General features: G+C 57.2%; 5 protein-coding genes across 10 annotated transcripts in view; 2 read left to right on the top strand and 3 right to left on the bottom strand.

Annotated features, from left to right (window-relative positions):
• SLC4A5 (solute carrier family 4 member 5) overlaps positions 1 to 12,782 on the top strand; it is a 28,346-nt gene extending 15,564 nt beyond the window's left edge. For 4 of the 6 annotated variants that reach the window (XM_074928512.1, XM_074928513.1, XM_074928517.1 and 1 more), the window contains 14 exons: positions 1 to 87; positions 410 to 543; positions 659 to 930; positions 3,555 to 3,616; positions 4,111 to 4,311; positions 5,026 to 5,139; positions 5,457 to 5,618; positions 6,272 to 6,450; positions 6,556 to 6,628; positions 6,801 to 6,869; positions 7,127 to 7,300; positions 7,581 to 7,742; positions 9,093 to 9,160; positions 9,699 to 12,782. The exon at positions 1 to 87 is cut by the window's left edge and continues 88 nt beyond it. In XM_074928512.1, the coding sequence (XP_074784613.1) occupies positions 1 to 87; positions 410 to 543; positions 659 to 930; positions 3,555 to 3,616; positions 4,111 to 4,311; positions 5,026 to 5,139; positions 5,457 to 5,618; positions 6,272 to 6,450; positions 6,556 to 6,628; positions 6,801 to 6,869; positions 7,127 to 7,300; positions 7,581 to 7,742; positions 9,093 to 9,160; positions 9,699 to 9,864 (1,923 nt within the window). In that variant the 3' untranslated portion in view covers positions 9,865 to 12,782. The remainder of the gene's footprint in view (positions 88 to 409; positions 544 to 658; positions 931 to 3,554; positions 3,617 to 4,110; positions 4,312 to 5,025; positions 5,140 to 5,456; positions 5,619 to 6,271; positions 6,451 to 6,555; positions 6,629 to 6,800; positions 6,870 to 7,126; positions 7,301 to 7,580; positions 7,743 to 9,092; positions 9,161 to 9,698) is intronic. The other 2 variants (XM_074928514.1, XM_074928516.1) reach the window with 2 other exon arrangements.
• MTHFD2 (methylenetetrahydrofolate dehydrogenase (NADP+ dependent) 2, methenyltetrahydrofolate cyclohydrolase) lies at positions 12,599 to 21,452 on the bottom strand. Its single transcript, XM_074928518.1, has 8 exons — positions 21,330 to 21,452; positions 18,592 to 18,776; positions 17,604 to 17,726; positions 16,985 to 17,137; positions 16,786 to 16,893; positions 16,324 to 16,416; positions 14,144 to 14,269; positions 12,599 to 13,478 (listed from the first exon to the last, which is right to left on the bottom strand). Exons 1-8 carry the CDS (start codon positions 21,413 to 21,415, stop codon positions 13,339 to 13,341), a joined length of 1,014 nt encoding a protein of 337 aa, XP_074784619.1. The 5' UTR covers positions 21,416 to 21,452; the 3' UTR covers positions 12,599 to 13,338.
• Positions 21,453 to 23,752: 2,300 nt separating this feature from the next.
• MOB1A (MOB kinase activator 1A) lies at positions 23,753 to 31,116 on the top strand. The gene is made up of 6 exons (XM_074928519.1): positions 23,753 to 23,867; positions 26,208 to 26,374; positions 27,491 to 27,584; positions 29,280 to 29,413; positions 29,538 to 29,701; positions 30,384 to 31,116. Exons 1-6 carry the CDS (start codon positions 23,854 to 23,856, stop codon positions 30,459 to 30,461), a joined length of 651 nt encoding a protein of 216 aa, XP_074784620.1. The 5' UTR covers positions 23,753 to 23,853; the 3' UTR covers positions 30,462 to 31,116.
• Positions 31,117 to 31,232: 116 nt separating this feature from the next.
• Positions 31,233 to 32,731, bottom strand: BOLA3 (bolA family member 3). The gene is made up of 4 exons (XM_074928605.1): positions 32,657 to 32,731; positions 32,157 to 32,280; positions 31,866 to 31,954; positions 31,233 to 31,365 (listed from the first exon to the last, which is right to left on the bottom strand). Exons 1-4 carry the CDS (start codon positions 32,690 to 32,692, stop codon positions 31,300 to 31,302), a joined length of 315 nt encoding a protein of 104 aa, XP_074784706.1. The 5' UTR covers positions 32,693 to 32,731; the 3' UTR covers positions 31,233 to 31,299.
• Positions 32,732 to 38,364: 5,633 nt separating this feature from the next.
• Positions 38,365 to 51,504, bottom strand: TET3 (tet methylcytosine dioxygenase 3). The gene is made up of 9 exons (XM_074928467.1): positions 49,305 to 51,504; positions 46,948 to 47,038; positions 46,362 to 46,455; positions 45,726 to 45,934; positions 45,441 to 45,591; positions 44,621 to 44,710; positions 44,363 to 44,500; positions 43,055 to 43,391; positions 38,365 to 42,679 (listed from the first exon to the last, which is right to left on the bottom strand). The coding sequence occupies exons 1-9, from the start codon at positions 51,487 to 51,489 to the stop codon at positions 40,956 to 40,958; spliced, it is 5,019 nt and encodes a 1,672-aa protein (XP_074784568.1). The 5' UTR covers positions 51,490 to 51,504; the 3' UTR covers positions 38,365 to 40,955.
• Between the last annotated feature and the right edge of the window lie 15,564 nt (positions 51,505 to 67,068).

The raw sequence follows: 67,068 nt of genomic DNA, 5'->3' as shown, positions 1-67,068 counted from the left end.
TCTGCCATCTTGTTCATCTACCTGGGCTGCATCACCAACGCCATCACGTTCGGGGGCTTGCTTGGGGACGCTACAGACAACTACCAGGTCGAGTCCAAGGAGGCAGGGGTCACTTTGGCTTGGGAACAGCAAGCAGGGGTGGGATGGGGTGGGATGGGATGGGATGGGATGGGTTTTACCCACCTTGTACTGGGGTGGAAATTCATTGCCTAGCAGGACTGGCAGTCCTGAAGTACCTACAGGATGGGAAATCCCATCTCAATGGTGATGCCAGGAGCAAGGGCACATGGTCCCAACCATCCTATACGGGTCCAAGCAGAGGTCCTTAATTCCCATCTCCATCTGGGGTATCCGTGGGGATGTAATGTGGCATGACATCACCATAATGGTGGGTTTGATCCATCGCCAGGGTGTCATGGAGAGCTTCCTCGGCACGGCCATGGCAGGCTCCATGTTTTGCCTCTTTGCTGGGCAGCCGCTCATCATCCTCAGCAGCACCGGCCCCATCCTCATCTTTGAGAAGCTGCTCTTCGACTTCAGCAAGTAGGTGTTGGGCGATACCAGGGGGAGCCGGGACCCCTCCATACCAGGATGGGAGCTGCCCCCCAGCCCACGGCCTGCTCTCACAGGGCCGCTCTCACCTTGTCCCCGCTTTCAGAGGCAACGGCATCGACTACATGGAGTTTCGCCTCTGGATCGGCTTGCACTCTGCCCTACAGTGCCTTATCCTGGTGGCCACTGATGCCAGCTTCATTATAAAGTACATCACTCGCTTCACAGAGGAAGGCTTCTCCACCCTCATCAGCTTCATTTTCATCTACGATGCCATCAAGAAGATGATCGGAGCCTTTAAGTACTATCCCATCAATTCAGACTTCAAGCCAGACTACGTGACCATGTACAAGTGCGAGTGCGTTGCTCCCGACCCAGGTGAGTACACATCTTTTTCGGTGCCAGATGGGGAAGATGAAGAGGGTGGGGGGGGTCCCGCTGTGGATAAGTCCCACTGGATCATTGGCTAAGGACATGGAAGGAGGCAGCTACCTGGTCAGAGTGGAGTGGAGAGACCTCGTCCTCCTCTGAGGGTGATTTTGGGCAAGGGGAAAGTAGAGCCTTGTCCCCTGTGGATGAACACATCGGTGCTTGCCAGAACATGGTGATGGTGCTGGAGAGCCGGGGCCTCAGCCTGGAGCAGCCAGAACTGGATGGATAAAAAGGAAATATGAAAAAAAAAAAAAAAAAAGACATTTTAGATCATTAATTCCAGCCTACTGCCAATGGAACCTTGCTGTCCAGAAAATATACACCAGAGGGGTTTTGTCCTCTCCAGTATCTGGGACACTCTGGGATGTCCCAGTTGGGTGTGGAAACCTCCTTGGAACTGTTTTTCTCCTCTTCCTTACTCCTTTTCAAAAAGGAGAGGCCATCGGGCTCTGAGCAGACAGTCTTTTGATGACTTCCCTGGTTTTGCTCTTGGATAGACGTACCTGATGATCCCCGGTCTGAATTGTGCAGCTCGGATGTTCCCGTGGCCACATGGAAGGGAGCGGAGATCTTCACTTTGGGCTAATGGCAGTGACCACCTGCTCTCAGACAAGCTAAATTTACTGAAAAAGTCTAAATGCTAACAGTTTTGAGAATTATCAGCTGCAGACAGAGGAGGCAGAGGGGTGTGATGGTGAAGCTCTCCCCAGAAATGAAAGCATCCAAGACGTGCCACACCACGTGTTCCCAACACATCTGCCGTTGCAAGAAGAAATCTTACCTGCCGCCATGGAAATAGCACTTATTTGGTTTAATTCTGTATTTTGCCTCGATTTCTGTTTATCAGCTACCCGATCCCGTTGGGTTTTGAAAGCCCTGCGTGCAGTGGGGAGCAGCCGGAGACGACGTAATCCTTTCCAAACCAAAACCCTCCCAAATTTACCCTGCAGGAAGGCGAAGCCTGATGCCCGACGCAATCCAGGGGGGGCTGAAATATCCCGAACGGGACCGTGACCTCCATCCACCCGCGTGTGCCAGCACCTGCCCGGCAGCACCCGCCGCCGTGGCCTAACGCAGGAGGAAGGCGAAGCCTTTAGCCTCCAGGGAGGTGTCCCCCTTTTCCAAACCCCCCATCCCAAGCAAACCCCAGGCAGCCAAGAGGCTTTTGCACCCCAAAAACCTTAAACCACTTTGCAACCCATAAAATATTTTTAGTTCCTCTCCCTCGCTGCCCCGGGCACCCTTGGCAGCGGTGCCCACATTGGATTTTCCATTCCTCTAGATATTGAGAAATTATGTTTACTCCTCACTACATCCTTTTTTTAAAAAAAATCTTTTTTTTTTTTTTAGTTAGTGCTGATTTTTGATTATTATAACTGATTTGTACCATATTTGTCTCTGCTGCACACATCAATTTGGGCTGATTTCAATCTCAAGTGAGTATCACCTTCTAAATATTAAAACTATTTTAATATTGGATACTCTTCCCCCGTGGGGGTTTTGTTGTTCTTTTTTTTTTTCCATGTATTTTACTTTCCTTTCTGCTCTGATAAAAGTGTTTAGGTAGAGCCCTTAGGGGTCCTCTCTTAAAATACCACCAGTGGTATGCTACTTTTAAGTTGTAGAAATCACAAATAAGGCCGGTTTCTGGAAAAATAAAAAGTTATGGAGGGGGGAAAAAAGAAAAAAAATGGTTTTAGTGCTGGGTTTGCCAGTGTCATTTCCCAGAGCCCAGTTTTGGCAGCCCCTGGGTCTCTGCTTCTAACCCAGCAATTGCTTCTCCTTCATTAATCCTCGGCGCCGGGGATGGAGGCAGCAGGTTGGGGCAGCTGAAATTCCCGCTTGGCGCAGGAAGAGGATGGACCAGAGGGAAGAAGGGGGGGACAGAGCATTCCCAGACCCCACTTAGGGGCACCCATAAAAAACGTGGGTGCTCCTGAAGCCATGGAGCTGCGTCACCTGAAGAGCTGAGCGGAGCCGCTTTTTTGCACTGGAAGAGAAGGTGCCAGGGGCTAGAAAGGAAGGGGTTTTTGCAGTGAGACACCAAAACACTCCTAAAATATTTTTTACAAACCCTGAAAAAGCAAACTAAACAAGCAAATTGGGCATGACTGGGTGCCACCTGTCCGAAAGTAACGGGCTGCTTTTTCAGTCTTCTACCCCCGTGGTTTTAAAGCGCGGGTGTCGGGATGCTCGACCCTGCTGCTGGCAGCTTCCCCAGGATGATCCTAAAAATTTTAGGTGCTAGGAAGCTCCTAAAAATACTCCCCCTCAGCACTTGCCAGCCCCGGAGGGAGAAGCCGCCGAAGGAGAAGCCGTGTTCTCTGCCGGCACATGGGATTAATCAGGGAGAAGTCGCTGTGGGGTTAGAAATGGGGGTTTTCTCCCCAAATCCCGGTCCGCCCTTGGGATGTTGATCCCCACGCGGCTCTCAGAGGATGTGCTCAACCCTGCGTTTACTTTTATGCCGGCCGGGCTGAGCCGAGCCTCTCCAGGTGAAGCCTGGCTGCTTTTAATACCAAAACCTCAATATTAGCCAAAAACCTCAATAACCAACTCCTTTCCCGCAGCCAACGTGACCTTGTTCAATGCTTCAGCTCCAGTGGCACCAAACACCACTAACGTTTCTCTGGTAAGCAGGTTTGCTCATCCCAATGGGAAATTTGGGGAAAGGGAGGGCAAATCCAAGGGACTTCTCCATCCAGGGAGTGACACGCGCCGGCTCGGAGCGAGGGAAATGTTGGGTTCACAGTTGGGCTCGGCAGCACCAAATCCCCACTATTTTGCCCAAATTAATAGCAGCTCCAGGGTTTTTCTGTGGTTATGGGTATCCCAGTGGCAGCAGCCCTGGGAAATGCCCCTTTCCTTGCTCACTGCAATTACCTAAACTGCTAATTTTTATTTTTTTGATCAGGAAATACCGCTTTCCTTGTATACTACAGTTGCTAAAAATGCTGATTTTGCTTCATTTGGCTGGGAAATACCCCTTTTCTTGCATGCTGCATTTGCATAAAGTGCTGATTTTGGTTTTTTTGGATAGGAAATACCCTTCCCTTTGCACGCTGCAATTAATTAAAACACTAATTTTGTGCTTTTTTTGGGGGGGATGTGTGTGTTTCTCCCCAGTACAATGCTATTAACCTAACAGCTCTGGACTGGACTCAGCTGAGTAAGAAGGAATGTCTCAGATACGGCGGCAACTTAGTGGGGAAATCTTGTAAATTTGTGCCTGACCTGGCTCTTATGTCCTTCATCCTCTTCTTTGGGACCTACTCCACGACCTTGACCCTGAAAAAATTCAAATTCAGCCGCTATTTCCCCACCAAGGTAAGGAAAGCGACGGGGTTTACCCTCCTCTTTTCCAAAAGATAGGAAAAATGGGAGCAAAGAGCTGCAGGAAAATAAATCTATTTTTCTAGGAGACGTTGGTAGCACTTAGGGCGTTTTCCCCTGAGCTTTTGGCCGCTGATTTGGCTCTTGCACGCTGAATAACCCATCACCTTGTGATGCAAAGGGGAAAAAAAAACCCTGCATTTGGTGGGTTATACCCAGGTTATCCGTGGGTGAGCAGAGCTGGAACGCCCCAGGGAAGGATGCCAAAGCGGGAGCGAACCTCTCCATCCCATTAATCAACCTCTCCATCCCATTAATTACCCTTTCCACCCTCGTTTCCCCATCTTGCCTCCAGGTCAGGGCTTTCATTGCTGATTTTTCCAATGTCTTCTCCATCCTGCTCTTCTGTGGCGTGGACGCCTGTTTCGGACTGGACACCCCTAAGCTCCACATCCCCACTATCATCAAGGTTCGGCTGCACCGGGGGGGGGACCCCTCACCTCTCCACTCACGCTCTTTTTCTAGCTCCTCACTGTTTTCTGGGGAAAATCGTGGCTCCTGCAGTCTCCAGGCACCTTCTTAAAAGCTACTTTGTCTTTCTTGGGGGAATATTCTAATTCTGTTACTTTTATTTCCTTCCCTTTTTTGTTGTTTTTGTTGTTTTGGTTTTTTTTTTTCCCCTTTTTCTCTTTCTCTCACTCCCGGCAGCTGCGTAAACTTATTAGTGATTTCTCTATCTTTGTGTCCATACTAATGTTTGTGGGGCTGGATTTGTTTTTTGGACTCGACACCCCAAAACTCCAAGTGCCTACTGATTTTAAGGTAAAAAAACCCAAACAACCAAGCAATAAAATCCCTTTCTGGAAGCATAGCCAAAAATTTCTCTTCCCCCATCCAGGGTGTCAGTGTTGGGGATGTGGGGAGCCCCAGTGAGCATCTGGGGAAAGTTTGGGGTGCAGGCATATGGATGCTGGGAATGGCTTGGGTACCAATGCGTGGGGGTGGGATTCAGGGATGGATCTGGGATAGGTTGATGCTCGGAGGTGGTGGGGTTCAGGGGTAATGTGGGGCTTCCCAAAATGTTTTTTCCCCCATTTTGGCTCAGCCACTGTGTCCAAACCCCCTCTCTTCCCCCCCAGCCCACCCGTGTGGACCGAGGGTGGTTCGTGTTTCCCTTCGGGAAGAACCCGTGGTGGGTTTACCTGGCGAGCGCCCTGCCCGCCCTCCTCGTCACCATCCTCATCTTCATGGACCAGCAGATCACGGCTGTCATCGTCAACAGGAAGGAGCACAAGCTGCGGGTGAGCCGGGGCCTCAGGGTGCAGTATCGTGTTGGTACCGCCTGCATCCCTGTGAGCACCCGCTTTTGGGGTGCGGATCGGCTGCTGCTACAAGGCACGGCGGGGAGCTCACCCTGGCTCAGCACACGGTGCAAAGCAGGGGCTCACCTTTTCCTTTACAAGCTGTATTTTTGGGGTGACAAAGCCTGCGGGGTGTTAAATTCACCCAATGCTGTCGGTAGCGGGGTGCAGTGGGGTGATGCAGGGTGATGTGGGGTGATGTGGGGTGTTTCAGGGTGCAGTGTGGCAATGTGGGGTCCATCAGGGTGATGCAGGGTGCTTCAGGGCGATGTGGGGTGATGCAGGGTGCAGCATGGAGATGTGGGGTGCATCGGGGTGATGCAGGATGCTTCAGGGTAATTTGGGGTGATGCAGGGCGCACAGCAGTGATGTGGGGTGCATCAGGGCAAGGCAGGGTGCACCATGACAAAGTGGGGTGCATCAGGGTGATGCAGAGTGCACCACAGGGATGCAGGGTGCTTCAGAGGGTGCAGTTGGGGTGTTGCAGGGTGCATCCCAGGGGAAACCCCACTTTGCTGGGCTCTGGGGGGAAGGTGGGAAGAGCTTCACGAGCCGTGTGGCCCCCCCTGACCCTCCAGGGTGCTGTGTTGCAGAAAGCAGCAGGCTACCACCTGGACCTCTTCTGGGTGGGCATCCTCATGGCCATCTGCTCCTTCATGGGGTTGCCCTGGTACGTGGCGGCCACCGTCATCTCCATCGCCCACATTGACAGCTTGAAGATGGAGACGGAGACCAGCGCTCCGGGGGAGCAGCCCCAATTCTTGGGTGTCAGGTGAGGAAGGCTCAGCCGTGCTCTTCCTCAGGGTGCCAGAAGGAATCCAGAAACAGCAGCAGGTCCAGCCAGCGTGGCCTCATCCTGCTTCTCTCTCCATTCCAGGGAGCAGAGAGTGACGGGCATCATCGTCTTTGTGCTGACGGGGATTTCTGTCTTCCTGGCCCCCATCCTGAAGGTAAAACATCCCCGTTCCCCCATCCCCACTCCCTCCCTGCAGATATCTGGGGGCTTGGGAAGAAAAAACTGGATTTCTGCCCCCCACCATGGCCCCCAGCGTTGGTCCCTGTGCCCAGGAATGAGCTGCCACCTTCCTTGGGGTAAGCGCCGTGTTTTTTCCATGTCCCCAGTACATCCCCATGCCGGTGCTCTACGGCGTCTTTCTGTACATGGGCGTCGCGTCTCTGAACGGCATCCAGGTAAGCACTCCTCCTCCTCCTCCTCTTCCTCTGTAATGGCCATGAAGGGGTCCTACACCGGGACAAAAAGGGGGATTTTGACCCCAAAGTTTGCACACATCCAACATTTCCAGCTGCGTGGGACAGCAGATATCCAAAACCCTCTGAGAAACATCAAAAAGCCCCAAATTCCCCATGTTGGAGACTAAAAGAGGGTTTATCTGGGCAACATGGGAGCCTGGGGGGTGGAGCTGACACCAGCCTTTGTCCCACCGCAGTTTTGGGACCGCTGCAAGCTCTTCCTCATGCCGGCCAAGCACCAGCCCGACTACGTCTTCCTCCGGCACGTGCCATTGCGTCGCATCCACCTCTTCACGCTGGTGCAGATCATCTGCTTGGCCATCCTCTGGATCCTCAAATCCACTGTGGCCGCCATCATCTTCCCTGTCATGGTAAGGCCATCACCCCCCAGGCTGCTACTGCAGCCTCGTTTAGATGATTTTTTGAGATTTACGGAAAATTTGATTTGATCCCGTGGTGGTCCCCAGGCCTGAGGATGAGAGATTTAAGGGTTGTTTAAATGAGCTGTGGGGGGATGTGGGGTAGGGGAGAACTTTGTAGAGTCGGGCTGAGGGTTGGACTTGATGACCCCAAGGGGTTTTTCCAACCTGAATGATTCTGGGATTCTGAGATGCACATGCACATCCTGCTCTTGCATCTCTCCCCTCCCAGATTTTAGCCCTGATCCTAGTGAGGAGGCTGCTGGATTTTGTCTTCTCCCAACATGACCTGGCCTGGATTGACAACGTCATCCCTGAGAAGGAGAAGAAGAAGGAGGATGACAAGAAAAAGAAGAAAAAAGGCAACAAAGGAGACAGCAGCAGCGATGAGGAGGTGGGTGTGGGGTGGATGGGGGGTTCCTGTGGACACTGGGGGCATCTTGGACCGGCTGGGGAGGGAAAGGTCCCATCGAAACCTCCAGGTCGGTGGATTTGGGATGAAGATCTTTGATTCACAGAGGTGTTTCACTGCATGTATAGGACAGGCTGATTGAGGGGCTTTAAGTGATGCTTAGCAGCTGATCAGAGGCTCCAGGGGATGTTCAAAGTGTCCTGAAAGCTGGAAAATCTTGGCAAAAATTAAATCATTAAGGAAAACAGCCAAAATCCCATGGCTGAGGGTACGGCACCCATCCTACAGTGGCAAAACAACATTAACCCATGGAACCCGCTGGTGCAGATCCTTCCCCGGGCAGAAGGACTGAGAAGAGGAAGGCAAAGCCTCCTCTGCCTCGTGCACCCATCTCTGGAAGTTTTGGGTCCCTTTGGGTGCTCCGGGTGGTCTCGGAGCCCACCCAGGCGCTGCCTTCAACGCATTTCCCCACTTTCTTCCCCAGTTCCCACCTCCCTCAGTCATTACGATCCCCATGGATCCCCTGCCAGCGCAGCCCCGAAATGGGGGGGCCCATTGCCTCAGCCGTAAGTAAAGAGCTCAGGAGCCTCTCTCGCATTCCTACCGCTTCCTAACCCCCCCATCCCGCGATGGGGCCGCCGAGGGCACTAACCCCGCTAAGAGACGCAGCCTGGGTCCGTCTCGCCAAAGCAGGGAGGAGGATTTGCTGTATTTAAAGCAGATTGGAGAGGATGCAGCAGGCTTGGTGCTGCTAATTATTTTGTATTTCAGGTGGCTGGGAAGCCAGGACTCTCCTGGGTCTCCCCCCGCCTGGGTCTCCCCCCACCCCGAGCCAATGCTGACGGGGATTTTTTAAAATATATATATATTTGGGAAGGTTTTGAGGCCCCAAAAGCAGGGGCTGCAGAGCTTGTGGTGGCATTATCCAGCTGCAAAAGAGCAGATGTGTTCCATTTGGCTCAAACTTCTGCCTGAAGCATCACACATGAGCTGGTGCAAAGCCAGCCATGACCAAAAAAAAAAAAAAAAAAAAAAAGCAGACTAAATCTGGGTGAGTTTGTCCGAGTTCAGCATCAGGTTGTATCATGATGCCAGCAAATTTTAATGCGATAATTCACTGACTCTGTCCTCAAGCTGCTGCTAGCAGGGGCTGGTGGGGCCTTTCTATTTCTGTAATCACCCCAAAAATCAGCATTTCCCGGGAGCTTTCCTCCTCCCACCATCCGGAGGATGCTGGATCTGGCTGCAGTTTGGAGTTGGGGGGGGTGAGTGTTTCTTTACGGGGGGGCTTCTTCCTCACCTGGGAAGTGTTTCACCTCCGTGTCCCCCCAGGAAAGAGGTCCTCTACCTGGAGCTTTACGTTCTGATTCCTCCCCGAATGGTTCAGACCTGGATCGCAGGTAAATGGCACGGGACGGGCTCCCCCATCCCCAGGGGACCAGCACCCTCCACGGGAGACATTTTTGATATCACCAGCCGATGCTCCTGGCTGGGCATCGCTCGCTCGAGCTGGCTGCCATCATCCTCAGGTTTTTTCTGAAATATCTGAGTAGATTTTCACAGCATTCCTCTGTATTTTTGGGTGCTTTCGTTCGCTGGCCCCGGCTATCAGGTTGTTGGGAGCGGGGCCACATGAGACGGCGCATCCCGAGCCCAGCACAGGAGGGTTTAGAGCAATAAAAACGCTGCTGGGTAACAGCCGCAGGAATTTTTAGGTTTGGGAGGTACATCTGAATCCTGCAAACTTGGGGTTGTTCTCCACCGGCAGCTGCGAATGCTGCAGATTGTCCATATTAACCACAAAATTCCATGTTTTCATGAGCTGTAACTGGTGGTAGCATCATCCAGAGCCCTTTGCTGGGGGGGCTGGGATGGGTTTGGGATGCACGTACCCACGCCTGAACGCTCACTTCCCTCTCTCCTCCTCCTCTTCCTCAGTATTACGCTTCACCTGAAGATTTCTTGCCCATCATCTCCCGCGTTTAACTACTCCCGAAACCCCATCTGTGCCGTGCCCCAGGTGAAGATAGAGATGGAGTCAGACTACGAGGACACCGACACCGAAAAACCACCTCGGGACATGGGCAGTGAGACCACGCTATAGTCCCATGCAGCACTTCCTCTGCGATTTATATATATATATAGATATTTATATATTCATATATATATATAAGGCAAATTGGGCTTATTTTTCTATGTGAGATGGAGGAGATTGTGGCCCCAGGGGTCCGTTGCTCTGGTAATTTTTAGTGTCATGATTTAAACGCGTTGTTGAATTTTCTCCCTTTCTGCCAGGCGAAGGCATCGCCGCTGGTGGTGAAATGGGGCTGAAAAGGTGGAATTGGTGATTTTGATCTCTGCTAGCCCCAGAGCCGCTGCTGGGCTGGAGAAGTTGAAGGTGGTTGGGGCTGAGGGAGCAGCCGGGATGTGTGTGTGTGGGAAGGTGATGTTTTGGAGGGGATTTTTGGGGGTTGGAGGCGGTCTGCGTGGCTGAAAAGGAAGAGGGGGCACACGGCCCCGCTCCCCAATCCCTGACACCGCAACGCGCCTCTCGGGGAGTCTTGTTTTGTGAAGGGGATGGTGCATTGGGCTTTGTATTGGCAGGAGGACTCTGGTCCAAGCCCACAGCAAGGTCCCACGGCACGGCATCCCAGGCGTGGTGGTGGGGACACGGGAGGGACCCACTGGCCATGGAGGGACCCGGCTCTGCTCGCCCTGGGCTGGCTGCGTGCGAGGGGACGGGGAAAGAAGGAAAAGCAGCTCAGGTTTAAGGTTGTTGCAGCTTGAGGGCAACAGCAGCTGGGCTGCGGTGGAAGAGCAGAGGCAGGAATGGGGCCTTGGTTTCCAGAGGGAATTGGGAATGGTTTCCGCAGGCAGCGCCGCACGCTCTCGGCCAGGAAACAGGAATGGTTGCTGCAGCCAAGCCCTTTGGTTGCCCGTCCCTGTGCCCTCACCCGCTCTCCCAGGGCCACCCCTGGTCCTGGGGCTGGTAACAGCCTCTCCCTCCCTCCTCTCCCTCCCTCCGGACAGGAGCGAGATGTGCCTGCACCGTTATCTTGCTGGAGGAGCCTCCTCTGCCTGCCCAGCACCTCCGCAAGGGGCTTTGAACCCACTTTTTATAATAGCTCCTCAATCCTGAATATTCGTGGTTTATCAAGAAGCGGCTCATCGCAGGGAGGGGAGAGCGGGCGCATCCCTCGCCACGTCCCCACCCGTGCTCTCAGGCTCACATCCAGCAGCTCCCGCTTGGTCTCCATTGGCATTTCAGCTCCGCAAAAGGCTCTTCCCACCCGCCGCTGCCTTTGGGTCCTCGGGGAAGGGAAGGGAGCAGGTTGGGAGCCGGCGCCGCGCTGGCTTTGGCTCTGCCCAGCTCTCGCCACCTCTTTTTGCAGCAGTGCCAGGGCGCTGACAAGGCTTTTAAAGGGTTTTTTCCCTTCCATGGACTAAGCCCAGCTGCGGTTTAGAAACACCAGTGTGAAACAACCCTCTCAAATCCGTTTCTTTTACTAATTTTTGCTAGATGGAGTCTATTTTTTTCTCTGTTTCAAACCTCACAGAGCTCCAGCCCTTTCCCTGAGGAGAAACAGCCTACCTGATATTTATACAGGGGGTTCTGGAACAGTTAAATATTGCAGCTGATCTGAACCAGTGTGTGGGACAGATCCCAGTTCTCTGTAAATAGCCAAGTCCAACAAAGACTTGAAGGCAATTTCCTATTTATAGCATTTTTTTTCTGGTTCAGGTACACCCCCTGGGGAAACACAGGGAGATAAACACACAGTATTGCTCCTGTCACTACTTAAGCAAGAGCCATGTAGCTTGACCTTAACATTAAGAACTATTTCAACTTGAACACATTGTTATCTATTTTATAGCATTTTGTACCAATCTCCTCTGTGGTAGCTGAAGCGTGGTACAGGTAGGCTTATGATTTTAATCAAACAAGTTAATTTGCTTTATCCAGTACATCAACTGTGCTACACCACATCCTGGAAAGGCTTTGCAGACTCTGGTAGATGTTTCATAGAGCGGAGCTGAAGCCACTCCACCACCCAGCTTGTTTTGACTAAATTTGTCCATTTTGCAAGGTTCACATGTGGTTTATACTTTTTGTATATGAAAACAGTGGAGCATCTCAGATTCGCCACCTCCATTACAGTACCACTTCAGCCATTTTGTATTTATCAGTGACACAACCCAATAAACCTCATTTCAATGAGTCTCAGCTCTTAGTGTGTTTCTGGTGCAGAGGCCTTGAACTTCAGCTTCCCTTCCCCTGCATTTAGTGGTTTTAGGTGGCTCTCCTGGAGGGGAGAGTGCTTCTATGTGGGGTTAGTACCAACTCACAGCCCTTCAGCATCCCAACAAACCTTCCCTGCTCCCAGAAAGGTGGGACCAGTCTTTCCTTTTGCTTTTCTTTTTTTTTTTTTTTTTTTTTTTTTTTACACAAAGAGGAAGGAGGCCAAGACTCACCTCCCTGCCCTCAAACAACACTGGGTTTTATGTTTCTCCATCCTGCCCAAGGCATCACAACCTCAGGTAAGGTTAATGTTCAGCAGATAATTAGACCTTGCAAACAAACTCGTTAAGAGGACTGGGTTTATCCTGTAGTTACAAAACAGTCAGGAAGCTGAACAGGTTTTGTTCAGGCATGAAAGTAAATGACCTGCTTCTAAGCCAAGTTGCCAATGGGTGGAGCAGTTGTGTCTTAGCTAAAGCCAGCTCTGCAGGGAATAAGGGGAGTTCACATCACAAACTATCATAAACTATCATAACTATTGCTCCTTTTCTCAGAAAAGTGAAAAACTTGCTCAGTGATAATTCTAGGACACAAGGAGGGTTGTTTTCTTTTTTCTTCTCATACTTTATTTAGAGTTAGCCTGCATTATTCACTAAGTACTTGCACGCTTTACAATACAGTCCAGTAAACCTCCTGTGTGCCCAATGTAGATAACAACAGCCCCCACCCCATTTGTTCTTTGGTTAGAAAAAAAAAGAAAGACTTTTAAAAAAACAACTCACCACACAAATAGCAAAAACACAGCTTAGCTGCACACTAAAACATGTTACAACAGATCTGCCACTGCCCAGGGCCCCACACAGGCTGAGAACAGGCATATGGCTTTTTTTTTTCTTCAAGTAATTTCTTCTACAGAAGAGCTTAACTCAAACTAAACATCCAGCATTGAGTAGACAACTTCAGCGCGAGTCGAACGCAGGCAGCCTGGGCAGACTGAGCATTCGTGAGAACGGAACCATGAAGGCCACTGCTTGTGCACCGGGGAGCAGCTCTACCTGCCACGGGACTGCCAACGCCACCCCCCGGGCCCCGGCTCTGGCAGGGCCAGCTTCCTAGAAGAGCTAGCTTAAACCAAGCAGCTTCGCTAGCACAACTAGGCCAGGAGTAGATCTCACACCTTAGCACCACTAATGTGCATACGCTTCAGCTTCCAATAAATATCTGTGACCTCAGAATAGGAAATTCCACTTCCCACACAATAAATAAAAATATTGCATTTTCTATCGGCCTGTTTGGGAGTCAGTTTGGAATGTTGGTTTCAGTGCTCAGAGTCCCACGTTAAGCACTCAACGCTTCCCGCTCTTTGGGTTTCAAGAGCTTCTTGGCAGCGATGATGGTGTTCTTCATCAGCATGGCCACTGTCATGGGCCCAACTCCCCCCGGCACCGGGGTGATGTAGCTGGCTTTCTTCTTCACCCCTGTGGGAAGGAAAGGCAGAGCTTAGCAAGGCAAGAGCACCCATGCTTACCAGGCTGGCCAGCAGGAAGCTGTAGCCAGTCTAACACTGCTCAGATTCCGTCAAGATTAAGTGAAGGAAGAGTAACTTTTTCCCCGTTTGCAAGGGCAGAACAGAGGACATTGTGGACTGTCCATCCTTGATGCTGACTTTAAGCACAAAGCTGGGAGAACAGCAAAAATCAAGGTCTAATAGCTGGATTTTTAGCAGAGAAATGTCAAGTCCAAGCCTAGGTGTGGGCTTCACACATACCCTTGAGGGGACGTTCTAACACTGACCATTCCCCCTCTTTCTCCTGGGAGGTTCCAGTGTCTGTCACCGGGGGTCCTGGGCTTGTCACCACAGCAAAGCAGTGAGCAAGGCTGGTGAATCCTGAGCCAGAGGTAGAGTTCTGCACGTTTTTATTTAAAAGCAAAGCAACTAAACTGCTTCAGCTCAGGGTGAGGTGCTGCCTTGCAGCACAGTGTTCCCACGGCAGGTTCCAGGCGGGCTGCAGCTGGTACAACACTGGATGCTCCAAGGAGCAGAACAGAAGTGTTGCTCTGCGGGAACAAGGACTTTTTCCTGCCCTTCTCAGCATCTTAAATGTTTAATGCTCAAGGAAGCAGATGCAGAGCCTTTCCCTACCTTCAAAATCCACATCCCCAACCAGCCTTGACTTGGCGGTGACGGGATCCTGCACCCGTGTTATCCCCACGTCGATAACCACGGCTCCTTCCTTGATCATATCGGCTGTGATCAGGTTGGGGATGCCTGCAAGAGAACGGAACCCCACGCTCGTGGTGGTGCTCAGCAGCCCCCCTGCTCCCCTCACCCCATCGTCCCACCATGTTTTGATGCACCTGGGCCTTCCTGCTCCATAAAACAGTTGGACTCAATGATCTTAAGGGTGTTTTTCACAGAATCATCAGGGTTGGAAAAGCCCTTGCAGCTCCTCCAGCCCATGACCCTCACCCTGACCGTTCCCAACTCCCCCAGATCCCTCAGCGCTGGCTCAGCCCGACTCTTCAACCCCCCCAGGGATCCCGGGGACTCCCCCCTGCCCTGGGCAGCCCATTCCAACGCCCAACAGCCCCTTCTGCACAGAAATCCTTCCTCAGAGCCAGCCTGACCCTGCCCTGGGCAGCCTGAGGCCATTCCCTCGGGGCCTGGCGCTGGGGCCTTGGCTCCAGAGACTCATCCCCCCTCTCTGCCCCCTCCTGGCAGGGAGTTGCAGAGGGCCAGGAGGTCTCCCCTCAGCCTCCTCTTCTCCAGACTGAACCCCCCCAGTTCCCCCAGCCGCTCCCCAGCAGACCTGTGCTCCAGACCCTGCCCCAGCTCCGTTGCCCTTCTCTGGCCACGCTCGAGTCATTCAATGGCCTTTTCGGGTGAGGGGCCCAGAACTGAAACCACTCACCAGTGCCAAGCACAGGGGTGAGATCCCTGTCCCTGCTGGCCATGCTATTGCTGACACAAGCCAGGATGCCGTTGGCCTTCTTGGCCACCTGGGCACACTGCTGGCTCATTATCAATCAACCCCCCAGGTGCCTCTCTGGCTGGCAGCTTTCCAGATTCTATCGTTCTACAAAACACAAATCTACCCACAGTTACACAATCCAGCCCTATTCCTCATGTTCAGCTACATCAGGAATTTGAGTGTACTGGTAACCTCAGAGTGTAAGGAGCTGGAATCCACCCCCAGAAAGGGGTCTGGTAAAGCAGCTGGGACCAAAGCATCCTCTCCAAGTTGAGACCTCAAAGCTCACATCTGAAATCTGCAGCTGTGTTTGTTCATGCAGCTCCAGCAACATTTTTGCACCTGCACTAAGTCAGAAAGCTGGAGCAGTGTCCAAAACCACAACCCAGCTTGGCAGAGGCACTGGCTTCACCCAGGGGCTGTAAAAGCCCAGTGTGGAAGGGGTGGGGAGCAGCAGCTTGGGGCAAAGCCACCCTTTCAGGGTGGGGTGTGTTTGTCTGGTTCTGCCAGATACTGTCAGCTGAGCAGAGGAACTCCTTCCACCCTCCCCTTCTTTAACTCTTTCATGCAAGCCTTCCTCTGGTCTGCTGGCCATGTTGGTGATTCACAAGTCTTATCTGCCAGCAGCACTTCTTGCACCAACACCATCACCACTTCTAATCCTTCTACCACCTTGTCTCTTCATACCCCATTCCAACCCACATTTTCTCTCCTCCCTCCCCACAGGCTCACACCCAGACACCCCAAATCAGCTCAACTCCTCTGTTGATGAGCTCCATGCCAAGGGTACAGCCAGGAGAAGAGCACATCAGGTGGTGGGACTAGATGATCTTCAAGGTCTTTTCCAACCTAGATGATTCTGTGAGTGATTCCTTGGGCTCTGAAGGTGACACTGCAGCTGTCCCTCAGCATTCTGACTGTCTCTAGGTAGCAGATGCCATCTTGGTATTTTTCTCTCCTGCCCACACAGATGCAGAACTGTCTGCATGGATACAGAGCCTGTCTGTAGCTGTTCTCTTGCTCTGAGCAGGTGCTCTCTGGCATACCAAAGCCCTCCTGCCAGATGTTATTTTACATTTCAAAGGCAGAACTACAAACAGCTCTGCCAGTAAGATCCAAGTATGTGGCTCCTAAACTTAATCACAGGATAAACTGCCTGGCTCAAACAGCCCCTCGCCCACAGACAGCCCTGAGAGCACCAGACTCCCCCACACTGCCAGGCAGGGAGGCCCCAGGACATTCCACACTGACAGGATTGTCTCCTGCAAGGATTCCCACCAGAAACCCCCAGAGAGCCATGGTGCAGCACCCTCCACATGCCTTGTCCGTGCTATTAAGAGTCACAGCTTACCTGCTGCTGCTACCACAATATCAGCACGGATTGTGTGTTGCTTCAGCTGCTCCTTGGGAGTGTAGCGGTGGGATATTGTGACTGTGGCATCACCTGCAAGTGTAGTTACATGGAGCTTTTTAATTCACATACTACCAAAACCCAGCCACTTCTCTAAACCTTCCCCTTCAAGACCACCCATGTATTTACTGGGAACATCAGAGCCTGATGACAAACCCCAGGGAACAGGCTACAGAGCCAGAGAGAGGGAGCTGCTATGGGGGAGGACAAGGACATGCTGAACACAGCTCCAAAAGTGTTACAAGACTGACGATGTGCAGAGTTAATTCCTCAGCCTGGCTCACAGAGTCCCTGCAGCGCTCCCAGGACGGGTTTAGGAGCTGAAAGAAGCCAGTGTGACAGGCAGAGGGTTTCCTCCCACAGCTGCCTGGCACCCAGGCTCCAAGGCCAGGGAGCTCCTACCTCCTGGGCGCTCGTGCCTGCCGTCCGTGTGCAGCAGCATGGCTATGGGCATGCCCACGTTCTTCGACCTGCCAGCCACCACCACGTTCTTCCCCAGTGTTGGGATGCCTGCAGAGCACAAGGTGGAGTCTTAAAACACATACACACCAGCTGGAGTTATGCCAGACAGAAGCAAAATACTCCAGCAGCATCAGCTTACCAGTTCTCTTAATGATCTCCCACACCCCCCAGGGGGTAGCTGGCAGCATGGAGTACTGGTCAAGGCACATGCGCCCCACATTTATCACATGAAAGCCGTCCACATCTTTGTCTGGAGTCACAGCGTTGCAAATCTTGCGCTCATCAATATGTTCTAGAAGAGAACAAAAAGCTTTAACCTCAGCGATCAGCCTAAAAAAACCCTACTTCTCTGCAGTCAAAGCCCTGACCTGCTGCACCAGCCCCTTCAAGAGTTTGGAAGCTTGAAGTGACAAGCCTTCCAGCAAGCTCAAGGCTAAGAGCTCCCAGCAGGAGGGGACTGAAACCACTTTGGGACTGCAGTGTCACTAATGCAGAGAGGGTATTTTTAGGCAGCCTCAGTGTCACAACCATGTTCAAGCTTCTGGCCCTGGAAGTTGATACTCCCTACACAAGAATAGATTCTGAGACACCCCCCCCGGCCACTTAACTCAGAGGCAGCTGCATGATGGAGTAGCTGCAACAACTTCAAGCTGCATCACCTCTCATGTCACAGGATAGCCCCTGCACTGCTCCTCCCGGCACATACAAGCCCTTAAAATATTTATGTAAAAGAAACAGATGGAAAACCAGGTACTCACCGGGTAAAGGAAGCTGTACCAACAGGCCATCCACATTGGCATCATTATTGAGTTTGCTGATCAAATCCAGCAGCTCCTCTTCTGTAATCGAAGCTGGCCTGAGGATGGTTTCACTGCTGATTCCTGCATGACCATCAAAAGCCCCACATTAGAGCCAGGTGTGCACAAGTGGGAGAGCAACTTTCTTCATCTGTGCAGATTTAAGCTGCCCTGTTCCATAGCTCTGCCAAATCTGATAGGCACCCAGTGTTTGTGTAACAGTGAGCACCTCCCAGGCTGAGACTCTCACAAGTTTTGCAAGTTAAGGACCATTAGTGTCAGTCTAATGACCTGGGAAAGACTAGTTGATATCTGAGACCCTCTGAGTGCAGGGAGGGCTTGGAGAAACCTCAGTGTGCTACAATGAAAGTGCACCTGCATGTCCCGTGGTCCCTCTTGACAAAGAGGGGGCCATCAGCCTAAAAATCTCAGCTCCAAAGTCTTTGGTAGCACAGAACCCAAGGGAAAACCAAATCATTTATTGCCCCAACCCCTTTCAGCACATTTTCTCCAGAAGCCTCCTTGGCTGAACACCAAGCAGGACCTCAGCTTGCAAGATTGGAAGGAGCCAGAGGGTGGCAAGGCTGGTGAACACAGCCTGCATCTCAGGCAGTTGAGGAAAGGTGGCAAATCAGAGCCCTGTCTGAGCTTCATATGGCCCTAGGAAGGCTGAAAATCCAAACCACAGAGCTTGATGCTGCTCCAGAGGATTCAAATGGCACAATACACACATGAACTGTTTATTAACTACATCCCAGGACAACAATGAAGGCAGCCAAAAGAGTCACAGCAAACCCTGAGGCAGATGTGGACCATGTGCCATGCAGCTGAGGGGAAAAGCTGCCAGGCAGACACACACCAGAAAGCTTCCCCCAGCCTCCTGCGTAGAGGACTCCACATAAAGTGAGATAAGTCACTTTATCAGCTTTTTTTTTTCCAGAAGACATACCGACATCAGCGGCCGCTTTGGTTTTGTTCAGTACGTAGGAGTGACTCGCTGGATTTTCACCGACAAGAACAACGCTGAGATGAGGTCTCTTGTTTCCAGCCGCTACCCACTGCTCAACCTCGTGACGGGCTTCCTGTCTGATCTGCCGGGCCAGCTTCCTTCCAGAAATCACAACTGCATCATTTCTGCAACAAAGAGTTACTGAAGCAGTCAGCATCGTTAGGACCATCAAATCCAAGCTCTGCGCGACACAGACTGGGAAAATCAGATGCCAACCTCAAGTCAGGGCAGAAAAGGCTTTTACTCGAGCTCTGTACAGGCCTATTGCACCTTTATGCCAAATCATGTGAAGCAGCGTATTTCAGTCTTAATTTAACAGCTTTGCTGCCCAAAGCTGGGATCGGCAAACAAGACTGCCAGAGGGACCAACTTATTTGTGCAGCCTGAGAAAACCAAGGCACCGTTCCCTGCAAGGCCGAGCGTCCACACGGGTCATTCACCTGGCGCACGTTTGAAGCCAAGATACTATTAGTTCTCTTTTTAGAAAGCCAGTGCCCCATTCCTCACGAAGGCACGACAGCTTCACTTACAAAGGACTTACACAAAGCAGAACTCCCTCCACTTAAGCAGAACTTCCACCACTAGAGGTCCATTGAGTAATTCTGGCTCGCTGGACATGGGAGGCAGTGTGCCGGGCTTCTGGATCGGGTGCTGCTCCCAGGGATCCTTGTCCCCCACAAATTCCTTGTTGAGACCATGAGCCCATCTAGCACAGCACACACCTTGCTCAAGACAACGTCATGCCCTGCTCAAGTAATTGCTGCCACCGCTCGGTCGTGTCTTCAGGCAGTTAATGGGGTGGGGGTAGGTGGTTTCACCCCCTGACAGACTCTGGCATCTAGCTGGAGTAGGAGGGACATTTGCCCATTTGAATCACTTAAGCAGCTCCTCACATGCATTTCTGGTCTAAATTGGTAACGGGAATATCCAGTCACTGCCAAATACATTCCAGGCAACTGGACACCCTGCAGTACACGGATGGCTCAACCTACAGCTGGCTGGGAGGCCACGGCTGCCAGCCCCCACTCAACAGCCTGCCCACAGTGCTCACACTTGGGTTTTTTCTTCAGGTTATCACTATAACGCCCATTTGAACATCATTCTCATTCACTAATCCCTTTGTGAGAGGATCCACTTTCACAGGCTTCACTTCTAGGCTTCACTACAGCCTTTAAGTCCTGCCTTGCTGCAAGGCCTCATGACAAGCACCTAGTAAGGTCCCAGTTGTTCCAACCTCTGAGCTGGAGCAAAGTCGCTCCCCACAGCATTACTGTCATTTCTGGTGCCTTCCCAAATTGCAAGGACCAGCCCATTTCTGAAGCGATCACCAAGCAATAATGTGTCACAACCCCACAAGCTACTCGACTTGCTACAGGACTCCAGGAGACAACTGACCCACAGGAAACACCAGGCACCATTCCCAACCCTTCCTGCACCACCCCATCCCAGAGCAACAAGCTGAATTGCTGCAGTTTCTCCTCAAAAAAATCCATCAGCTGCCTGGCATACAAACTTTCTCCTACCAGGATCCCACATTAAGTCCAACACCACTGTTTTCTGACCTTCTCTAGGTACAATCCTGATCCTGGAGCTCTGGGACAGCTGCCACTGGGGAAAACCACCACGAGAGCTGCTCCAGACCCACACCTGCACAGGACAGCCACGAGGTACCATCCCAGGTAAGCAATCCTTTTGTCTAAATACTTATTAGAGGTGCAGAGGATCCTTTGTGCTTTCTCAATCCCTGCCCTGCTCAAATATGTAGTTTTCCCCATTTACTAGGAATTAAATGTTACTTCATCCCTAACAGCAAGCATCCCAGTCAAACCTATTTAACAATAACAAGTAAAAACCCATCCCTGACCAGCTCATCCCACAGGCTCTCTAATTTTTGTTTTAGCTTCAGAGCTAAACCTGTACTAAACTACTGTACACCTAAATAGGAATTATTACAAGTACCTGGCAAGCTAAAGAATTCACTAAATGAGAGACACCTCATACCTACCCAGATCTTCTCCTTACATAAACCTGAGGCTGGGGTGCCCAGCCTGGGCTCCCAAAGGATGAGGACAGCCACAGGCAGCCCCACCGTGAGCTGCAGGGAAGACTAAGAGCTCAGAGCCCTGCTTAGAGCAGGGAACAGCAGTGAAACCAAAGCACCCGAGAAGCAGCAGCTCCCTCAAGGCTGTTTCGGTGCATCAGAGCAAAATCCACGGGGGGGGGGTGTAGAAATAGAAGGAGAAAGGCACTTGGTGCGCGACCTAAGCCGCAGGGGGGGATGCTCGGGGGTCTCTGGTCCCTCTCACACCGCTTAAACCCGGGGTCAGCCTAGGCCTGGTCCCAGAGAGGTGCCCCTGGGGGTGCGGAGAGAACCCGGTAGGCCCGGTGCCCCCCTGCTCGGGGAGCGGGGGGAGCCCAGCACTCACCATGCAAGGCGGGAGCGGGATTTCATCAGCCTGCACCGCCCGGGGCGGCCGCTGGGGGCCCGCCTCATTCATTCCGGTACCGGCAGCGGCGAGCCGGGCCTGCAGCCCGGCCCGGGGTGTGAGGGGGTGACCGGGCCTGACCCCCCCACCCGCCTCAGCCCACCCTGCGATGGGGCGGAGGAGGTGGGTGGGCCCCACTCCCCCCACACCTACACTACACAACCCCACCCCGCCGGCCGGGCCGGGCCGTACCTGGGCGCGCTGAGGTGGAGGCGGCGGCCGCGGGGCCGCAGCGCGGCGCGGCCGAGGGCGCGGAGCGGGCAGAGCGCGGTTGCCATGGCGGCGGGCGGCGGCGGCAGGACCCGGGCGGCGGGAGGTGACGGCGCGTGCCCTGCGCGCCGCCCGCCGCCTTATAGTGCGCGGAGGGTCCGGCCCCGTCCCGCCTCGCGGCCGGCGGCAGCCAATCGGCGCGGAGAGGAGTTTTGAATGGCGGCGAGCGGGAGGGGGCGGGATGGAGAGGGCGCTCCCCGGCTGCGATTGGAGGAGAGGGAGAAAGGCGCTGGGGAGGGGGTGGGCGGGGCGCTCGGAGAAAGGGGGTGTGATTGGTGGAGGTGGGCGGGGCTTCTCCACCCTAATTGGGCACGGCGGCGCTCATTGGCTGGGCCCGGGGGGGCGAGAGGGGCTGCAAGAGGGGCTGCGGGTTGCATAAGCCTCGGGGCGGGGCCGGGGGCGGGGCTCGGGCTGGGCCTAGGGCTGGGCTTGGGGTCGCGGTTAGGGCTGGGGTCAGGTTTAGGGCTGCGATTTGGGTTGGGGTTAGGGTGGGATTAAAGCTGAGAGGGAGAATAGGGCTCTGGTTGGGGTTAGAGCTGGGATTGGAGTTGGGACTAAATATGGGGCTGGGGTTAGGGCTGGGTTTGGGATCAGAGCTCGGTTTACATGTGGGAATGGGATGAGATGCATCTAGGCTTGCAGCTGGGTTTGGGTACATCTAAAACTGGGCTGAGATTGAGATTAGGATTCAGGTTAGGTCTGGTTTAGGGACTAAGCGTACGTGCACCGGGACAGGCAGTTTAGCTGCTAAAAAACCCAGAGAGATTTTCACTGGGGGGTGTTGCTGGTGTCATCCCTCCCCTCCTGGAGCATCACAAAACCTGAGGGCAAACCAGCTGCTCCCGGCTCCGGGTGCTCCCAGCTCCGGGCAGTCCCGGCTCAGCGGGCCAGGAAGGCGGATCCCGCACCCAGGCAGATGTGGGGTGACCATCCATCAGCACCCACCGACAGCGAGAGGGGGCCGTTATTCACCGTTTCTATTTCTCTACCGTTTCTGGCCACGCTTTCCGCAGGTGGAACAATTAAATCTTTTTGTGCAAAGCTCACTGTTGTTAATTTATTTTTTAACCCATCCAGCCTATGGCACCAGATTGGGTCAGGAAGGGGTGAATGATGCTCCCTGGTACCAGGGACACAGCAACAAGAAACCTGTGTGGAGAAGCGGTAGAAGGAGAGTCTGTAAATCCTCGTAAAGCAACAATGAGCAAGTTTAACCGTCTCCCATGTGTTTATTTTCCTTAGCTTTACCCCACGTACCCTTTGAGCTACGCAAGGTGGCTTTGGAGGTTTATCCCAAGGTCACTGCGGTGCTCGGTAAACTCTGGGGAGGTTTTTCTGCCTCCCTGAGCGTCAAATAAACACCGAGGCTGACCAGCCGCTGTCCCCGTGACGTGCCCCAGCAGAGCCAGCTCCACATGTGCCGCTTGTGAGAGCTGCAGGCGGTGGCCTGGCCACGAGCTAAAATAACCTCACGGTGTTTATTTTAGTTTTTAAGTTGCCTGGCGTGGCTACAGTCGCTCCCTTGTTTTTAAAAGTAATTTTTTAGGTTAATAACAGCAGCTCCTTGCTATGACAAGGGCTAGAGGGGTCACGTAGCTGCAAAAAAGGGTGAAAACCTGCAGAAATCAGCCCTGGGAAAAGGGTTCAACGAACTTGCAAATGTTTTGGGGGGAATTTTCAGCCTGTGAAGTTGGTCTGGGTGTGACGCAGAAAAGGAGGCGCTGGAATAAATTGGTTATGGGTAGGGAGGAGGTTTAGGGGGGAAGGAAGCACTTGTGAGCTGGGGGGCAACCAGGGGAAGGGAGATCCATGGTGGGGGGTGCCCAGGCCCATAAGAAGGGGGCTCTGGGGATGCTCAGACCCATGGGGAGAGTCTTTGGGGGCCCCCCAGGCCCATGGGGAGGAGGCTCTGGGGGTCCCCAGGCCCATAGGGAGTGTCCAGGCCCATGGAGGGGGGTTTTGGGGGTCCCCAGGCCCATGAGGAGGCGTTTCTGGGAGTCCCCAGGCTCATGGGGGTGCCCAGGCCCATGGAGAGGGGACTTTGAGGATCCCCAGGCCCACAAGAGCTTCCCGGTCCAACAAGGGCTCCCCAGGCCCACGGGGAGGGGGGGAAGTTCTGGGGTTCCCCAGGCCCAGAGGGCTCCCCGGGCCCATGAGGAGGGGGCTCTGGGGGTCCCCAAGTCCATGGGTGTCCCCAGGCCCACGGCGGGGCCGGGGCCGGCGCAGACGCACGTGAACAGGCCCCGGGACTGTTGCCATGGTGACGGCGCCGGGCGAGGCCCCGCCTCCCTCCGCACGAGGCCCCGCCCACTCGCTGAGCTCTCGCGAGAATTCGGGGCGGGGCGGGCGCTGCCCGCAGGAGCTGGGGCCGCGCGCGAGCACCCGCCGCCGGCGCCGCCGCTCTCGCCTCAGCCCGGCCCGGCGCCTCGGCCCGGCTCCGCTCGCCATGAGCTTCCTCTTGTGAGCGCCCGGGCCTCGGGGGGTGCCTTGGGGGAGGCCCCGAGGGAGCAGGGTGGCCGTGAGGGATTTTGAGGCGGGTGGGCGGAGAAGAGCCTCTGGAGAAGGGGGTCTGTGGGGGGCTTTGGTCTTCGGCAGGGTTGTGAGGGGATTTGGGGGCGCTTAGGCTTGGTCTGTGAGAGGTATTGGGGGGGGGAAGCGTTTGGGGAGGCCTGAGGGCTGGGGCTGGAGGGGGAGGAAGGCTTTTGGGGAGGGCCTGGGCTGGGGGATGCTGAGGGAGGCCTTGCGGGGGGGTGTTGTGGGTGTTTGGGAGCTTGAGGAAGGTGTCGTGGAGAGGGCTTGGGAGGGGGTGGGGTGGGTCCTGAGGGGAGTCCTGGGCCTCGAGGAAGGGTCTTGGGGGGTCGGAGGCCCCAGCGGTGCCCGGGAGCTGAGGGAGGGCTTTTGAGGGAAGTTTTAGGGGGAGGCCCTGGGTGGCTTGGGGCAGAGGCCCTGAGGGCTCATGAGAGGCTTGGGGAGAGGAGGGAGGATCTGGGTGTGTATGGAGGGGAGAAAGCTTTGAAAAGAGTCCCTGGGGATGTATGAGGAGAGATCGAGGAAGATTTTAGGAGGGGGCCCTGGAGAGACGTGGGGAGGAGCATAGGCCTGTGGAGGAAGCCCTGGGGCGGTAGTGGGGTTTTTGGGGAGGAAGCCTTGGAGGGAAACCTTGGTGGGGTGAGAGAGCGCCTTGCGGGGCTAGGGCCCCAGGCCGGGATGTGGAGGGGGGCTGGCAGCAGGACGGGGGTGACCCGCGGAGTGCCCATGTTGGGCGAGTGCTGTGGAGGGCTTTGGGGGGGGTGTATGGAGGGGATGTGAAGACTTTTGGGGGCCAGTCTTAGAGGGAAAGCTCTGGGGAGGTGTTGTCTTGTGAGGGTTAATCCCTCCCAAGTGGTGAGGGGGGTTGGTCTTCCAGGGGAACTGGGGGTGGGGGTGTCAGCAGGGGTGCTCTGCTTCAGTGGGAGGCCCTGGGAGTTGGGAGGGGGCTTTGGGGGTGTGGGGTGAGGCAGAGCAGTGGAGGCCCTTGTCACCTGCGTTGGCTTCGGATGGGCTTTACCCTACATCTGTGCAAAGTGTGTTGGACTCTTGGTGCTGGCTGGTGTTTGTGCAAGGGGCTGCCCTCCTATGAGGTGGGACAGGCCTGACTGCAGGCGGAATGCTGTTAATTTGGTAGACCTACAGGCATGTGGTGTAGAAAACGCATTTTTAACAAGCTGCAGGGGGTGGGATGTTGCATACCTGCGTTGTAGATATGAAAGCTTGTAAAGTGTGAGAGGGCTTCTGGCTCTTCAGGTCTGGTTGGTGCTGTGGGTGAGGACTGGAGGCATTTTGTGGCATACGAAGGGGCTGGGGAGCCTCTTCCTAGGGCTGGCGATGCACCGGGTCTGCCTTTTGAGACCCTCAAAAGTGACATGCTAAACCTGCATTTTGGCTGTAGCAGGAGGCGGTGGCTTGGTTTAAGAGCGAGCTGGATCTAAAAGTGTTTTATTTCTGCACTGAGCATTGCAGGTAGAGTGTGCAAAGCCGTAAGGTTGCACCAGGAAGCTGCTGTAAGGCCCGTGCCAGCCAAACCCATCCGGTTGTGAGCAACAGGGGCGGGATGCCGAGCGGCACGTGCCAGAGAAGCCTGTTTCCCCCAAGCCACGCTTTAGCCCTGGCCATCTGGTCATTCACATAGCCCTTGCTTGGAAGCAGACTGGCAGGATCTGAAAGTTAATGTTTTGTGGTTGAGAGGTATCAAAATTCATCCAGGTTTTGGCAGCATCAGCTGTTTAGGGAGAGGCTGTGGTTCTGCTGGCCCCGCTGGAGGGACGGGGGGTGTTTGGTGAGGAGCTGTGTGATGGCTCGGCTGCTGAGCACAGCTGTCTGTACGACACAGCAAGGGAAGATTATGATAATGATTTGCATCTCACGGCTGGAGTCTATTAAGTCACTATTTTTAGCAAGCTGTTTCCTCCGGTGCATCTGAACGTCTAATATTTGCCGCTGTCAAACTGACCTAGTGGCAGTCAGTGGGTTGTTCCGTGCAGAGTTCCGTGGGCTTTTCTTCCTGTGACTGAAAGCAACTGTTGCTTGATGAGTCTTTGGGCCTTTGCAGAGAATGCTTGTGACTTTTAAAACGGCAGGCAAAAGAGAGAAGTGTGTGGGTGGATTTTTTTTTTGTGACGTGGTCAGAAACATTTCAGCTTGCACCTAGTTCTGTTCACCTCAACGGTGGGAGAAACGGGGAAGGGCTGGTGTCACCCCGGGAAATGCTTCTGGGAAGGGAACGCTGTTAAAGGACTAATTGGAAATGTTTTCTCTCATCAGTGGGAGTCGATCTTCGAAAACATTCAAACCCAAGAAGAACATTCCCGAAGGCTCCCATCAGTATGAACTCTTGAAACATGCAGAAGCGACGCTGGGGAGCGGTAACCTCAGACAAGCAGTTATGCTGCCGGAGGGAGAGGACCTGAACGAGTGGATCGCAGTTAACAGTGAGTCCTATGGAAGAGGGATCTGCCTGAGCACGGAGGTTGAGTGGGCGAACCAAAAATCCCTGCTTTTTATCCTTAAAAGAACCTAGAAATTCCCCAAATGAAACAGTTATCCCGTGCTCTGTTGAGGTAACCAAGATAGGATTAAAGGAGAGTAAGACAGTGAGTCCTATGGAAGAGGGATCTGCCCGAGCACAGAGGTAGAGTGGGCAAACCCAAAATCCCTGCTTTTTATCCTTAAAATAACCTAGAAATTCCCCAAATGGAACCGTTATCCCATACTCTATTGAGGTAACCAAGCTCGGATTAAAGGAGAGTAAGTGGCATGAGGTGCTGACAGCAGCTGGGTCCTGTGTCGGAGGGATGTTGCGCTCGGGAAGTGTGCAAAAAGCGAGAAACAAACCCACGCTGTTGTGGTTTTGGGGTGGGTTTTTTTGAGTTCAGACTTGCAAAGGCGCGATTAGGTTTGTGAATGGTTATTTTTATACTGGGGAATAAGCCTTGAAGTCTTGACATCTGGAATTAGAAAGTTAGCACTGCGGGCTGCAAAAATGGTGACAGCGACTCGTCCAGGGACAAAGTGGAACCATATTCTCCACTGAACTCTAGGTTTGTGGAGTTTGTGTTTTCTACTTTCATATTATTGCTGTGTGCATAATTTAGAAGGCCAAATACTACAAATTTATTTTACATTTAGCAGTTGCTCTCCCTAGCCTTGAACTTTGCTTCTTTAAACGTTAGAGGAGGGAAAAAGTAGTTTTCAGCAATATAAAACAGTAAGTCAGGCTACAAGTCTTCCACCTAAGGAAGGTCTCTCCTGTTTTATCAAAATCCATGAGGTTTTTGGGGTACTGTCACTTTTTAAAGTTGCCTGGAACCCAAAGCAATCCTTTCCAAGGTATGGAAAGCTAAGTGGAGCTTCATGCTGTACAAATCAGTTAGGGGTGGTAGCCAGACAGTGAAAAATTGACAGATTTGGATTCCTAGATGGTCAAAATGTCTTGAAGTTGTCAGCCACATGATGTCGTATGGAAGGGGGATGTTTGTTTTTGCTGAGAGCTTTGTGGTCTGCTTCGTGTTTGCGCTTTGAGTAAACTTGCTGCGTTTCGTTTCCAGCGGTGGATTTCTTCAACCAAATCAACATGCTCTACGGGACCATTACAGAGTTCTGCACAGAGGCGAGCTGTCCAGTCATGTCTGCGGGGCCAAGGTAATAAGTTTACTGCTGTCCCTGGCTGCAATTTCAATGTGGAGAAGTAGGCAGGTGCGCAGGTTGCTCAAGCAGCTAAAAAGAGGACAGGACAGGTCCAGACTGGGTCGAGGCGCAGTGACGTGCTCCCTGGCGGTGTTTACCCATGTGTGAAGCCACGCTGTCTGTTAGGGGGGCTGCGTGGTGTTGGGAGCCATCGATTTGTCGACTATCCATCCAGGGGAAGTGTTGTTTGATCGGGTCCCTGTGTTTGGAAGCTGAAAAGAAACGGTTTAAGGAAAACGAGAGATTTGACTTGACAGGAAGCATCTGGTCTTGCTGTTAGGCTTACAGTAACCTCTCGACGTGCCGTCTCGCAGTGCTGCTGCTCGGAAGAGGCCATAGTGTAGTTTCTCAAAGCACAAGTGATTGTAAAGATGCTGCTGCCAGCACGAGGCAGGACACAAGCCAAGCGAATGCTCAGGTCATTTATTGTATGGCGTGTGTGGTGGCCGTGCAGGGAGGAGAGGGCAGCCCTGGTGTTGTTGCTGAGAGCTAAAGCTGGAGAGGGAACCTCGTGCTTATCCTGGCGCCGGCTGCAAAAGAGCATGAAGCGTGTGTTGTCCTGAGGGGATTTTAGGGGCTGTTGTCCCTCGATTCGCACGGGTGCTCATCCTGCGGGCAAGAAGCACAGGCGTGGTGTTCAGGAGGAACGTTTAGCTGGCTGAGGTAGGGCAGCTGCTTTGGAGGAGCTCAGGGCAGTGTGGAGGGTGGAAAGGAAATAGTGAAGGTGTATTTGGGGCGCCTTGTTGTTTTTAGGAGCTGTGAATACCTGTGGGGAGAGGACTGTTATGTGTTGGTTCTGTATTTTGCCAAAGTGGAGCTACAGCACATGTAAGGTTGCTCGAGGCTGTTTTTTGGGGCAGCAGCAGGGAGTCTGGCTAGTGGGCAGTTTGTAGGGTGCTGTGTAACATCCTGCCCCTCTTTTCTACCCAGAAGTATCTAGATTGCAAGTTCCTGTTTCTATATTTGGGGACATTTCCTGTAATGACTTCCTGTTTAAATGACACCATTTGTTTTCACTTGTCGTCAGTCAAGAGGTGACAATTAAACATGTTTTTTTTTCCCCCTCCTCCCAAATGATTTTGCAAAAGATCTCAGAGAAAGTGGGTTGTGTTGTCACGTGGCATTAGTCAATGTCTGCCCCAGTCTGGAGGAGCTGTGGGACATGTGTTGATTTGAGCCAGCAGCTTCCAAAAGTCTTTGGCTAATGGGTGGCCCCAGGGATGGTCTCCTGGAGAAGCTGGCCGTTGTGCGTGAGGGGAGAGGGAGTGCAGAATTTCCTGGGGGGGGTGTCTGAAAGCCACAGGTGAATTAATTCAGGTGGTGGATGATGGCCCTGACACGTCCTCTTCGGCCAGTTTTTGTCTTCTTTTAAGGAAATGTTGATGTTGGAGGAGGCTGCCACAAAATGAAAGCTCGCTTTTGAGGGTCAAACCCTGAGGGCGATCGCAGCAGCAGTCGGGATGCAGGTGTTAACGCTGAGGCTGTTGTGCTCAAGAAACACGGAAAGGCAAAGTGCTGCCCTCGTTGCTGCTGCGGAGTCCGAGTGTTGCAGCGTCACTCCTTACTGAGATAAGGAGGAAGCTGTGGGGCCTGAAAAGGCAATTTTGCCTCTGGGAGCAAATAATTTCTTTTCCTTCCCTCTCCTCGCAGGTACGAGTACCACTGGGCGGACGGCACTAACATAAAGAAGCCGATCAAGTGCTCGGCTCCGAAGTACATCGATTACTTGATGACGTGGGTGCAGGACCAGCTGGATGACGAGACGCTCTTCCCTTCCAAGATCGGTAAGTGCGGCTGCGCCACGCAACAGGCCTTGCAGACGGGAGCGAGCCGCTGCCGAACAACTTGTTTTGGTACTTCGGACCAAACTGCAGGACTTACTTCTCTCTGCACACTGCTGCGTTTCAGGCGTCCCTTTTCCCAAGAACTTCATGTCGGTGGCCAAGACGATCCTGAAGCGGCTGTTCCGGGTGTACGCCCACATCTACCACCAGCACTTCGATTCTGTCATGCGGCTGCAGGAGGAGGCCCACCTCAACACCTCCTTCAAGCACTTTATCTTCTTTGTGCAGGTGAGCTGTGAAACAGTGGCTGGTTGCCTGCCTCTGGGGTTTCTCATTCCCCATTTGCTCTTAAAGGGAGTTGGGTTTGAAGCACGTCCTTGCTCTTTTGAAGATTTCTGTGCTGTGGTGTGTGCTGGAAGATACACTCGGCTCCCATCCCCCTGTACCATGCAAACCGTGCAGCTGCAGCACTGTGGGTTTGTGGGGTTGGGTTGGTGTTTGGGTTTTTGGTTTTTTTTTCAGGAAGGATGGCCAAGTTGGCTGTAAATGGTTGCATTTCCCTCTCAGGTTTTAGCTGTCAGCCTGCAGTAAAAGAAACCAGGCTCAGAGGAGAACCTGGGGGGTTTTGTAGCTCAGGAATTGACTTGGAAGTAGCAGCAGCAGCGCCTTTTATAACTGCTGGTATTTTAACAGCCTGCTCTGACTGCGCATGCAACTTGCTGTTCAGCTTGGTACTTCTCAGCAACACAGCAGAAAGTTTTGTTGCCCTGAAACACTAGAATTTCTCTGCAGAGAAACGGGAGAGGCAGCTGCTGCAGTGCTGCCTGTTTGGGGTTTCTCTCGGGAGCTGGCACGTGTTGACATGCCGAGTTCCCAGCACGCCTACGGTGGCTGGACGTGTTTTCCAGCAGCTCTTTGAGAGGCACCTTTAGTTTTTGTGTTGTTTGTTTCTTTTTTTTTTGCCTGCCAGGAATTCAACTTGATTGACAGGCGGGAGTTGGCTCCTCTGCAGGAACTGATTGAGAAGCTGGGCTCCAAGGACAGATAAAACTTGCCCTGGGAGGACCCTTTGGGCTGCTCCTTTCCGCTTCGTACGCCAGCCACTTCTACGCTTCGCCTTCAGCGACGCCAAGCCCCGAGATGCCGGACGACGCTCTGAGCGGCACCGGGCTGGGAGGCCAAGCGTCACCCCTCCCGCACCGCTGCAGCCTGTGGTGTTTGAAAAGCCCGTGGCCACGCTGCGCTGACTCGCCCTGCATAGTCCGCCGGGTTTTCTAGGCTCTGTGCTCGAGTCTGAAGGCAGGACTCGGCCGCAGAGCGGGTTTTGTTCCCCGTGGGCATGGGGGTGAAGCTCAGCACGTTGCGTGGCTGTTTCCTACTCCCAGAGGCAACGTTTTCCTCTGGCCCCCACGGACACAGCCCAGTAGGGCCAAGCCCAGTGTCTGCTTCCCCTGGGCGAGAGCGGAGTGGCTCAGCTTATTTTTGGAAGTGCTTTTTTTTTTTTTTTTTGGATGAGAGGTGCACTTAGAGCCTTAAGCTCCCCTCAGCAGCAGCAACAGTGTTGTGAGGGGAGGAAAAGAAGTGCCTGGCCCGAGGGGATCCTGCCCTGGGCTGGAAGAGCAGCAGTGGGGGGCTGAGAGAGGGACCCTACTGTGTGGCAAGGCAATAATAATAAAATTTCTCCTTCCTGCTCTTCTTTCAGAGGATGAGGAGGTGTCTCAACTTCTTCCCCGCCCTCCCCCTGCCTCCCCCCAGCCCCACACGGGTGCCTTAAACGCAGCCTTCGGATGTTTTTAGGTAAGAAGGTAGTTTTTGCGTGTCACCACAGAGCCCTGCGGGCACCTCTCAGGGAGAGCATCTTTATTGTCAGGTCAGCGGCAGGAGCGTCAGGGTTTGGGGGTGGAGGTGAAGATGCGCAGCCCGTGCATGCTCTTGATCTCCTCGCTCAGCGCCTGCAACAGACCAAGCGCCAGCGCTCAGGGTCAAGTGCGGAACGGCGGCTGGGGGCTGCAGGGGGGTCACCGTGCGCCCCACGGGAGCGCGTGCGGCTACGCTGGATCAGAGCGTTGCCCACGCCAGGGCCGGTTTATTGACGGCACAGCCCGCCCTTGGTGCCGCGGGTGCCCCCAGCACCGTGCAGCGCTTTTGTGGGGGCTGTGCGCGTACCCCCCCGCCGCAGCTGAGCGCTGACAGGGGTTGGGTGTGCGCTGAGTAACCCCCGCGCCCAACTGTCAGTGCTGTGCCCAGGGTGGGTGCTGCACGCGGAGCTGCCGTAGCTCCTGGAAAACGAGGGCTGTATGGTTGACTGGTTGGTTAGGGGGCCGCGCGGTTGGTTGACTGGTTGGTTAGGGGGCCGCGCGGTTGGTTACGCACACAGGGAGGTCTCAGCTGCCAATGCTGTGTGCACTCACCTCCCCCCAATCCCCCGCCGAGGGCCGTGGCCCCCCCTCACCTGATTAACCATCTGGTGCTGCTGCACCGTTCGCTTCTCTCTGAAATCCTCCGACTCGATGTGAATCTCGTACATGGCGCCGCAGCCCCCTAAGAAGACAAAAGCGGCCGCAAACGCTTGAGCAAAGAGGCAATTTGTGCCCCTCTCGCATCCCTGATCCGTTTGAGGGGTCCCCACAGCATGGAAGGCCCGGGGGGGGGGGGGGGGGCGGGGACCCACTCGGCCCCTCACAAAGCGCATGGTTTGAGGGGGGCAGAAGAAAATAAAGAGCTGCCCCCCCCCGCCCCGTACCTGATATATCCACGACTTTAATGGCGGAAGCCCGGGGGAACTTCTCCCGCAGGACTCGGCTCACTCGGGCCTCCCCGTCCGTCTGCGAGGTGAAGCTTCGCCAGGGGCCGCGGCGCAGGAAGAGCTGAGGGGGGGGGCGGTAAAAACACCCCTGAGAACCGCTTCGGGGGGCGGGGACCCCCCCCCCACACACACACACACGGGCTGGGGGGAGCTGCCGGCACCGGGGGTAGGACACCGCGGGGGGGGGGGCTGTTAGGCCGCTCTTACCGGCACGGGGAAGGCTGCTGGCACCGGGGGGGGAGGGCACTTACCGTGAGGAGGCGCAGGCCGCGCTTACCGGTACCGTTACAGGGGAGGGACGCGGAGACGGACACCCCCCCCCCCACCCCCCCCAACCCGAACACCGGAGGGAGGGGGCGGGAAAGGGGCTGCTGGACACGGAGCGAGCGGCCCCGCCCCTAGCCCGGGGCTGCGGGGGGGACGCGGCGGCCACGCACCGGCCCGCGGCAGAGCAGCCCCGCGCAGGCGGCCATGCTGGGCGGCGCGCGCCCGATGACGCCATACGGCGTGGCGCGCCCCGCCCCGGGGAGGGGAGGGACTGTCACCCGCCGTCCAGCCAATCACCGCGCGCCCCGCAGGGCAGGGGGCGGGACCGGCGCTGCACAGCCGGCGCGACCCCTGGTGGCTCGGAGGCCCCTCGGGGGCGGGGGGGGGGGGGGGGGAACAACGATCCTGATAAACCCCCCCGGGGGGACCCGCGACCCAACCCCCCCTCCAGGCAGGGCACCAGAAGGGCCTCATCCTGCACCCCCCAACCACCCCAGCGTCCCCTCCTCCATCCCCTTGATTTCCATGAAAAAGGCCCCGTCTTAACACCCCCCCATCCCATAGACTGGGCCCAAACCTGCCCCCCCTCAATTAGGTCCCATCCTGCACCCTGCCCACCCCCCCGCTTCCCACACCCAGGGCTCCATCCTGCCCCCCCCCATCCTGCCCCCCCATCCCATAGACTGGGCCCCATCCTGCCCCCCCCCCCCCCAATCCCATAGACTGGGCCCCATCCTGCCCCCCCCCCCCCCCATCCCATAGACTGGGCCCCATCCTGCCCCCCACCCCCCCCCCATCCAGCCCCCCCCCCCCATCGCATAGACTGGGCCCCATCCTGCCCCCCCCCCATCCTGCCCCCCCATCCCATAGACTGGGCCCCATCCTGCCCCCCCCCATCCTGCCCCCCCCATCGCATAGACTGGGCCCCATCCTGCCCCCCCCATCCTGCCCCCCCATCCCATAGACTGGGCCCCATCCTGCCCCCCCCATCCTGCCCCTCCCATCCCATAGACTGGGGCTCATCCTGCCCCCCCCCCCCCCCAATTAGGCCCCATCCTGCCCCCACTCCATCCTGCCCCCCCATCCCAATGAAGCCCCATCCTGCACACACCACACCCCTCCATCATGGACCCATCCTGCTGCCCCCCCCCCCCCCTTCCCATTCCTATACCCAGGGCCCCATCCTGCACCCCCCCCAAAAGGACCCAATCCTGCACCCACCCCATTCCCACACACAGGGGCCCATCCTGACACCCCCCCCCTGCTCCAAGAGGGCCCCATTGTGTCCCCCCCAATCCACCACCCAGGGCCCCATCCTGTCCCCCCTCTCCCAGCAGGAAACAGAAAGCAGGGGCTGTGTGTTGAGTGCAAAAAATAAATATAAAATTTATTAAAACACCCACAATATTTTAAAGATATCAGGAATAATACATTTCGCAGCCCGGCCGGCCACGTGTAACTTAGAATAAAATACAAATTAAAAAAAAAAAAAAAAAACAAACAACAACAAAACAAAAACCAAAACCAAAACCGGGGAAGAAAGGGGGAGGATCCAAACTTGCAATTTTTAGGCATCCTAAAAAATAAATTTACCAAAAACATTGAGGGGGGGAAAGGGAAAAAGAAAAGGGTGTTAAGGGGGAAAAAAAAAACAACCCACAAAGAGGGGAAAAAAGAAAAAGGGAAAATTATACAAAATAAAATTATCAGCATAAATTTACTGTCCTAGAAGTATCTACAGTTTAATACACATTAATCCTATTGCCTTGAGACATGGGAAAAAATCTACCGGTCCTCGATCCGCCCCGGAAAAAAACTTCATTTCAAGTAACCACAGTCCCGAGCCGACCAAGAAATCTTCAAGTGTGAATTTTTCGGAGCCACCGGGACACCCCCGCGGTGTCCGCCCTCTCCGCCTGCCGCCGTCCCACCTCCCCTCCTCAATTATCCCAAAAAAAAAAACCCAACAAAATGCCAAAAATAAACCCCCCGCCTCTGACCGAATTCCCGAATCCGAGAAGAAACGGCGCTTTATTTTTTAATTTTGAATTATTACTTTTTTTTTTTTTTTTTTTTGGTGCCCTGGTGAAAAAACCCCACTGGCACCCAAAAAAAAAAAAAAAAAATGCTCCCGGAATAAAAATGAGGCTGAAATTACGGCGGTTTGTAGTCCCTGAAGGATGCGGAAAAATGAGGAAAAACCCAGGCGGAAAGGGATAAAGGAGGGGAAAAAAAAAAAAAAAAAAAAAAAAAAGAAAATTAAGGAAGAAACACCGCTGCGAAAGGATCCCTGATTTCGGAAAGATTCGCCCCGGTTTCGCTCGCCTTCGCTGCTGCGGCGCCATGGGGGACTGGGGGGGGGTTGAGGTATTTGCCTTGGTTTGGGGGGCGCGGGGGAGCTGCTACCCCGGCGCTGACAGGAAGCCGAAGGGGAAGAAAGTAGCACCAATAAAACCCAAAAAAAATGGAAAAAAAAAGGGGAAAAAAGGGGAAAAGAAAGAAGATGGGCAGAAGCGGGACGCCCGGCTGAGCCCTCGCCGCGGGGGAGACACCGGTGATTTGGGGAGGGGAATGAGCCCGGGGGAGCTGGGGGGGAGCGCGGTGCTGGGCAGGGTGCTGAGTGCTGCGGGCCACGGGGCGGGGAGCGGGGCCGGGAGGGCGGCCCTGCAGCGGGGGGCGTGGGGGGGCTCTTCAGGGGGGGCTGCATGCCGTGGGCTGCACCGTGCCTGAGCGCCGTGGCCACGCGTGGTGGGCGAGCACCGTGCCCAAGGGCCGTGGCCACATGCGGTGGGCGAGCGCCGCACCCAAGCACGGTGGCCGCAGATGGTGGGCGAGCACCGTGACTGGGTGCCATGGCCAAGCGCCGGGGGTGAGCACTGTGCCCGAGCACTGCGTCCAAGCGCCGTGGCCACGCGTGGTGGGCGAGCACTGTGCCCAAGGGCCGTGGCCAAGCGCCGTGGCCACATGCGGTGGGCGAGCGCTGCACCCAAGCGTGGTGGCCACACACTGTGTAGGCGTATGGTGGGCGAGCACCGTGCCCGAGCGCCGTGGCCATGCACGGTGGGCAAGCACCATGCCTGGGTGGCCATGCCCAAGCTCCGTGGGTGAGCACCGTGCCCGAGCATCATGGCCAAGCTCGTGGCCACACATGGTGGGCAAGCACCGTGCCTGAGCGCTGTGTCCACTCACGTGACCGTGCACCGCACCCAAGCACCGTGTCCGTGTATGGTGGGCGAGCACCATGCCCGTGCACCGTGGCCAAGCACTGTGGGGGTGCACGGTGGGTGAGCACCCTGCCCAAGCACCGCACCCAAACACCGTGTCTGTGCATGGTGGGCGAGCACCGTGCCCAAACGCTGTGGCCAAGCCCCGTGTCCACGCACGGTGAGCGAGTGCCGTGCCCTCGCCCCGTGTCTGTGGAGCACACCCAAGCACCGTGTCCAAGCACCACGTCCATGGACCGTGCCCTCGCACCCTCTCTGTGCCCGGGGACCCTGTTCAAGCACCGTGGCTGTGTGCCTGTCGGAGCACCATGGTCACGCACGGTGCTGGAGCACCGTGGCCACGCACAGCACCTGAGCACCGTATCCACACGCCGTGCCCTTGCACTGTGCCCGTGCACCATGTGTGCACAGCACCCCTGGGCGCCGGGCTGAGCACCCTGCCCCAGCACCGTGCCCATGAACCTCGTCCGAGCACCGTGTCCAAGCACCACGCTTGCACACCCTGGCTGAGCACCAAGTCCACACACCGTGTCCAAGCACCGTGGCCGAGCGCCATGTTCACGCATTGTGGCTGAGCACCGTGTCCACACACCATGTCCAAGCACCGCGGTTGAGCACCGTGCCCGAGCACCGTGTCCATGCACCATCTTCAAGCACCACAGCAGAGCACCGTGCCCGAGCACCACGTCCAAGCACCGCAACTGAGCACCGTGGCCAATCGCCATGTTCACAGACCACGTCTGAGCACCAGGTCCACAATGTGTGGCTGAGCACCATGCCCAAACACCATGTCCACGCACCATGTCCAAGCACCGTGGCCAATCACCATGTTCACACGCCACATCTGAGCACCACGTCCATGATGTGTGGCCAAGCACCATGTCCACGCCACCACGTCCAAGCACCACAGCAGAGCACTGGGCCTGAGCACCATGTTCACACACCCTGGTCGGGCACCGTGTCCACACACCACATCCAAGCACCATGTCCATGATGTGTGACCAAGCACCATGTCCATGCACCATGTCCAAGCACCGTGGTCAAGCACCATGTTCACACACCACACCCGAGCACCACGTCCACGATGTGTGGCCAAGCACCGTGCCCAAACACTATGGCCATGCACCATGTCCAAGCACGACAGCAGAGCACCATGCCCAAGCACCGTGTCCATGCACCATGTCCAAGCACCACGGTCAAGCACCATGTTCACACACCACATCCGAGCACCAAGTCCATGACGTGTGGCCGAGCACCGTGCACGACCACCGTGTCCACGCACCATGTCCAAGCATCACAGTCGAGCACCATGTTCACACACCACGTCCGAGCACCAAGTCCACGATGTATGGCTGAGCACCGTGCCCAAACACCACGGCCATGAACCACGTCCAAGCACCACAGCAGAGCTCCGTGCCCGAGCACCACGTCCACACACCCTGGCTGAGCACCGTGCCTGAGCACCATGTCCACACACCATGTCCAAGCACCGTGGTCGAGCACCGTGGCCAACCACCATGGCCATGATGCATGGCCAAGCACCGTGTCCACGCACCATGTCCACAATGTGTGGCCAAGCACCGTGCCCAAGCACCACATCCACACACCCTGGCCGAGCACCGTGCCCGAGCACCACGGCCATGACGCGTGGCCGAGCACCATGCCCGAGCACCATGGCCACGCACCATGTCCAAGCACCGCGGTCGAGCACTGTGGCCAGTCACCATGTTCACACATCACATCCAAGCACCACGTCCACGATGTGGGGCTGAGCACCGCGCCCGAGCACCATGGCCACGCGCTGCGGCTGAGCACCATGGCCAAGCACCATGTCCACACGCCCTGGGTGAGCACCGTGTCCACACACCACATCTGAGCACCATGTCCACGACATGTGGCCGAGCACCGTGCCCCAGCACCACAACTGAGCACCTCGTCCAAGCACCACACCCGCACACGACTCTCCTGCCGGCACTCCGGCCCCGCACCAGAGGGGAACGGCTCCACCGCGAGCCCGGTTGGCGGGACGCTGCCAACGCCGCACCCATTTCAGTTTGCATAAACCCAACCAGCTCCCGGCACGCTTCGAGCTGTCGCTCTGGAAAAGTAAACTTCCTTCTCAACGACATTGCTTTTTTTTTTTTTTTTTCTTGGTTCCCTAGTTTCGTATATACATTAGTAGCACCTCAGCGAGATGGAATCAGGCAGAAGCGTGATACAGTTTGTTAAAACACCATAGCACCGTTTTTATTAGAAGATTTCATTTAATAAAAATATGCCTTATAGAGCCCACTAAGCATACTCCAGTATTAAAAGGAAAAATCAGCAATTGAGGCACCTCAGGGATTCTGGTTTCCTTCTCCTTCCCGTGCCTCGTCCCGAGAGCATCGAGATGGGGTGGGGGGGAACCCCAAAATGTGTCCCCCGTTCCCCACCCGAGGCGAAGCATCGCGGCTGGAAAAGCCAAAGCGGGGTGGCAGGAGCCCGTCAGGGCTCCCTGCGCTAAGCTCTCCCCAGGGTTTCTACCGCGGGCGTTGTTCTAGCACCATTGTGGCCATGACCTGCTGCAAAATTAGTTCCCATCCCACCCCGAAGCAATTAAAAACATCCCCGTGCCCCAGCAAGTCCCCCTTTACGCCGCGACCCCCCTGGCTTCAGCACGGGCGGGATGAGCACGGCCGCCGGGACAGGTAAAGGAAAAGATTTTGCTTGAAAAACAGCCTCTCAGCAGCAAGGGGTAAAGAGCTGTGCATAGATTTCGAGTTTTCGTAGAAGAAGTCTGAAGCGTGCTAATTTTTAATGACTGAGATTTGAGGTAGGTTAGACGTTATGTAGTGTAAAAACGTGAGACTGCAGCAGTTCTCGCTCCCCGACCCGCAGCGCCGGCATCTCCCCGCTTACCCGGGTTGAACCCCCCGGAGCCAACGCCGCGCCGGACCGAACCCCCTCCCTGCACCAAAAAAAAAAAACCTCCGAGGAAGCAGGACTTAGACAGGTTACACGGACCCTCGCCCTCTCCGAACGCACCCTTTTTTCCTCCTGACTCTACACCCATCCAGACGAAGCTCGCAAGGCACCCCCGCCACGACAGTCAGACGAGACCCCGGGCGATGCAAACCGGGGCCGGCACCCGAATCCGGCCCCGCCGAGCGCCGCTGGCGGGGAGCAGCCGGGTCCCCTTTTCGCCCTCCGAACCACATCGACACGTCGGGTCCCCGCGCTGGAACCGGCATCGCCCGCAGGCATCGCGAAAATCTGACTTGCCATCGACTCTTACAATCCTGATATGCTATTGGGTATTTATAAGAAAAGCGGTAATAGCTCGTTGAGTTTCCTTGTCAAATATACGCGACTTTACAGATTACGGTTAAAAAAAAAAAAAAATTAATTATGAAGGACGGACAAAGCATGTTAAATATTCTGCCAGTATTTACAGTTCTCCCACAATAATCTTGTTTAAAACATACTGCTTTCAAGTTGTTGGGGGGGGTGGGGGAGGAAAGAAGGGATTTGTTTTTTAAGTTTCGCTTTTGTTTTTAAATCTAGGTGAAAGTGCTTTTAAAAAAATTCTTTCCCTATTTACAGCTTTAAAATCAGACCACGTAAATGTTCAGGCTGTTTTACCGAGATCCTGCTGATCTGTGCCAGTGCGCAAGGAAGGAGGGTGACAGTAAACACAAGGTGATTTCTGCACGGTGACGGCGTCGCCTCGGGCTCGCTGGCTCTCCAAAAGGCACCTGAAAGTGCAAAAGCAACGACCCCGGGGACGCCGGCACCCGGATTCGGCCACGCCGCCCTCCCGGGGAGCAGCGGGGGAGCTCGCTCGCCCGCCCGTCCATCCCGGCGCGGCTTCAGCATCGGCGACGGGCAGAAAGTCTCGACTGAGATTGTTCAAAAAGCACCACGCGGTTTTTGTCGTCGCTGGGGTTTTTTGTGTTTGTTTTTTTTTGTTTGTTTTTTGCGGGAAGAACGGCGATCCGTAGGAAGGAGGGATGGCACCCGGGGAGAGAAAAAGCACCGAGCCCCGGCAGCGCTTGCCGCCCCGGCGGGGAAGGCGGACCGGCGGGGGTTTTGGCCAGCCAAGTCTTGGGATTCGCTCTTCCCAGAGCCGATCGCACGGAGAAAGTCCCCCGGAGACGGAAAGCACCAGACTTTAGCAACAGTGATGTACAGAGAGCAACACTAGCTATTCACAGTTTGGGGTTGGTTTCTGGGGTTTTTTTTTTCCTGTTTTTTTGTTTTCTGTTTTTGTCCTGTCGGCTCCTTTAGAGATGCTGCCGCCGCCACCGCCGCCACTCTCCCTGGGGCCTTCGGCAAAGGAGCCCCCAAGTCCGAGCCCGAGCGCAGTGCCCCGGCAGCGGCAGCCCCCAGCCCGGACGTGTCCTGAGGTCTCCGGCGCCGGGAAAGACGCCGGCTCGCTCCGTCCCGGCAGAGCCGATCCCACCGGCGGCAAGAAGCCAGGCAAAGACGCGCCATCCCAGGATGTCCCGCTCACAAGCGGGTCTCCCGTTGCTGTAAGAAAGGACTCCGAGTTGCAAAATAGATATTATTTAGGTCCTTGGGAAAAAAAAATGATCGGATGTTCAGCATGTCCGGCTGACGGTAAAGCACACGATCCCGCCAGGCCCCACACCTTGGAGCTGGAGGGAGTCACCTCTTGCCTTTAAGCTGGTTTGGTGTTCAGGTTGGTTTTTTATCTGTGTTTAGGTTTTTTTTTTTTCGATGGTGGATTCTTATTTGAAGATCAGCTTCATCGTTGTCATCAGAGTAAAAAATAAAATAAAATAAAATCCAATAAATAGGTATTTTTAAGTGGAATTAAAAACCTCTCCTTTGCGAAAGGACGCTATAAACTTCTCCCTCCGTTCGTGTGGCGCACGAGGCTAGATTAAAAAAACGCGGAGATATAAATATGAGATTACCGAAAAGCGTCAAACAGCATCATCCCTCTTTTTTTTTTTTTTTTTTTAAAACGAGTTTTGCTTTGTTTGCCAACTCCTCGCCAAGCGCAGCTCTCCAACAGCGTGCGCCCGCACCGGCTCCGCTGTTTCCAAGCGTGCATGTTGGGTTCGCTTTCTGTGGTTGGGTTTGTTGTTGTTGTTGTTGTTGTGTTTTGCTTCGGTTTTGTCTATTTTATTTTTTTTTCTTCTCCCCCACGCCCGAGGAGAAAGCACCACGAAGCAACGCCGGGCTCCGGCGCTGCTGAGGGTTGAGGTAAGATGGGGCCGCGGCGGTTGCCTCCGTCTCAGATCCAGCGGCTGTAGGGGCCCGTCACCTTGGTGTAGGCGTAGGAGGACACAGTGATGGCGGAGTTGGTGGGGATGGCCACCGCCTGCCGCGTGGGGACCGAGTCCCTCCTCTCCTTGCTGGGCGCCTCGGTCGCCAACGCGCCGCCCCACTTGCGTTTCTTGGCGAAGGCTTTGGCGTCCGGCGGGAGACCCAGGCGTGCTGCCTCCTCTTGCCGGGCCCGAGCCCGCTCCGCCAACTGCTTCATCTTGGCCTCCCACAGCGCCAGGCCGTGGTTGGGCTGGTTCAAGTTCTTGTGTTGGTAGAAGACCAGGGAGATGCGGGTGGGGTGGCAGCGGTTGGGTTTCTTCAGCGGGGTGGTGGCGTGGAGCTCGCGGCGGGCGCACTCGATGAGGATGGAGCCGTGGGCAGGCGCCACAGCCACCCCGCCGATGTTCTCGTCCAGGAAGTTGTGCTCGCTGTCCGACCACTCCTCCTCCTCTTCCTCCTCCTCCTCCTCATCCTCCTCTTCCTCTTCCTTCACCGCCTTCTCCGGCAGATCCTCCTCCAAGCCAAAGGGGTCCCACGGCTTCTCCCTGCGGGGCCCTGCCGCCCCCTTTTCACCCACCGCCGCCTCCCACAGCTTCTCCGGCAGCCCCGGGCTGGGTGCCGGCATCCTCCGCTCCTCCGCCTTCACCGAGCCCCACGGCTCCTCAGGGAAGCTGGCCAGCCCCGGCAGGGCCGAGCTGAAACCCAGCGGCCCCAGCAGGCTCGGGGTGCCCGTGCCGGCCAGTGCCGCCTCCCCCAGCTTGCAGGGGCTCCACGGTTTCGGCAGCAAGCCCGAGCCACGCGCCGCCGCCTCTCCTGACAGCACGTTGGGCCACTGCTTCTCCGGTGGCGGCAAGCGTGCGGCGGCGTCGAAGGCACTGGGCTTCTCCCGCCCGCCCGAACCCAGTGCCAGGGCGCTCCATGAGCCCTCCGTCGTGCTAGTCCTCTCGGGGGAAGACATGCCCCGGGACGCTTTGAAAGGGCTCCACCGCTGCTCCGGCCCTCCGCCGCGTGCCGGGACGGCTGGCAGGGCTAAGCCAGTGCCGGGCATGGCCACCGTGCCGGGAAGGGGCTCGATGGCAGGAGGAGGGTCTGGAGGCTCCTGCTTGATGGGCCGGCTGCTGAAACAGTTCTGTGCAAACGACGGCGTCTCCTCCGAGCCCGAGCTAGTCCTGTGCGTCCCGGCCGCCGCCGCTTTCTGCTGGCTGGCGTAGCGGTTCGCCCGCTCGTAGGTGCGCTGGTGATGGTTTTTGCTCCGGACGCTGTGTGGGATGGGCTCGGGGAAATCGGAGTTCCCGTAGGTATGGTTGAGGCTCTCCTGCAACGCCGGGACGTCGGGCTTCTTCTCGTAGCCATTGCTCACCCAGCTGCTCCCGCTCCTCTCGGGCACCCCATAATTCAGAAACTGTGAGGGGAACACGTGGTTGCTGGAAAAGCCGTAATACCCGAAGGAGGGAAGCGCAAACTTGGAGTGAAACCCGTTCACGGAAGGCAGATTGGGCTGTGCATAGTAGGAATGGTAAGAGTAAACACTGTTCATGCTGTATGGGTCGGAGGGCCGGCAGCTGCCCAGCACCGAGTAGCTCTCCACCACTGCGTTGCCGTTGTACTTGAAGGCGTTGTAATGGCTCTGTGGCTCCACCTTGATGGAAGGTTTCAGCGGCTGCGGGGGCAGCCCGCTTTTCAACGCCATACCTGCGGGCACAGCACACACACACAGCCCCCGTGACCCACCGGCCAAGGAAGCCGCCGGTGGGGAGCAAGGACCCCAAAAACTCAGCCAGACTCATAAATCTCACAGTGATGGGGCTTAACACCGGTCGAGCACAGAGGTCAGCAGAGCCTGGCACGCTGGCACCAATCCACACCTGCGCTCCGGGCTGAGGCAAGAGCTCCCCACCGCACCACCGTCCAGGAAAACAACCCAGGCACCACACAAATGCCATCCTGCACCCCAAAACTCGGAGTGCTCAGCAGCACCACCCTGAGGAAGCCCCCAACCACATCCCTGTCCCCTCAACACCTTCCAGACAGCGTGGGATGGCAGGACCTCAGCTCTGCCCCCGTTACCTGCATTCTGCTGGAGCATGGGGAGCTCAAGTGCTTCCTGCTTGAACTTCTCTGGCGTCATCAGCTTCTCTTTCTGCAGCTTCTTCTTCTCCGCAGCGGCTTTCTTCGCTTCCAGCTGCCTCTGCCGGCAGGACTTGGCGGGCTCGGGCAGCTTGCGGACCTCGCGGGGGAAGGATGTGAGCACCTGGATGGCCCCGCTGCCCACCTTGGCGTTTTGGTTCTCCTCGCTGCCGAACTCATCCGTGCTGGACATCTTGTAGAGGGGGAGGACGTGCAGTTGCTCATCTTCGGGGATTTTCCCCACCACACGATTGTCTTCCTTCGTCAGCGTGCAGACCTGGGGGAGCGCAGGGTGCTGTCAGCGCGACGCTGATGAATGTGGCTCATGGGGGACAGGGGTGAAACCTCCTTATTCCCCGAAGGGGTGTGAAGCCACACTAGCCTGGGACCCCCCCACCCCACACCGGCCACCAGCCAGTGTTCAGAAACCTCCCGTGGGGTTTGGATTGGGCAAAAACAAACAGGGTCCACGTTAGCACCATGCTTTAGTCTAGCTGGGGTGGCTTCAGCACCCCAGACCTCAGCTGTTGGGTATGGATCAGAGGACCCAGAATACAGAATATCTAATTGCAGTAGAATTCAGGACATGTTGCCTCAGTGATACTTATGTACAGTAATTCTCAGATGGTGTAAAAATCTCAATTGTGGATTTCTCCTGGGAGATTAGAAATTATTTAAAATTTTAAAAATTTAAAAAAAAAAATGAGCGGCTGAGGGAACTGGGGGGGTTTAGTCTGGAGAAGAGGAGGCTGAGGGGAGACCTCCTGGCCCTCTGCAACTCCCTGCCAGGAGGGGGCAGAGAGGGGGGATGAGTCTCTGGAGCCAAGGCCCCAGCGCCAGGCCCCGAGGGAATGGCCTCAGGCTGCCCAGGGCAGGGTCAGGCTGGCTCTGAGGAAGGATTTCTGTGCAGAAGGGGCTGTTGGGCGTTGGAATGGGCTGCCCAGGGCAGGGGGGAGTCCCCGGGATCCCTGGGGGGGTTGAAGAGTCAGGCTGAGCCAGCACTGAGGGATCTGGGGGAGTTGGGAACGGTCAGGGGGAGGGTCGTGGTTGGGCTGGAGGAGCTTCAGGGGCTTTTCCAACCCCGAGGGTTCTGGGATTCTGTGATCCGAGGTGTGCAAACACTGAGGACCGGCCACCGGATTTGTGCAAGTACGACAACTGGGGACAGCAACAACCAAATGGCTCAAAAAGGAGCATCCTAAAACGGGGGGGGCACATCCCAAAAAGCCCCTCCAGCTGCCCGCTTACCACCGTGCAGCCGTTGTAGAGGTTATGCTGATCTTTGTGAGCGTGAGCACAGAAGTCCATGCACGCCGTCACTCCCGAGAACGGCCTCCCCTCCTTCAAGCCCAGCCGGCAGTCTATCGCTACGTCCTCGTTGGTAACCTTGTGGATGGAGGAGAGGGTTCCAGTTAGCCGAAATCTCCTGCGTGCCACCAACCCACACCCGTTTCTGCCGGCCGCCGGGCTGACGTGTTCCGAAGGGGATGAGTGGGGGGCCGGTACCTGGTTTTGGTAGGCTTGTGGTGCCAGCCTCTTGTAAAGCGGAGCAACCTCGGTGGCCAAGTCCTGAAAGCTTTTCCGGAGCAGCTCTTCCTGCGGTAGGGAAACGAGGAGGATGTCACCCAGGGGTTTCAGCAGCGGGGATGGAAGTGGGGGCAGAGCCCCCACACGCCACACCGCATCCGACCACCCTTCCTACCACGTCCGCCACCGCACAAACCACGTGGATTAAATTCCCGGTGATGTTTTGGCCGTTCAAGCTCCAGCCTCAGCATCTTTTCTGCTTTTACTTGCTCAACCCATGAGCCCTCTGGCATCTTCCCTGGGGTTTCTAGAGAGACCCCATTCATTTTAAAAATTAAAAAAAAGAAAAAAATAAGGAGTGGCTGAGGGAACTGGGGGGGTTCAGTCTGGAGAAGAGGAGGCTGAGGGGAGACCTCCTGGCCCTCTGCAACTCCCTGCCAGGAGAGGGTAGAGAGGGGGGATGAGTCTCTGGAGCCAAGGCCCCAGCGCCAGGCCCCGAGGGAATGGCCTCAAGCTGCCCAGGGCAGGGTCAGGCTGGCTCTGAGGAAGGATTGCGTTGCAGAAGGTGTTGCTGGGACCCCCATTCATTGGGGTCCCTCTAGACGTTGGGACACCACAATAAGCCTGCACTCTGGTTTCACCAGCTTGGCTTTCTTTCCCCCATGTCCATAATTCATCAAAAATCCCACAAGAAAACTTATTTTCAGGCTTCCCCCCCCGCAAAGCTCAGTGCTGGAGGTCAAAGAAATCCGAACCCACAGCCCTGCCGGTGCTGCCCCACTCCGCCCGCATCACCCACCTCTTTGGGATTGTCCCCCACCAGCCTGAACTTGCGGGGAGTTTTGCTCCGGGCGTATTTGCAGCCATTAAAATACATGCTCCAAGAGCAGCCGAAGGAGAAGGAAGCGCCGCAGGTGTTGGGGTCTTTGCCTTGGCATGCGCAGGTCCGGCTGCGGGAGGGACACCGCAGAGGAGTGTCAGCCGCCGGCGCGGTGATGGCAGCTCCGAAAATAGGGGGGAAACCCACACCCCCCTTCCCACCCCGTCTCTCCCCGAAGTGGCCCGGTGTCGCGGGGTGACTTACTCGTCGTTCAAGCCGCAGCGGCGGCTGGTGGGGTTGCCGTATTTGGTGAGGGTGTCGGTGAGCTCCTGGTAGAGCGTATCGCCCAGCGTGCGGGGGATGCCCTCCCAGGCCAGGATCAGGATGATGATGACAGCGTTCTGGCAGTGGTGGCCGGCCCGGTGTCGCACCAGGCACAGCAGCTTCTCCTCTTGGTTGTGTCTCCGGATCACCTGGAAAAAAAAAACCAAAGGGGCCAAGTCAGACCACTCCAAGGGCAAACGCTTCCCAGGATGGGGAGGACCCCAAAAGCGGGTCCTGGCTGCCTTCCGCAGCACCCTGTGTGGGTTTGTTGGGGCAGGGCTGGGGGGGCTCTCATGGCTGCCTTCACCCCCACAAGTTTCGGGGTGCCGGGAGTGGGGACGTGTCAGGCTCAGGGCTGGACGTGCAGTTTGTGCAGCTCAGCGGGTGCCGAGGGCGGGAAGCCCCGGGGAGTTTCCCGGGGGGTGGCTGTCACCACTCTCACTTCCTCCTTGCCTGCCACAGATCGAACGTCCCCCCCCTGCTTGTTGCAGCCACCGGACCTCCTCGTCCGCAGGCAGGAGCGTTCCCTCGGGGAGGGCTCCGAGCAGGGATGAGAGCCAGGGTGCAGACACTCACCCACTTGGCGATGGGGCAGCCCCGGGAGCTCTTGCCCTCCTTCCCCGTGTAGATGACCTTCTCGATGCGGATGGCCTTGCCCTTCTCACCGTACCTGCAGGGGATGGGTGTCAGCCCTGCTTGCCCCCCACCACACTCACAAGTCCCCCACTTGCCCTCATGGGCCCCTCACAAGCCCCCAATCACTTCACAGCACCCCACTCGCCCTCCGTGGACCCCTCATGAGCTCCCCACCATTTCCACTCACCCTCGGGAGCCCATACTCACCTCACATGACCCCACAGGACCCCACTTGCCCTTGTAAGCCCCCGCTTATCCTTCTGGGACACCATTTGCCCTTATGGGATCCCTAAGATCCCCACTCGCCCTCTCAGGACCCCTCACAAACCCTGGTTCTCCCTCACAGGCTCCCATTCATCCTCAGGAGCCCCTGCTCACCCTCACAGGACCCCATGGGACTCAATTTGCCCTCATGAGCCCCTACTCACCCTCACAGCACCCCGTGGGCCCCCCACTCACCCTCACAATGCCCCCCTTCACCCTCAGCACCACCTGGGACAGGAGGGGACGGGGTGAGGGTCCTTACCGCTCCTCCATGAGCTCCCTGATGGATGCCACAGTGGGCCCCGAGCCCAGGTGGGTGTAATACGGCCCCTCGTCCTTCTCCACGATTTGCTCTGCAGAGGCAGGAGGGGGGGACAGAGATTTTGGGGTTTGCGCCTCCAGCAGCCACCCCAAAGGATACTAACCCCCAAATTCCCTCAAACCAAGCCCTCGTGCACCAGAAATCAAAGGTTCCTCAAGGGCGTCTCCCCCTACGAGCATCAGGGAAGGGACGCTGCGATTAGGGGTTCATTAAACAACCCGCAGGCTCCTCTTCATTTTTTGCTCTGGAAGATGCTCCCAGCACTAAAATACCACTGGGCAACAAGGGGAGGGGTGCTCAAACCTACACCCTTTGGCACCCATCCCCTTTGGGGACCCAGAAATCTCCTCGAGCAGCCGCAGGCCCTCTGAGCATCCCAGCAGCAGCTGCGGCCCCAGCCCAGCGCGGGGATTTGCGCCGGGCGCTCGAGCGCAGTGCGTTACGAGGAGCTCTGCTGAGAAGACGCGATTAACAGCAGCGGGTGATTCCGCCCATAAACCCCTCTCCACACCCCCAGCCCCCCTGCTCCCCACCACCTCCCACCCTGGGCACCCACCTGGCCTCGCTCACTGGGAGCAGCCCAGCTGGACGCTGCTAAAACCATCACGGGATGATTTTGGGGCTGAAAACTACTGCTGCCTGCTTTTAGGTTTGCCTGGAGGATTTGGGGATGTTCAGAGATGCCCTAAGCTGGCTGAGTCCGTGCCAGGAAAGAGCTGCTGCAAGGGGAGAGGGTGAAGGATGCTGGGACTATGGGATAAGGATGCTGGGGCTACGGGAGAAGGATGCTGGGGCTACAGGAGGATGCTGGGGCTACAGGAGAAGGATGCCAGGGCTACAGCTCTGTGAGCAACACACCTCCCTGCAGCAACAAACCCCTCAGGGCTTTTAGGGCAGGAAGGTGCCAGCACGGGAAACAGAATATGCTCCGGGCAGCCCCGGCGGTGCAGGGGTCGATCCCCGGCGCATGGGGATGCTCGAATGCCGCCGGGTGGGACGCATCCGGCGCGACGGCCCGCTCTGATCTGTCTTTCCATCCCTCTGCTCAAACAGCCCTGATTTTCATTCCTGTCATGTCTAGCTGGCTGGGCGCCAGGGTGAGGAGAAAGCCGGGCTCAGCTGGGCTGCAGCTGTCCAGACAGAGATCAATACGGGACACGCAGCGAAGGCTGATTTTATTACAGCGTCTAACAGCACAGGCACCTAATAAAGCACCGAGCCCCGACTCCTACTTAATTGCTTTCTCTCACAGCTTTTCCTTGAGAAAATGGGAGAGAGGTGGCAGGGGGGGAATCCCCCCTCTCCCAGCCCCTAAACCACACTTCGAAAGAAAAAGCAACCCGAATCTTTTCCTGGCACCACAGGGTGAAACTCTGAGATCAGTTCAAGCAGCTCCAGAAAAGCCTTTAATTCGCTCGGTGCCGTTTGGGCTAATTACTGCTGCCATTTACAAGCAAATAAATAAATAATCATAAGCCCTGCTAATAAAGTGCAGCTTGCACTTAGCCTGAGGCCACCTCTCCCAGCAGCACAGGGGCTCATTTTTCTGGCTGGATGCCCCAAATCCTCACCCTGATCCTCCCACCGGGGAGTGCAGCCCTGGTCTAAATTTTGGGGAGGGAAGATCCATCTCCCCACACTCACTCAGGTGGAGGTGGACTGCAAGGACCAGGTAGGAAATCTTTAGCACTTGCTGCAAAGTCAAACAAATACCAACACACACCAAAAAACCCCAACAAATCCAAAGAGTTTGGTGCTTTTTCAAGCCATCCTGGTGTGACTGACCCCGTAACAACCAACCCAGCATCCCAGCTTCAAATACAGCTCCAGGCGCACATGCCGAGTCACAATTTGGGTTACTTTGAGTAACCCAAACCAGCTAATTTGGCTTAAAATAGCAGGAATAACCAGGTGAGCTGGCTTTTAGGTGGGTTTTAGGCACTTGGGACAACCACAGGCCCCTCTATGGGATTGAGCTGAGCGGTTAAGCAGAGGCAAAACCCAACAGCTCTTTGATTTTGATGCTCTTGCAACCCACGCCGGCACAGCCGGGCCGGTGTTGGCACCACCCCCGCAGTGACGCGGCGGTGCCTCAGTGTTTGCCACCCGACTGTAAAAATAAGAGTGGAGAAGAGAGAGTGAAAGAGAGCTCCACAGCATCGGGGTTTTGCCACGCCAGCGCCATTCTTTACCCAGGACAACCCCACCCTGCAAAGCCACCTCCTCCAAATGCCACCCCCAGGGCTTGCCACCCCCCAGCCCCGCGGTGAATCCCCGGGGCACGGCTGCTCGCTCACCGACGCAGTCGCAGGTGGGGAACTCTGCTTGCGCCCGCTTGGCCGGGGTGTCCAGGAGGCTTTTGGTGGGGGTGTCCAGGTATTTCAGCGGCGACTCCAAAAAGCCGCTCAGGGTCGGCGTCAGCGGCACCTCGTCCTTGGTGGGTGTCCCGTCGGCGTCATCCGCGTCCGGGTTTTGGCTTTCCTCAGAGTAAAAGCACGTGGTCGACACCACGGTGATAGCACCAGAAGACTCGATTTTGATCTGTTTGGGGGACCGGGCGGTGAAGGGGGGCTCCGAAAGCGGACCCTTCCCCGGTGAGAATGAAAAGCTTTTGGGTCCGGCTTGGGGAGCGCTGCTCGGAGCCGGGGCGGCGGCGGCGGTGGCGGCGGCGGGGGGCACTTGCAGGGCTTGCGATGGCCCCCCCGGCAGCTCGGCAGCCCCGGGAGCGAGCGGGGCAGGTGTCTCGGGGGGATGCAGGTTGAAATTCTCCCCGAATTCAGCTTCAAATTGCCGGATGAGCTCTTCCAGCTTGTCATCCACCACGATGGGGGTTGGGGCGGCCGGTGGGGGAGCGGCCGGTGCTTCCTCTGAGCCGGTCAAGCCCGCCGGCACCGGGTGAATTTGGGGGCCCCCCCCGGGGGCACCCCTTTCCTGAGAGTCGGGAGCCGGGGGACCGCCGTCAAGGGGGTTCGGCGGCGGGGGGTAAGCGGCGGGCAGGGGTAGTGCAAGAGGCTGGAGCGGGAAGGCAGGCGGCGGCGGCGGTTCGGTTTGCATCTCTTCGGTGGGGGGTTCGGCGGGCGCCCGAAACCCCTCCAGGCTGATCTGCCAGAGGGGCAGGAAGAGCGGCTGCGAGTCCTTCTGCTTCGCCTTCTTGATCTGCACTTGCTTACGGAGCGGTTTGGCCGGGGGGGGCTTTTCAGGCGGCGTTTTCTTCTTCTTCTCTTTGGCCTGCTTTTCGAAGGGCTTTTGGGGCACGGCCGGAGCGCCGGGAGCCCACCAGCCGCTCGGCCGATCTTGGGGGGCTGCCGCCGCCGCTGCCAGGCTTTGCTCGAGGAAGAGGCTGCGCTTGTGGTGGAGATGCTGCTGCAGGACCAGCTGCGTCTTCTTGTGCAGGTCAGGCTCCGACGGTGCCGGCGGCAAACGGGGGCCACCCGGTGCTTCCTTGCCAAGTGCTCGTTCGGGGGGCTCCGTTTTTGGCGCCGTCACTTTGCCAGTCGTCGCTTCGGGTCTCTTGAAAGCTGCCTTGATGTAGTCGTCAGCGTTACCCAGCAGCTGCTCCAGCTCCGCCATGGGGTCTCCAGCCCCCGCCGCCCCCTCGGCCTCCAGCCCCCACGTCGCCGCAAAGCCCCCACGGGGAGGTGCCGCGCCGAAAAATGGCTCTGGTGCTGCTCCGGGCTCCGGCGGATAACGGGGTTCATCCCCTCGCTGCCACGCGGCCCCTGGCGGGGTGAGGGGGCCGGGGCCGAAGGGGGCGGCAGGGGGCGGCGGAGGCGGCGGTGGTGGGGGCTGACCATCGCCGGCGGGCTGGGGGAGAGCGGCCGAGAGCTGCGTCAGGGCTTCGATGGCTATGGCGGTCTGCAGGCTGATGTTCTTCTCCTTGGCGATGGTCAACGCGCTCTGGGAAAAGGGGAGGCCGTCGGGCGGGCACGGCTCGGCGGTCTCAGGCACCGGCTGGGGGTCGATAGCACCTTCCTGGGGGGGCGGCGGGGGGTTGGCGGCGGCGCGGGGCCGCGGTGATGCCGGCTCTTCGCCGAGAGCCGTTTTGATCTTCTGCTCCAGCCATTCCAGGTAGTCGGGGCACTCAGGGCCATCGCAGTTGCAGTTGGGGGGCTTCACGCCGTGCTTGGCCAAAGCCAGGGCAGCCTTGAGGGCGTGCAGGTCCTCCCCTCGGGGCACGCCGTCCGCCACGCTCAGCCCGCCCCGGCTCATCTCCGAGTCGAACTTCTCGTACAGCAGCGACGGCGAACCCGGGGGTGGTAGTCTGTAGGAGGAAACGGCTTCGGCCACCGCCGAAAAGGCCACCAGGTTCCTGACGTCTTCCAGGTGGGCTTTACTGGCGGCAGGCGGCTGGCCCGGCGACCAGCCGCTTGGCTCCATCAGTGCGGTGCCCCCCGCCTCTGGCCGGCCCCCATTTGCCAGGCTGAGCCCGCTGCCCTCGTTCAGCCGCCTTTCTTCGACATAATTAATTGGCCCTTCTTCCATTTGGCTTCTGCTGGGTCCATCAACCGGGTCGCCCGCCGAACCTGTCTGCGAGGAGAGAAAACAAAAGGAAAGACATGAACATCCCCCACCACGACCCACGTGCCATCATCCCCCACCCTATTTTCCCCTCTTTTGTTTTTTTATTCCCCCTTCCCCTATCTCTTTTTCTGACCCGGGTGATGAAGACGCAGATGAACCACGCGAAAAAATAATTGCCGATAGCAAAGCCACGCGGATTTTGCCCGGCTGCGTAAGGAGCAGCTCGGCTCGGAAGGCGGCTGGTTTCCACTGCGCCGGCCCCGTGTCGCCCACGTCCCCACCCCGCCACCCGCTTTCGAAATTGCTCACGGGACGGTTCGGGATTTCCATCGCCCGCCGAGGGCGAGACGCGCCGGGGTGGGACGGGGAGGGCGTCCCCAGTGACACAGTTTGCACTGGTGAAGGAAGCGGCGCAGGGAGAAAAGGGGGGGGGGGGATTTTTTTGGACCCATGCCCAAAGCAAACATCCTGGCTGGGAGCAGCCGTCCTTCACCGGGGGCCACGGCACGGCAGGAAGCCGTCGAGTTGGCTACGCCGGTGCCAGGGGTGGCGCAGGGATGCTTTCACCTCGAATAACCCGGCGTCTGTATCAACACGGCTGGCCCAGGGCCCCCGGCAACGCCGAGCCGCAGCACCGGCGTCCAGAAAACCGGCCGTGTGCCAAGAGTCCTTAGAGCTGTCCACACCGGCGCCCAGGGAGCCCGTCACCCCGGCGTCTGGGCTCGCGTGACCCCGTTAAGACCCTCCAAGGGCTTTTGCCAGGGATGGGGGGTTCCTTCTGTGCTCTGTGGCTCTCTCCCCCCTCGGCGGTGGGGATTTTAGTGCTCTGGCAGGCGGGGGGGTAGCGCCGGGCGCTGGCAGCTTGTTTAGCAGTTCACTGATAAGCAGGGGGAGCTTCCTGCAAGCTAAAAATACAGCAAAGTTCGCTGGAAGAAAATATGACAAAGCAAGCAAAGGCTGTGGGCAGAGCTTCCTGCCTCTGGACGGTGCCGGTACCGGCGCGGGAGGGATCCACAGCCCAGACTCGGCAGGAGACCCCGAGTGGAGACCCCGAGTTAGGGCTCGGTGTTCAAGCAAGCTGTCAGTGTGCGGCTGCTGGTGGTGGAGCCCCGTTTAACCCTTCAGCCACCAGCCCCACGGCTTCAGCACGGGCGTCCTTTGGGGTGAGTGAAGATAAACACGGTGCTGACTGGGGCGAAACCCTGGTGAAACTGGGAGAGGAACCACCCCTGCCACGATTATATCCCCAAAAACTCCCCCCTACCCATGGGGGGGAAAACTCGCAGGGGAGCACAGTGCCGGTGCAAATCCCCGCGGCCCCGCTCCGGCACAGGGCTCACCCTGATGCTGCTGTGGCTTTAGAGGGGCTCCGGGTTCGGTCCCTTCGCAGCATCCCGGGAGCCAAGCGACGGAGCCACGGGCGATGGGACCGGTCCATCAAGTCTGGGGAGCGAGTGCTTGGCCACTGGTTTGTGCCGTGTGCCGGCGAAACGGCAGCTTGGGCAGGGTGGGGACAACACTCCGCCTCCGCTCTCCTTTGCAAAGCAGGGAAGAAACAGCCTCACCCGTCCTTCCTACGCCATCATTTTCCTCCTCCTCCTCCTCCTCCTCAGCCAAAAGGGTTTTTCCCAAGCAGCACGTGGTGGCTTGGAGAAAAATGCCCCGAGCCCCCTCCAAGACACTGGGGGGACACACTTGTGCCCTGAAGCGTCCCTAGCATCGCAGCAGTGACGCCAGCCCAGAGAAATGATGACAAACCTGTTTTGCTCTGGGTGGGAAGCAGATTCTGGCCCCAAGGGTCTACCCGGGAGTGGGGGGAAGAACATGCTGGGTAAGGGCAGGGGAAGCCCCAAAAACCAGCTGTCGGGCCAGGGTGGCACCTTGGGCTGGTCCATCCCATAAACCAGGTTATCAACCCAGGCTGGGGATGCAGGAAAACAGTTCAGCCTGTGAACACAAGGCACTCCCCCGCCGCTCCTAAAGGGTTAATCCGAAAGCTACAACCTTCCCCAAATCAGTGGGGAAAAAAAAAAAAGTATATATATACACACGCATAAAAAATAATTATTTTTTTCCTGGCTCACTCATCCAGCTCCTTTTGTTCCTGGCCCCATGGGCTGGGAGATGGAAAGACCTCGCAGCTTCTCCCTGAAAATCAATCCCCCTCCCCATCCCGACAGCGTCCACGGAAATCCCTCCATCGCTGCCCTGGGCACCTATTCCTCCACGCCCCGGCCCGTTTTCCGCAGAAAAAGCACTGTCTGTCCAAGCCTGCTTCCACTCACCCCGGGAAAGGATAAAAGCTGGGGAGGGGGGAGGGAAATAAATTAAAATAAAGAGAAAAACCAAGTGCTTTGGTTCAGGTTAGCTCAGCTGCTCGGCTCCTGCACAGTCCCTTCTGCATCCTCTGGGTGCGATAAAAGGGGAAAAATCCCCCTGAGGATGAAAACATGGATTTTTTAAATCTGGTTTTCCTCTTTTTTTTTTTTTTTTTTTTTTTCCCCTGTTTTAAATGCCTTGAACAGAGAGAAAGGAGGGAAGAAAAAAAAAAAACAACAAAACCACACACGCAGAGCCCGGCTTGGAGGGTTTCCAGCCTGGGCTGCGCTCCCTGGGAATAGTCCGGAGCCGTTTATAACCCGGCAAGTGCCGGGGGGGAGCCCCGGCGGGGGCACGGTGCCGGATTCGGGTACGGCTCTGGCCGAGCGGCACTTACGTGTGTGGGGCGGGAGGCGAAGCCAGAGGCGACGGCGGGACCGTCCGGGGAGGAAAGACGAAACGAGTTGTTCCAGCCTCAGCCGCCCCGGCCCTCCCCGCCCCCTGCAAAACCAGCTGGAGGAGCCATTAGCCCCAGCGCCGCGCGCACGTAGGGACGGACGGACGGACGGCGGAGGCCCCACGCCGGCCCCACAGCCCCACGGCGCTGGCTGGGCCCCGAAAGGCGCCTTGACGCCCCATGGGGGGACACGGGGGGGACCCCGGCCCCGCGAGCCACCGGGGAACGACAGCAGCAGCTCCGCCGGCTACGGTGGGGAACGGCAGCCCCCGCTGCCAGCAGCCCTATAGATCCCGCTGACCTATAGATCCCGCTGACCTATAGATCCTGCTGACCTATAGATCCCGCTGACCTACAGATCCCGCTGCCCTATAGATCCCGCTGCCCTATAGATCCCGCTGCCCTATAGATCCCGCTGACCTATAGATCCTGCTGACCTATAGATCCTGCTGACCTATAGATCCCGCTTACCTATAGATCCCACTGCCCTACAGATCCCACTGACCTACAGATCCCGCTGACCTATAGATCCCGCTGACCTATAGATCCCACTGACCTACAGATCCCACTGACCTATAGATCCTGCTGACCTATAGATCCTGCTGACCTATAGATCCCGCTGACCTATAGATCCCGCTTACCTATAGATCCCACTGCCCTACAGATCCCACTGACCTACAGATCCCGCTGACCTATAGATCCCGCTGACCTACAGATCCCGCTGACCTATAGATCCCGCTGCCCTATAGATCCCGCTGCCCTATAGATCCCGCTGCCCTATCGATCCTGCTGCCCTATAGATCCCACTGCCTTACAGATCCCGCTGCCCTACAGATCCCGCTGACCCACATACCCAGTAACCTGCATATTCAGCAGTCTCATATATCTATATAACCAGTAACCTGTATATCCATCAGTCTTAGATATCCAACAGCCCCACATATCCAGCCATCTCACACCTCCAGCAGCCCTTTATATCCAGCAGCTCTATATGATCAGCAATCTTATACATCCAGCAACCTGCATCTCCAGTAACCCCATACATCCAGCAACACATTATAGCCAGCAGCTTACACATTCTGCAGTGCCGTATATCCAGCAGCCCTAAATACCCAAGTCCTACATATCCAGCAACCCTATACATCCACTGACCCACATATCCAGCAACCCTATATGGCCAGAAGTCTATATATTCAGCAACCCTACACATCTATCTGCCTATATAGATATATCCAGCAGCCCTATAGTTCCAGCAACCCTATATTATAATCAGCAATCTTATACATCCAGAAGCCCTATACATCGAGCAGTCCTATATATCCAGCAACACATTACAGCCAGCAGCTTACATATTCCTCAGTCCCATATATCCAGCAGACTTATACATCCAGCAGCCCTAAACACTCAGCAGCCCTAAATACACAAGTCCTATACATCCAGTGACCTATATATCCAGCAACCCTAGATGGCCAGCAGTCTATAAATCCAGAAACCCTAAACATCTAGCTGTCTGTATATCCAGCAGCCCTATATAATCAGAAATCTTATACATCCAGCAGCCCTATATATCCAGCAGCCCCATATAATCAGCAATTTTATATCCACTAGCCCTATATATCCAGAAACTTGTTATATCCAGCAACGTATATATTCCACAGTCCCATATATCGAGCAGACCTGTACACCAAGCAACCCTATACATCCAGTGACCTGTACATCCAACAGCCCTATATGGCCAGCAGTCTATATAGCCAGCAACCTTGGATACCCAAAAATACCCAAAATCCCAAAGCAGCCCCACACCGACCCAAAAAACCAGGGGACAAGCTGGGGTCCACCCCCCCTGCAGGGACAGACAGACATCTGTCCGTGCGTCTGTCCATCCTGCCTCCCCCAGCCGCCCTGCGAAAGCCAGAGCTGTTTGAAACTCACTTTTCCCAACTTTGTTTTTCCTTTTTCTCCCTCTTTTTCAAATTCTTACTTTCAACCTCCCTGCTGGGGTATAAGAAAAGTGAATGAAGTCCCCCAAACCCAACCGGTTTTAAATCTTTCATCCTCCAAAAACACCCATTCACCCCTGCCAGGGCCCCAAAAATTCCCCCACATAAATATTTTGGGGGTTTATTAAATCCCTTGGCAGGAGCCAACTGGCCCAGCTGCAGAGAACGGAGCAATTTGGTGCATGCAAAGCAGCCTGGAAGACATCGCTTGGTGCCATCCCGCCGGCAAAAAATGCTCCATTTTATTACAAACATCGAATCTGGGAGCTGGAAGAGAGCGGGCGAAGGCTGGACCGCACCGGCGGGGATGCTGAGCCCTTCCCGGTGGCATCTGGGCGGCTAGGGGGGGGGACGCGCACACACGCAGACACACCCCCCCACCGCTGTGAGCCGGGGCTGTGGCGAGGACACGACGGGGTGTTTGGGAGGTCAGCGGGCGCCGCTGCCAGCCAGCGGCACGGGCCGGCCAAGAGGCAGGAGGCAGCTTGGCTGCCAGCCCCGCGCCGCCTCGGTGGAGCCCGGCCAGCCCCGGCGCTCGGCTTGTGGTTTTCCTCCGCTGGCAACAACAGGCCCTGGGGATCCTCTGCCGGGATGGCGGGTTGGGGGGGGTTGGAACCCCGAGAATCCCTGCGTGCAGGAGACCCTACAATAACAAACCGCCCGGCTGCGGCCACCAAAGGCCTTTGCCAGGGAAGAAAACGCTGCTGAAATCACAATGCACCCCCCCCCGAGCCGTGGGGATTGACGCTTCTGGGGGGCACCACCTCACCGCACCCCGAAAGATGGAAAAACCCCCTCCGGCTCTCAAAGTACCACAACAGTCCGCAGGTACCGGTGTGGGCGATGCCACGTATCCACGCTCAGTGACCCACAAACGGAAAATAAAGGAAATTTGGGAAGGCCGAGCCGGCCCTGCGACAGCCCCCGGCTCCCCCCGGGCCGGGGTACCCCCCGCGCCGGCTCGCGGCCCCGCTGCCTCCCGGCGCCGCGGGCGGCCGCCGCTGCCTCTCCCGCCTTGTTTTCCAAGCTGTTTCCATGGCCCCAGCTGACCCCGGCGCTGGGTCTGAGCTGCTCGCTCCTGTCCTCATTTAGCCCGGAGAAAAGCCGGAATAGAGCCGATGCTGAGGGAGCTGAGCTGATTTACGCCGTGGGAAGCCCAGCTCTCCTTTACACGAGCCCCGGGAGTGCTTTCGGGGACCCCAGTAGCCGTAACCCCTCTTCAAATGGCGCCAGGGCAATTACTTCACCCCTTTTTCCTTCTCACCAGGGGACGAAGAACCAGTTGAACGTGATAGAGTCCCTCTCCCAGCTCCTGCACCGGCATCCCACCAGCACCAGGAGCTTCCGAGGGAGATGGGGGATTTTTTTCCAAGTGGAAAAATATCTGTCCCCATCTCCCTGCTTGTTTCCTTCAGGAAAAGCATCTTCCCTTTTTTGGAGAGGCCACAGCAGGGATGCTCGGGGCTGGGGGGGGGATGCTCAGGGGGGGAATGCTCAGAGGGGGAATGCTCAGGGTTGGGATGCTCAGAGCAGGGATGCTTTTGGTGAAGATGCTCAGGGTCAGGACACTCAAGGAAGGGACGCTCGGAGCAGGGATGCTCAGGGAGGGTGAAGATGTTTGGGATCAGGACACTCAGAGCGGGGATGCTCAGGAAAGGGATGCTCGGAGCAGCGACACTCCCGGAAGGGACACTGAGAGCAGGGACACTCGGCACTGAGGACAGGCAAGCGATGTCCCAGCGGATGCTCCCGCTGGAGCAGCTTCTGGGAAGCAAGGTGCCGCGGCCAAACCACGGCGTGCGTTCCCACTCCAGCCTGCCTTCCCACCGCGGCGCGGAGCCCAGCCGGGAGCCGCCAGTTGGCGCGGGCAGGGGGAAAGGCTTGGCACGGCGCAGAGCCGCGGCAGGCTCCGGCCGGGCAGGGAGGGAGCTGAGCTCTTGAAAGGGAAAAGAAGGAGAGGGGAAAAAAAAACAAAAAACAACCCAAAACAAAACGCAGCGCTATTTTTGTTTCTTGGAGCATTTTTTTCCTCAAACACAGCTGGCTCCTCTCGTGCCGGCATTCGGCTACCAGATTGGCACCGGGGCCGCCTGGGCAAAGCCAAATCGCCGGCTGGTGGGGAGCGGCGGCTCGGCAGGGAGCAGTGCCGGCTCCATCCCTGGGGAAGGGGGAGGAAGGAGGGGATGGGGAGGAAGGGGAAGAGAAAGAGGAAGGGGAAGGGGAAGAAAGGGAAGAGGAAGAAGGGCAAGGAGGGGATAAGGGAGGAATAGGAAGGGGAAGAAGGGGAAGGAGGAGAAAGGGAAGGGGAAGGAGGAGAAAGGGAAGGGGAAGGAGGAGAAAGAGAAGGGGAAGGAGGAGAAAGAGAAGGGGAAGGAGGAGAAAGGGAAGGGGAAGGAGGAGAAAGGGAAAGGGAAGGAGGAGAAAGGGAAGGGGAAGGAGGAGAAAGAAAAGGGGAAGGAGGAGAAAGAAAAGGGGAAGGAGGAGAAAGGGAAGGGGAAGGAGGAGAAAGAGAAGGGGAAGGAGGAGAAAGGGAAAGGGAAGGAGGAGAAAGGGAAGGGGAAGGAGGAGAAAGGGAAAGGGAAGGAGGAGAAAGGGAAAGGGAAGGAGGAGAAAGGGAAGGGGAAGGAGGAGAAAGAAAAGGGGAAGGAGGAGAAAGGGAAGGGGAAGGAGGAGAAAGAGAAGGGGAAGGAGGAGAAAGAGAAGGGGAAGGAGGAGAAAGAGAAGGGGAAGGAGGAGAAAGGGAAGGGGAAGGTGGAGAAAGGGAAAGGGAAGGAGGAGAAAGGGAAAGGGAAGGTGGAGAAAGGGAAGGGGAAGGAGGGGATGGGGAGAAATGCAGAGAAAGCAGCAGAAAAAAGAAGGGATGGGGAAGGAGGGGAAGAAGAGGAAGATGGGGATGGCGAGGAAGGGAAACAAGGGGAAGAAGGGGAAGGGGAGGAAGGGGACAGGGTTCAGGAGGAAAGGGTCAGGAAGGTAAAAAGACCCACCTGGGAAGAAAGAAGGAAGGGGGAAGCGTGTGGGCCGCAGGAGAAAGGCTTGGGGCCTCGCCTCGCCTCTTGCCCAGCCCGGCAGCATTTGCCGTCCCACCCCAGCTGCCCCCGTGGGGCTGGGCCAGATTTCGCAGCCCCGCCGCCAGCGTCCCCCGCGGGACAGGGCTCGGTCCCCTCCTGGCCCCTCCAGCCCCCCCACCACCCCCGGCAGAGACATTTCCACCCCACCAGTTGCTTTGCATTGCAAAGTGGGGGGGAAAAGCCGGTTTTGGTGGAGCGAGGAGGAAAGCCACACCGCACCCAAGCACTAACCAAACTGCACCCTGATTTTCAAGGCTCTGCCTCCCAGTTTGAGCAGAGGGACGTCCCTGCACCTTCCTGCCCCCTGGACGCAAGTCAGGGATGCACCACCCAGCACTCACGGGTGCTCAGCTTCCCCTCCAGCCCATCCACGTCCTGTCATACCTGGGGGATTCTGCGGTGTCCCCCCCCCTGCTCGGGACGCAGGGGCTCCTCACGCCACCACGGCCGCCGTGCCGCACAGCCCGACCTTTCAGCAGAGGAGGAGGAGGAGGAGGAGGGAGAACCGAGCGCGCCGCCGCCCTCCTGCCCGACAAGCACGGACAAGTTGGCAGCACGATGGCCGGCGGGCAGGAGCCGGGAGATGAGTGGGAGCCCAGCCCTGCCCCGTCTGGGAGCCGGGAAAACGCCGGCTCTGCCAAACCCAGAGCTGGTTTCACCATCACAACCCGTCCCCCGTGGGGAAAAAAGCATCTCGCGACGGGTGGGAGACACGACCCCTCTGGATGAAATCCCTTTTCCAAAGCCGGAGGAAGATGCACGGCGTGGAAAACGCGTGTCGGTGACACGGACGCCGGCTTGGCACCAGCAAACCCATTCTGCAGGACGCTGTACAGAAAAAAAACACCTTTATCTGCCCTAAAGTTTAAAGCTCCCCCCTTATCCTGGCTGCTTCCCTGGGGGCCGGTGCCGCTGAGTCAGCGCCGGCACTGCTGAGTCACCGCAGCCACCTCAGCCCCGACGCCAACCGGCCCCGGGGATGAGCTCAGCGCGGGGGCTTCGGCACCTCCACGCTCGCCGGCAGCCGCGGCACCGGCGCTGCCGGGCCTGGGGAGCCGCACAGTGAGGCTTTTGCCAGCACTTCTGCCTACGCTTTGGGGTCTCACTGGCTTTTCCTCCTCCCAAAACCTCACCTCCCCCCCAAATCCACGCCAACCAGCAGCGCCTTGAATGCAAGGCTACCAAAACACGGCCACCGGCCGGCGGCGTTTCAGCTCTCCCACCCTCCAACCGGTGCCACGGTCGTCTCCAAAAACACCCCATCATGGCTCACCCGCCAGCCGCGGCGGCAGCCACGGTCGCCATCCGCATCCTCCCCATCTCGCTCGCCAACAGAAGAATGGGAATGATAAAAAAAAGGGGGAGGGAAAAAAAAAAAAGATATCTAATTTTTGCTTTTTTTCCCCCTGCTGGGGTCATCAGCACCGAGGGGGATGTGCCGACGCCGCCTCCGGCTTCCCCGGCCCGGTGACGGGGTTGATGACTCACGGGGAAGGAGGGGGGGAAGCGGCGCGTGCACGGGGCCGTCATGTTTGTAAACCTAAAAAAAGCCATGTGCGGGCAGGCAGCGTGCTCCGGCCGGCAGCACCGGCTGCCAGCGGCTGCAGGCGAGGAGCACGGCGACGGGCAAGGCGCAGGCAGCGCCTGCCTTCGGGCCGGTACCCTGACCGGGGGAGGCTCGGCGAGGCAGGTGGGAGAAGTCAGCCCCATTGCAAGAGCTTGCGCGGCGATGGCTTTTTGTTTTAATTGGGGCGGCTTTCCATGTAAGGGCTTTAATTGCAACGGCTTTAATTGGTGCGGCTTTAAGCGCAAGGGCTTTAAATGCGACGGCGTTAAAGCGCAACGGCGTTAAGATGCAACGGCTTTAAAGGCAGTGGGATTAGATGCAGTGGTGTTAAGTGCCACGGTGTTAGATGCAACAGCTTAAACGCACTGGCTTTAATTGCACCGGCCCTAAACGCACTGGCTTTAATTGCACCGGCCTTAAACCCACCAGCTTTAACTGCCACCCCAACTGGGGTTTTCTAAAAGGCTCAGGGTCTTGAAAGCCCCTCACCCTGTTGCTGCTCATCCCCCTCTTGCACCCCATCACCTTCCAGCCCAGCATTCGCACTGGGCCGCAGCCCCCGGGACGCTCCTCCATCCAGTCTGGCCATGCTGAGGAGGGGGGGGGCTGTGGTGACCAGGGCCGTGCCACCAGCAGCCACCAGCTCTGCGGTGCTGAACCCTCCAGCCATTACACAGCATCCCCTGCCTCCACGCTGATGACTGCAGCAATTACAACTTGCTCCAATCCATTTTTTTTTACAGCATTTCCAGGGCTCGGGGTGGCTCAGGGTGGTTTTTTTCCCCTCATTTGGCTGCGATGGAAATTGCAGGCTCAGGAGCTCGCGGTCCCAAGCTCCCCCATTCGACAGCAAAATCTCATTTAATCAAAAGATGCGGCGACTGGATGTGCAGAAGCACTTTTTTTTTTTTTTTTTTTCCCCTTAAGAACTGCCATTTTAGCTGTAGCAAACAAACACGCCGCATTGTCCCCGCGACACAACTCCCTCCGACAAGCTGGCAGAACCCTGCCTGCAAATCCCCGCTGCCTGCACGCTGCCAGCCCTGTCCCGCCACCATGCCGGCTCCTGGGGAAAGGACGTTTTGGCCCCGGGAGAGGGAAGAAAATTGGGGTTGAGCTTGGTTTGTAGGGCTGGCAGCGGTGTGGCGGGCAGATGTGGAGCGGGGACGGAGCCGATCGCAGCTGTTTCACCTCCAGCCTCTTCCCGTTTCATTTCATCTCCCCTTGGATGCTGGCCCGGGGAGGAGGGGGGAGGGGGGGGCGTTAAAAAAAAATAAAAAAGCTCTTTCATCCTCAAAAATGGGTCTGGCACCCTCTTGCACTGAGCTCAAAGCAGTGAGATTAAAGAGCTGGCAGAGGAGGGGAAAGGGGGGACCGGTCCCCAGGAGGGCTGGGTTTGGGGTGCATCACTCTCGTCCCAGTTTGCATCCCAAATCATGGTGGGGACAGCGATGGTGGGGACAGCGAGGGGACAGCGTGGGGACAGGGGCGGTGCTGGCCCCTTCGCTGCCATCCCATCAGAAAGGCTCCCTGTGCGCACACACGTGGAGCAAGGGACACGGCGGGGACCCTGGCACACGTGTGCAGGGGTTGGGGACCCCACTGCCACAGGAACGGGGACTGGGGATGCCGGCACATGCCTGCAGGGGACCGAGGACCCCAATGTCACAGTGAGAAGGACAAGGGAGCCCAGCACAGGCTGGCAGGAGACTGGGGACAGCAATGGCACAGGGATGGGGATTAGGGACCCCCCACACGCGCAGGGAGGGGAGCGGGAACCCTGACACTGCAGAAACAAGGAGCAGGGACCCCAGCACGCACAGGCAGGGGACAAGGGACACCACTGCCACAGGGATGGGACACTGGCGCACACCAGCAGGGGACCAAGGACCCTGATGCAGTGGGGATGGGGACCAGGGAACTCCAGCAACGGAGGCAGGGGGTCGGGAACCCTAATGCTATGGGGACAGGGACAACACGATGCCACAGGGACAGGGGACCCTGGCACACATAGGCAGGGGACAGGGACCCTGACGCTGTGGAGGTGGGGACTGGGGACCCTGGCACACGCAGGCAGGAATCCAAATACCCCAAGATGCCATGGGTACAGGGACCAGGGACCCCAGCACGTGTGGGCAGGGGACCGGGAACCCTGATGGCACAGGGACAGGGATTGGGGACCCCAGAACATGCAGGAAGGGGACTGGGGACCTTGATGCCACGGGGACAGGGATTGGGGACCCCAGAACAAGCAGGCAGGGGACTGGGGACCCCAGGGCTGTGGGGACAGCTCACTCCCAGCATGCCAGCGCCAGGGACACCCCGGGAAAGGCTTTTTGGAACACAGACCCGCAGCGCAACCGCGCATCCCAGAGACACCGCACCAACGCTCAGCTGTCCCCGTCCCCAGTGGGACCAGTAAAGCCCCACCAAGAAATGTCAAAGGGGCACATTTTGCTTTCCCAAGGTCCCATCAGCTCCTCCTCCGAGCCACCTCTCCCCTTAATTACCTGCGATAAAGAGTCCAGGTCGGTAATCCGAAAAACAAACCTCTTCACAGCTAATGAGGTGCCAAAGGCCAGGAGCCGGGCTCGTTTATGGGGCCCGGGTAACAACCTGCGAGGACTCTGCTCCGGCGCTGCCCATCCCTCCCCTGCATGATGCAACCTCGGGGCCGCCCCGGTGCTCGCCGCATCCCGGCACCCCACGGTGGTACCCGGCACCCCGGCACCTCCGAAGGGATCTTATTTCGCAAAACATCCGCGGCTCACGGAGGCGGCTCCGGCGTCGGCGGGTTCAACGCGCCGGCGCATCCCGGGTGCGAGATCTGAAGCATCCCCCGGTCCCTCGAAAACACGTGGGGCCGAAGCCGCTCGCCGCCGACTCAAAACTTCGGGGCGGCCGCGCATTTCGGCCCCGCGCTCCCCTGACCTCGGGGACGTCCCCTGATGCCACCAGCATCCACCGCCCCTCGGATCCTGCCCGACACCAAACCGCGCTGCCCCCGGCACCGCCGGAACCCAAATCGCCGCCTCGGCGGGCGAATGAGCCCCCGAGGAGGAGGACGTGATGCTTTTTTCTCCCCACCTCCATCCTACCCCCCCTGTTATTCCCTGGCGTGACGGAAAGCGGGGGGCCGACCCCACCGGACCCCGCGTCCTCGTCACGGCGAGGGATGACAGCTGCCAGCGGATGGGTGACGTCAGGGTGACGTCACGCCAGGGGAGCCTCATCGCCCTTGTTAGCATCACCCGCCGTCCCTCTGAGCTCAGCACATTTCAGGGATGGAGGGGAGAGGATTCATAAAAATAATATTAAAAAAAAAAAAAAAAAAGCTGAAAAGCAATGGTGGAATAAAGATTGGGGGGCGGGGGGAGGTCACGTAAGGGCTTATCCCCGCCCCCCCCCGCAACCCCCATCCGTTCTGTTCCCCCCCCGCACACCCCCCCCCCGAGCTCCTGGAGAGAAAGAAAAAGGACAAAAGAGGGAAAATAGTCCAAAATCCCCGAAAAGGCGAGCAAGGTAGAGCCGGGGCCCGGCCGAGCGGTGCGTGTCCCCCCCCCGGCCCCGCCGCTTTGTCCTCCCGGCCCCGCCGCGCCTCCGCGCCCGCCGCTGCTCATCCGCGCCCGCGGAGCCACAAAACACGCGCAAACACCGCGGGGGGGGGGAGTGGGTGACTTCACCCCCTCCCCTTCTCCCCCCTCTCCCCCCCATCCCGGCCCTCTCCCCCCCCGGGGTTGCAAGTCCATGGCGGGGGGGGGGGGGGGGGGGGGGGGGGGATGCAGGGGTGGGATGCAGGGGGCTATGCCCAGGGGGGATGCAGGGGGGGGCATGCCCGGGGGGGGCATGCAGGGGGGGGTATTTTGAGGCGGGAGGAGGGTACTTACCTCGCCGCTCCCCCCGCCGCTGCCCCCTCGCAGCCCCCGCCGGGCCCCGGCACGGATCCGGCCCTCAGGAGGAAGCCATCTTGTCTCCCTCTCCTCCGCGCTCCCTCACCGCCGCCCTGCTGCAGCCGGGGGGGTGTTTGACCGGCGCATCTCTTCTTACCCCCCCCCAACCTTCTCCTCCTCCTCCTTCTCCTTCTCCTTCTCCTCCTCCTTCCCCCTCCGCGCAACAGCCCCCCCCCCACGCGTAACCCCCCCCCCCCACGCAGCGCGACACCGCCCGCCCGCTCCCCCCGCGGGTCGATCCCGGCCGCTGCGCAGGGGCGGGGGCGGCGGGGGGGACACACGGACACGGACACCGACACGGACACGGACACGCAGGGGGGGTCTGCTTCCCCCCACGCCGCGCTGTGCCACTGACCCCGCAAGTGCCGCTTCCCCCCGTATTCCCCCCCCCCAAAAAAAAAAAAAAAATTGGGTCGTGTGCGTGTGTCCCCCCCGGGGGAAACTGAGGCAACAGCCCACGCTGGTGAGTGGGAACAACACGCAGGGGATGGACCCCCGGTAGCAGCCAGGGGGCTCCCCCAAACCACGCTTTGCCCCCCCCCCCCCAATATTGTCTGGCTGTTAAAACCCTCGTTAATTTGGGGATGTCATTAATTCGGGGTTATTGTTAATTTGGGGCCCTTGTTAATGCGGGGACGTCGTTAATCTGGGGCCGTCAGAGCTTTGCGAGGTTTAAATCCCACATAGGAAACCGCACGTGGCGCGGCTGCCCCCTTCTCCCCAAAATCCAGGCCCCGGTGAGAAAAGGGGAGGGGGGGGCATTTTCCTATGGGAAAAGCAGTGGGAATGGGCCAGCGAAAGGGTTAAACCAGGGCTGGAGTCCCTGATGGGATCAGCTCCCGCTTTTCCAACCCCTGGCCAGAGCTGGCAGGTCTCTGCTACGAAGCGCACATGTATTTTGGGGGGGGGTGTGGAAGGAAAAAGGGAAGCGGGAAAGCAAATTCCCCCAAAGCCCCCTCATCCGGGGCTCAGAGGTGAAGCTCCTGGCACTCTCCAGCCCGCTGTGGGTTTTCCGAGCCTACACCCGGCCGAATCGCCGGCAAAACTTCTACAAACTCAAAGGTCACAAAGGTTTCCCAGGAGCATCCCAGCGATGGAAAACTGTTTTCCAAAGGGATCTGCAGCAGAAGGAGCGACCCGAGGAGCCCCGGGCCTGCGGAACGCCCGCTGGGACAGATAAACCAGATGCCGAGTCCAGGTGGAAAATGCAACCACGGCCCCGACATCCCCGTCCTGGTGATATTTGCTGGTGCTCGTCTCTTCCCGAGAAGGCCCCGGCGTGAGCCGAGAGCTGGCAGCGCCGAGCCGGAGCCTGCGGGATCCGACCTTTGCTCCCAGCAACGCGACTCCCACGGGAATAAACAGGGATAACCTGGTGCCGGGGAACTGGGTTTCCCCTGATTTCCAACCTTGCACCACGGCGCCGCGGGCTGCAAACCCCTTTTGCCTGGTCAAGCTCGGCACCGCCGTGCAACAGGTCGCTGCAAGAAACACTGGGGGGGGGGGATTTAATTAACGCAGATGCCTCCTTCCTCCCATCCTCCTCCTCCCCGGCTGGACAGCGTCCGCCAGCATCCACCCGGCAATCTGCTCCCGAGTCATTTTAGCTGTTAACATCCCAGCCGAGATCTGAAATATTTTTAGGGGAGGCGCGGTAACGGTGAGCATCGCTCCGGATTAACCAGGGACGTCCCCCCCGGCAGGCGGGTGACGGTCCCTCGGGTGACATTGGGATGCGCCAGCCAAAAACGAGACAAACCCCGGCCAGTCCTTCATCCCATCCATCATCACCCTGATGCTTTTTTGGAGATGCCAGACCCAGTTTGGGGTGGAAAAAAAACCCAAACCAACAAACAACCCACCTCAACCCATCAGGGAAACCCCTCGAGATGGACAAATTTAGTAACTTTTTATTAGTAATGCTTTAAATGAGATTATCCCTAATCTCCAGCGTTTGGCACCGAGACAGCCTGCCAAATTCAGTTAAGGGCTTTCGTTTCCCAACACTGGGGACACCTTGAGCTGCATCGTGACCCACCGCCACCCAGCAAAGGCGTTTTGGGGTCCCGGTGTCACTTTTCCACCTGGGAATGGAGTTTCCATGGGGTTTATTTAAGGGTTTTTTCCCCAAAAAAATGGAGGAGATGGGTCAGAGCATCCTCCCCTCTGCCAGCCCCGA

Source organism: Athene noctua, chromosome 28, assembly GCF_965140245.1.
Source record: "Athene noctua chromosome 28, bAthNoc1.hap1.1, whole genome shotgun sequence".
Classification (NCBI taxonomy): domain Eukaryota; kingdom Metazoa; phylum Chordata; class Aves; order Strigiformes; family Strigidae; genus Athene; species Athene noctua.
The sequence above is the reverse complement of the archived record's forward strand: the minus strand, read 5'-3'. Positions and strand labels throughout refer to the sequence as shown.

Coding starts and splice junctions, on each gene's coding strand:
- MTHFD2 (XM_074928518.1), bottom strand. CDS start 21,415: ATGGCAACCGCGCTCTGCCCGCTCCGCGCCCTCGGCCGCGCCGCGCTG. Junction 17,727..18,591: donor CAAAGCGGCCGCTGATGTCG/GTATGTCTTCTG, acceptor ATGGTCATGCAG/GAATCAGCAGTGAAACCATC. Junction 14,270..16,323: donor TATTGTGGTAGCAGCAGCAG/GTAAGCTGTGAC, acceptor GTTCTCTTGCAG/GCATCCCCAACCTGATCACA.
- MOB1A (XM_074928519.1), top strand. Junction 27,585..29,279: donor GTCATGTCTGCGGGGCCAAG/GTAATAAGTTTA, acceptor CTCTCCTCGCAG/GTACGAGTACCACTGGGCGG. Junction 29,414..29,537: donor GCTCTTCCCTTCCAAGATCG/GTAAGTGCGGCT, acceptor GCTGCGTTTCAG/GCGTCCCTTTTCCCAAGAAC.
- BOLA3 (XM_074928605.1), bottom strand. CDS start 32,692: ATGGCCGCCTGCGCGGGGCTGCTCTGCCGCGGGCCG. Junction 32,281..32,656: donor GGCTGCTCTGCCGCGGGCCG/GTGCGTGGCCGC, acceptor CCCCCCCCTCAG/CTCTTCCTGCGCCGCGGCCC. Junction 31,955..32,156: donor TAAAGTCGTGGATATATCAG/GTACGGGGCGGG, acceptor TTGTCTTCTTAG/GGGGCTGCGGCGCCATGTAC.
- TET3 (XM_074928467.1), bottom strand. CDS start 51,489: ATGGAAGAAGGGCCAATTAATTATGTCGAAGAAAGGCGGCTGAACGAG. Junction 47,039..49,304: donor CCCCACCTGCGACTGCGTCG/GTGAGCGAGCAG, acceptor CTGCCTCTGCAG/AGCAAATCGTGGAGAAGGAC. Junction 46,456..46,947: donor AGGGAGCTCATGGAGGAGCG/GTAAGGACCCTC, acceptor CATCCCCTGCAG/GTACGGTGAGAAGGGCAAGG.